This window comes from Felis catus, chromosome B1 (assembly GCF_018350175.1).
Source record: "Felis catus isolate Fca126 chromosome B1, F.catus_Fca126_mat1.0, whole genome shotgun sequence".
Lineage (NCBI taxonomy): Eukaryota > Metazoa > Chordata > Mammalia > Carnivora > Felidae > Felis > Felis catus.
In genome coordinates, this window is record NC_058371.1 from 31,692,690 (window position 1) to 31,747,567 (window position 54,878).

Below are 54,878 nucleotides of genomic sequence, written 5' to 3' on the forward strand. Positions count from 1 at the left end.
TAGACACATGAGCTCAACTCCCAGAAGAGCATATAAATCTGTTTGGTTCAGCACTAAACTATGCTTTGAATTTCCTCTCTACCCATCCCGTTTTCCAGCCACAACGAACTTCCTGTTATTTCTAGAATCGATTTTCTTTAAGTTTGTTTTATTTTGAGCAAGAGACAGCAAGCAAGGGAGGGGCAGAAAGAGATGGAGAGAGAGAATCCCAAGCAGGCCCCGCACGGTCAATGCAGGGTCTGATGTGGGGCTTGAACTCCTGAAACTGTGAGATCATGACCTGAGCCAAAGGCAAGAGCTGGACGCTTAACCGACTGAGCCACCCAGGTGTCCCTAGGATAGATTTTCACACGTCAGTTTCTGCCATTCCTTTACAGGCATGCTCTTGATTCTCTTTTGCACTGAACACTCATCTTTCAATATATCACCTCTTCTGTGAATAATATCCTGATGCTCTCCGGCAGAACCAAAGTTCTAAATTGCTTTGGTCCCCTGCTACTTCTTATACACATCTCTGATAAATAATTTCATCTGTGTGGTGACGGTCCCCCCAAGAGGAGGGAACTCAGGAGGGCAGGAAGAGCATTCGTCCCTGTGAACTCGGCACCCTAGTATTCAAGGAGCTCAATGGCGGAAAACTTCTGTGCACACAGAAGGCCTCCTCTCTGAACTCCCAGGCAACACACATGACATAAAACGATATGCTGACAGAAGAAGTTTTGTGAGAGCTTTAATGGCACGAAATGTTTATAGCTACAAGTTATACATGTATTGTAAACTGTATATAATGATACAAAGTGCTAACTAAATAGATGAAGAATGCATAATCACTTTGGCTCAGTTAATTCCAATAATTTCAACAACTGGTTCACTTAAAAATTCATCCCACTGGCTAAGTGTTCAGTTTTCACTTTTTACGACAGTAAATACTTTTGCTGCAAAGTAACTTGTTGCACTTTTTAATGTGCAAGTTTGTGCAGTTTTGCTCGTGATTCCATCTACGAATATTTTTAGCCAGCTTTCATCAATCAAGAAAAATGAAGCCTGCCTTTTCGTCCCCCAAACTGTAAACAGGCGTAAAGCTTTTAAAACATTATTCTTAAAACGTCAACTGTTACGTGTTGAAGTCTCCTTTCTAATCACGCAATCTGTTTCTGTTTGACATAAATCTGGGTGGGAGCATCAACATGTATTCCATATGTTAGGGCTGTCAATAAATACTGCATGACTGTATCTTATGATAAGTTCTACTGTGATCATGTATTCATGTTTTCAGTCATAGTCCAAAATTTCACAGATAGTTTAAGAAAAAAAGAACTAAATTTATGTCCGATGTTGAAGAAAGTCATAAACATACCCAAGTTCAACCACACTACTGATAGGATTGCTACTGAGTTTCAAAAGAGGGCAATGTGTTGCCTATAAAAAAGTTGCTCTTACTTTTTGTATAATTTTACTTTTCCCTCCCATGATACGGATTGTAATACAAGCTGTACATTACAGCGGTCCAACTCTTTAGTTCTTGCAACTTGATCAGCCTTTCCAGTTTTAGGCAGGCTTTTCAAAATCAGTGGGCCGTCAGATTCACTTTCCAAACAAATTCAAATATGAACACTTGAAATAAATAGGTTATAGAAGGCAAATCAAGTGTTACCAGGTTTAAGAATAAGCTAGAAACAAAGTATAATAAAAAGATATCCAAAATTATTCAGACATCAACCGCTCGAAAGAAAACATAAAATAATTCAGAAAACTATTTGGGATATATCATCTTTCTCAAAGATAACCTGCTATATTCTTGAAAAGAAGATAGTCAGAAATTATTATTGTTTTGTTTAATCTGTAGGTTATTTCCCACTACAACACATCCAGTTTACAAAATCTGATGTGAAAGAGAACAGAGTTAGATAGTTTCTGCAGACCGGCAAATCTATTATTGTCACTGCTCTTATCCCAGGCAATCTGATGCACTTGATTTAATGAAGAGATCGCCAGTTTTAAGATTACCAATGGTCCTCTAAATAGTCGATAGTCATGTCTACATCATAAACAGCAATTTATATATAAAACATATAATAGTATCCTTCAGAGTCATGCCAGGTGTTCCAAAAATCCAAGAAATCTACTTGCAATAACTGGGGGTCCTGATGCTTTCTAACAATTTGGTCCCAAAGCTTCACATTTTAGAAACAAACAAACCCAAATGCACAAACACACACAAGCCGATCACTGTTGCCGAGTGCCCTGGAACTTCAGGAGTTCACAACTGAAGATGGCTACGGGAGGAGAAAACCGCCAGCGCCTGCCCAATCGCAGGGACCACCGTGGGAAGGCTGGACAGGTGAGAGGGAAAGATCCGAAGAAAACAAACACCATCTTTTTAGAACTTTGTCAACTGTCCCCGCAACCCACGTCTGGTTTTCAAAGCTGTGCGAGTGCTTGGAATCACTCCGAAACAATTACCTTCACAGTTTAAAGGCTTCAGAGTGTAAGTGGTGCTTCCTAAAACAAGAAGCCCGTATTTGTACCACAAATTGGAACTCGTTCCAAAGCCTCCTCTTAGGAAAAAAACAACAACAACAGAAAAACTTAAAAGTCATGAAAAATTCACATGCAGCTAAAGCTAATAAACATGAAAATACCAAACACACACAAATCCCCAAAGCAATTTCATCTATTTCTAGGTAGGCCTGAGACGTTCCTTATGAGTAATAGAGATTCTACACCATAGAAAAGACAGCATTACAACATCCTAGTATTAAAATACGCTCATGTGCTTTAGTTCTGATTCTACGTCATACCCATCGTTTATGTAGCTGGCCTCCTACAAATTAAAAGGCGCCATTAAGGAGGCTGTTTAGACAAAAAGTGGCTCCAAAGCTTGTTTAAAATAATTTTTTATTGCCCAGGATATTTTTTTTTTTTGTGTCTTGGTTTTTTTTTGTTTGTTTGTTTTCTTTTTTAATAACTATAAATTCAAGCTTAGGGAAGCTTGCCTTTGTCTTGAAAAAAACAAAACAACAAAGCTGTCATATCATTTGCTAACCTGATCTCGTTTGAAGAGAGAGATGGTAGTTATCTTGCAAGAGCAAAATTTATACCACGAATGATGCAGGTCTAAGTCTGGTAGCACTAAAAGGAGACGGTAGCATTGTTGACAAAATTATAATCTGCTGGTGGCATTTGCGGAAAAGAAGCCCTTGCAAATTTCTAAATAACAGTAAACTCTGTTAGGAAATTCTAAAGTGTCTTACAGGCCAAAAAGGGAATGAGGTTAGTAAAATGCCTCAACAGAGTTTGAATAAAATACTGGATTTGAGAGTTACTGGAACTTGGATATGTAAAAATAGGGTGGTAGGTTGGGTCATGCTTACAATGGTCTCAAGTTCAAATAAACTATTGTGACAATACACCACTTCACAGGTCACACGCTTGTCCAGGGGCTTTTCTTTCCTTCAGTAGGTGCTGGCAGAAGGTGTGCTCAGTCGCTTTCCAATATAGATGCTGAAAGGAAACAGAGTGCGTCACGTTTCATCGGCTTCAACAGGTGTATACCAGCTTTCCACAGGCTGAACTGTACTTACAAACTAAATGTTTCAATTCTCGTAGAAGGCTAAAAGGTGTCAGTGCACAGCTCCCTACCCTGAAATCACTGCTGACTTACTTAAAACTAGTCAGCAGCCAGCCAAACTGGTTTTACATAATTATGTTTACTCATTAGGCAGGACTGGACAGCACAGGGGCAGCGATCAGACAAAAGTAAAACCAGAGAGAACAGATTCCCCAAAGAACAAAGCACAAACTTCCTTTGAGATGTTCCCTTACAGCGGACAGAGGTCTATTGATATTTGAGATACGACATACGGTAATGAGCCAAATCACAAAGCTGCCAGTGCCTTACAGTGGGCTCTTACGAACCATTTAACTCTTCAGGATCAGGCCCAACATTGCTTTCCCATGCCAAGCAAGCATTTTACCATTAAGTAACATAAGCGGAAAGGAAGTTAAGGAAAATAGGAATTTAGTCCCACCCCTCCCAGGGTAACAAAACCAACCAACTTTCTCAAATCCTTTTTTCTACATTCATCGATAATAACACACTTATTCCAGCAAGAGAGAGAATCTGAAGACTCATGAAAGAAAGAGCCCGCACAAGGTCCAAAACCCAACTCCCTGAGGGCAAACGAACTACTCTGCAGTCAATACTAAAAGGGAATTAAAAAAAATTTTTTTTGAATGCTTATATTTTTGAAAGAGAGAGAGAGAGGCAGAGCGTGAGCAGGGGAGCAGAGAGAAACGGAGACACAGAATCCAAAGTGGGTTCCAGGCTCTGAGCTGTCAGCACAGAGCCCGATGCAGGGCTCGAACTCACAAACCGCGAGATCATGACCCAAGCCGATGTCGGAAGCTTAACCGACTGGGCCACCCACGCGCCCCTATACTGAAAGGGAATTTAAAGTCCTACCCAGTCTGCCCTCACAGCAACCCCATACGACACTCACACACTTCCTTCCGCACAAACCCCTTCCATTCCGCTGTCTGCCATCACGGTCTTTGCCATCACAAAACCAGATCAAGCACCCAGAAAGACAAAAGGAGTCTATGGGAAAGTCACGTATATATTTCCATGTTTGTGACTGTAAATACTCTCCCATACGCTGAGCTCCTTAAAGGGAAGATAAGGGATATCTCTTTTGCATATTATATAGAGAAAATGACTCCTTGTACATGCTTGAAGAGAATAACAGACCTTAAAAAAAGAAAGAAACTAACAGCTAGTGTTTAACTCCTAAAATCCTCCAAAAAAATAGATTCCCTCAACTGTTCGATCAAAAAAAAAAAAAAAAAAGAATTTAAAAGACTGAAAAGTCAATCAGCTACAGGTAAACGTGGGGTCAATTTTAGAAGAGTCAATGAAAATGCTACAGGAAGAGGGGCGCCTGGGTGGCGCAGTCGGTTAAGCGTCCAACTTCAGCCAGGTCACGATCTCGCGGTCCGTGAGTTCGAGCCCCACGTCAGGCTCTGGGCTGATGGCTCAGAGCCTGGAGCCTGTTTCCGATTCTGTGTCTCCCTCTCTCTCTGCCCCTCCCCCGTTCATGCTCTGTCTCTCTCTGTCCCAAAAATAAATAAACGTTGAAAAAAAAAAATTTTTAAAAATAAAAAAAAAAAAAAAAAAAAAGAAAATGCTACAGGAAGAAAAATACAGGACACCCACCAACCTACCAGTTTCACTCAAAGACTATTCAATAAAACGGTGTATTTTCCCATCTGGGGGAAAAAAAATGTTCACATCAGCCCCAAATTTATACACTAAAGGTTAGTTTACTTTAAAGCTTAGCTAATCTTGGGGCGCCTGGGTGGCGCAGTCGGTTAAGCGTCTGACTTCAGCCAGGTCACGATCTCGCGGTCCGTGAGTTCGAGCCCCGCGTCAGGCTCTGGGCTGATGGCTCGGAGCCTGGAGCCTGTTTCCGATTCTGTGTCTCCCTCTCTCTCTGCCCCTCCCCCGTTCATGCTCTCTCTCTGTCCCAAAAATAAATAAAAACGTTGGAAAAAAAAAAATTAAAAAAAATAAAGCTTAGCTAATCTTGAATAACTTATAAACGACAAAACCCAAAAGGAAAAATCAGACACAGAAGAGCCCACTTAAAAATGATCACTACAGGGGCGCCTGGGTGGCGCAGTCGGTTGAGCGTCCGACTTCAGCCAGGTCACGATCTCGCGGTCCGTGGGTTCGAGCCCCGCGTCGGGCTCTGGGCTGATGGCTCAGAGCCTGGAGCCTGTTTCCGATTCTGTGTCTCCCTCTCTCTCTCTGCCCCTCCCCTGTTCATGCTCTGTCTCTCTCTGTCCCAAAAATAAAATAAAATGTTAAAAAAAAAAATTAAAAAAAAAAAATGATCACTACAGGACTAACATGAACAACTTACTTTCAAATAAGAAAAACAAAACTCCACTATTAAAAATGCTTACCAATGTACCAATAACGTATCGGCTTCAACAGTTCTTTTAAGCTCACCCTATCTGCACTTAAACATTAAAAGGGAAACAATACAAACGGTCTCAACCATGTTTCTTACATCTGGAAATAAAATAGGAGGGTAAAATAAATGGAAAACACGTTGGGAGTTCACCAGTACTTACCCTAGCCCCAAAGCCAAAACATGAGAGAGGAAGAGAGACGGAATGAACACTTTAAGAAATTCTGCGGAGAAGATACCCCCTTTCTTCATGGCCCCGCTTTTCCTCATGCTTAAGGAAACGGAGCGTTTGGGGTGTCTGAAGTGGAACTCCCTGGGGAAAGAAAGGCAGAGGAAGGGGTCAGAAATGCACTTGCTGAGAACATCTTGGAAATGAGTAGGTCCACCGCACGCTGGTAGTTCACACCTCCCCCGTGTCCAGAGGAGACACGGGCAAGAACTCACTTAGGTGGAATGTTTTCGGGTCTACTGGACCAGTCAGACACCCAGTCTACACTTTTCTTCAAAGCATCAACTTCTTTCTCTCCTTCTGCAACCTCTTCTTCTGACTGTAAAGAAGAATTACAGCTTTAAAAAGAAAAACAAAGGAAGACCAATTCTTCCTACCACAAAAGACAAATCTAGACAGCAAATATATGAAGATCCTAAGGTTGTGCCTGGGCAATTTTCATGGAAGAAACATGACAGCTTTCTAAACAGGCTGACAAAATGGTCTGAGATCACAGCATTCAAGATCTTAAAAAGAACCTGAGCGGGCCTCACTGCGGTTCTATCTAAGCAGAGGATGTGAACCTCAAAAAAGCGCACTTGGGGCTATCATGCTAGGTACAGTGCAGAAAGCATTAACAACTGTTGAATCTGGGCAATGTTTCTTCACAGGCCCACTGCAACATTCTCTTCACTTTTGTACGCACTTAAAATTTTTCATTATTAAAACTAAAAGACAACATATCCAAATGTATATACAAACCAATTAAAGTGATGAGGGAAGAAATCAGTGGGAGATGTGATGAAGAAGTAAATAATAACATTTATTAATCATTCATCAAAATACAAGCATCATTCTAAGCACTTCACATGCATTAATCTTTACCTTGCAACAACCCTACAAAAACAGGAATTACTGACATTCCATTTTACAGATGAGGAAATGAAGACATAAATTCAGTAACTGCCTAAGGTTCCGTAATCAGTAAGAGGCGGGGCCAGTATTTCAACCTGGGCAAACGGTCTTCTACAGCCCCCACTTATAAGCATTAGGTTTTATTTCCTGGAAGGAGATGATATACTTTTTAGACAAATCACTAAACATTTCCCAAGGTTTATTCAAAAGTACTTATGCCAAAAGTTTCTTGGACCCATTTATTTGCTACTGACTTAGAATTTGACATTTTTCCATCAGATAAATGAGAAAGAAGTCTTTGCTCTTGCTAACTATAACCTATAGTTTCAGGCCAAGAACATGCAAAAGAAGCCACAGGAATTTTTAGGAGATATTCCTAAAAATGAACAGCAATGTTCACTCAGCTTTACAGAATGGATGCTAGGACCTCAAACCAAAGGGTCTCAGAGCGAACTATTTTGATTTGTTACTTTGCTTGAATAGGATTCATTCTTTGACCAAAGCTTTCATTCTTTTCGCAGACAGCAGGGAAATGCAGAACTTAATAGATCAACATGATTCTCTCTGACAGGCTAGTTCTTTTTGAAACAGGTGCCCCAGTAAGGTGGTTTCAGAATAAAATGGGCTACCTGCATCTAGAGACGATCGAACCGAAAGTAAAATCCCTGTGGATTTCTGCTACTCTGGTAGTACCATTCTTACTTAGTTCTGCTGGATTTAGCAAATTCCGCTGAATGACACAATGTAGCCTTTAGGATTAAGCTTTTTCCACTGGGTGTTGAGATTACTCAGAATCATGAGTTGACTCTTTGTGAAATAAATCTGAAAACATCCTAAATCAAAAACAATAAACTGTTACAATTTACTTAGAGACCAGTTTGTGTACACACAATATCTGGCTATATGCAACACCGCACAACAATTTACTTAGAGACCAGTTTGTGTACACACAATATCTGGCTATATGCAACACCGCACAACATTCTGCTTCCAGTTTCCGACTCTGGTCTCACATGTCTCTCCTTAAAACTGCTCGAAGATTTACATTTAAATTTGTGAACAGATCAGTATTTCCTACTTTCCAAGAGAATGAAAGTGTGGTGAGATTTTACGCTCTAATTTTTTCGAAGCTGATGTCATTTTCTCTCAGTTGAGTGAAGCAAAGTTTTTAGACTACTAGTAAAAAACAAATAAACAACAACAAAATACAAATTGCCCAAATCAGTTTAGACTGCTTACCTTAAGAACCAAGAATCTCATGCTATCCTCGTTTACTACCGCCGTGTGCTTCCCTTTTATTCATGTTAAATTTGCCAGTTTCAGGTTTTAAATTACCTTCTAATCCTTGGAATTCCGGAATATGGTAAAAATGTACTTAACCTAATTAATACGATTTGTGCGTTTAAACTGAATTATCCTCTCTCTACACCCACGTCTAAAAAAATTCTCATCATTTTAGCCTGTTCTCATGCGGAAGTCCCTTACCTTCAAATCACTTACATTTTCCTTCCCTGGGCCACTCAGGTTCTCTACATGTGACTACTAAACTGCATACAGTGGGGTCCATGGGCAGATAAACCACAGTTTTACGAGAGGGAGAAGGGAGGACATCTTCAGTCTGCTTCATGACTTCAAGAGACCATCTACAGTCAATTTTCTACTATAAAACAAGACTCTTGAGGACTATGGTCATAAAAGTATAGTCTGAATGATCCTTTTCTTAAATGCATTACCCCTTAGGCTTCTTCACAGCATAACTCAGCAGGCATGTTTTAGTTCATTCTCATGACCTTATGAGCTCTCCTGAAATCAATCCCCTGCAAGGACTTATTACAGTAGAAGGAGCAGGCCCAGACAGCCCTGGTTTCAATCCTGGCTCTCTTGTGTATTGGCTTTGTGATCTTAGATAAGTAACTTCTCGAAGACAAAGTCTCACTTTCCCTATTTGTTCTCAGGGCTAATATCACCTCTTTCACTGGACTGAGAACATCAAAAGTGGGAAAAACTTTTTTAGGAATAAATTTAGCACCAAGAGTATATCTATCAGTGTCTTTCCTTCCTCCTAGAAAAGGCTGAAAATGTCAAACATTCCTCGTATAGACATATATAAAAATGTTCAATAAAATCAAGTACCGTAACAGTCCTGTGGTAACTGCTTCAAAGTTTGCTAACCCTAAACTTGCTTCTCATTCACAAATATAAAATGCGTCCTCCCAAGCCCTAAAGTTACTCATTTTTAAATGATCGTTTCTTCAATTTTAAAAAAGCAACGAAAAAGGCTTTTTGAAAGCTTAAGTAAGTCATACCTACCGATGTCTTATTAAAAGTCTTATTTCAATGTTCCTTTAGGTACCTGTTTCTGAATAGGAACCACACTAGCAATACGACCATAATCTGACACAGAAGCCAAAAGATTTTCATTATCTTTCCTAAATTTCACAAATTCCTTTGGAATTCTAGGATGGATGCAGTCAGCTCTAGAATTCCATTTGAATTCAATTATCAGTGAAGGCTAATTGTACACTGCCACTCCATGAACCAGGAGAGCACCTATCAAAGTGTTTCATTAGGTGGTTAGGGAGCTTATTCGGGGGTGGGGGGAAGTATGTGTGAAGGGGGAGGGAGGTCTAAGATCAAATTAACTTGGAAAACACTTGGTTTAAATAAACAGATTCTTTTACTGCAGGAGTTGTCAGAGCCTTTAAGGTACTACTATGTGCTGTAAATACTGGGATGGGAGGGGGAGCGAGCACAGGGGCTGTATTATTTCCACTTAACTTGCCTTGAGGATTATTTTATGGAGCTTCCCACTGAGCAACTGTTTCTCGAAACACATTCTGGAAAAGGCTAATCTAGATTTTCAATTTGTCCGTACGAAAGACAATATAGATTGAGGATATCTTCCTCAGGAAAGACTACAACAAAGAATTAATTTCACTTCTCTGTCTTGGGATTCCTTAGTCCACTTTGCCATGGAAACTATATATTTTCTTCTTCAATAGTTATAGCACATCCACATGGCAAACTGGACATACGTAAGCCAGCAATTCAACAACTACAGTCAGAACAGCTTCCTACGTGAGAGCCTTGCTACCGTAACCTTCTCTATAAGATAAAGCTCATCATAATATAAATTTGTATTCAATCCACAGATCTGCGAGGTTTCAGGACAGCACAAATAGAATATAGGCAAAGCAGAGAGAAACTGTGCAGCCTTCGGAAACAGAAAATACTGGGTGTATCCAACATACCGTGTAAAATGTTTCTAGTGCAAAGGGGTTTAGGACATTGTAAAGTGATAACCCCACAAAACAAAGTTTCTGTCAGAATCCATTTAAACAAACCTCCATCAAACACTCTGCAAGCACCTAACACAGGAGAGCAAGACAACAGTTCGTGTCCTCACGAATTTGCACTGACCCTTTTCGGTGAAAGTTAAGGGCTGGCTATGAACATTCTAAATCACGAACAAGTATTTACTCATCGTAAGTTTTATAATATAAACCCTTGTAAGCTTTCAATACTATATCCGTTGATTTTACTAAAACATCAACTCCTAGTGAACTATTCTTACCTTCTTTAATTTAATGAACCCTGCAAAATTTAGATGAATTCTCTCTCTAGCTGTTGTATTCACTTCAAAAGTCACTGCTTTGATTTCAGATGCAGAAAAAGTTTTCATACCTGGTTCTACAGCTTTCCTTTTCATTCATTTTGTGACCTTACATAAAACTCCTCAGTTTTCCATTTACAAACTCAAGAAACTAGCCCAGAATACAGAATGATACATCATAGATAAGAATTTTCCAATTCTAGGGGTACCTGGCTGGCTCAGTCAGTTGAGCGTCCGACTTCGGCTCGGGTCATGATCTCGCAGTCTGTGAGTTGGAGCCCCGGGTCCAGCTCTGTGCTGACAGCTCAGAGCCTGGAGCCTGCTTCGGATTCTGGGTCTCCCTCTCTCTCTGCCCCTCCCCCACTCACACTCTGTCTCTCTCTCTCCTTCAAAAATAAATAGACACTTAAAAAAAATTTAAAAAAAAAGAATTTTCCAATTCTTTTAGGGTGATAGGACCCCAAATTCTCAGCTGTAGAGAAGCACAAGGGCTGTATCATCCTAAGTAAATTATACAACCAGAAACTGAATAACTTAAAACAGCTTCCATGTACTTTTTAAAGTCTTCTTATTCTTCAGTATATTTTAGCAAAACATACTTATCCAGAGGTTCGCATTTTTCCTAATTGTTTACTGTACATCAGAACAACGAACACACGCACACACACACCTGAGAGCTATGGTCCCTGCTGGTGTGCATCTCCACATCAAACATAATCTGCCCATCTTCTTGTGGGGAAGGGCTAGAAGAGAAAGAATTTAGCCATTAATTTTAGTTCTCATTTTGCCAAGTAAATTAACCTCCACTGGAAATTAGAAAACTGAAAGTTACAGTAGAATTGGCTTTGAAAAAGCCGCAAATCAAAAAGTATTATCTTTTCTGAAATCAAGCACTCTTGTTTCCAAAATGTTCTGGAATTTTGTGGTGGTGATGAATTTCTTTGCAATGATAAATTTCCTTATTTTTACTCTTTTTCCAATAAAGGTACGATGATCTACAAATTCAGAAAGCTGGTTTGGGATTCTTTTGCTCAAAGCTCTTTCCTCATTAAATAATTCATCACCAGCAAGTCTCAACGTGTGAAAGCAGTTTTCAGAGCCCAGTTGGTTCCCAGCCTCCTGAGGAGCTTCCTGGGTATAATCTGAAACCGGCCCCCAAATGGGAGGGCGAGGAGAGCAAAAGAGGCAGGCCACCCCACATCGGTAGGTGACAGCTTTAAAGAGAGGGGGAACTTACAGATGAGGCTTGTCTTGGGGTGACAGTAAGTCGAGCACATCAGATCGCCATCAGCCTGCCAAATCTTAAAAGTTCATACAGAGGCCTTAACTGGGTCTAGTCACATATGCCGTTCAAACAGTCTCAACACCACATTTCTGTCTCAAAGCTGTATTCCTCAGGCAGCTTCTGAGAGCTGGGAAGGTAGGCACATTCCAAGGTCAGGAGAGGGGCTGGGGAGCCTCCAGTTGCCCAAGTCCAGCTTCAGGGTCAATCTGCGGTCACATCTTCTCGAACACCTCCTCTGGCACTCTTTCAAAGGGTCTTCAAGCTTAAAATTGTGTTCGCGATACTATTACAATTTATTTGCCTTTGTCATTCTTATTGTCATGTCTGTCATTCTTACTCCGTGTATCGTGAAACTTTCCAAAGGCTACATGATGTGTTTTATGACAACAGACCCAGTGCAAAAGCAGATGAGAATCCAGCTGTTTTCTATTAAAGCCAGATATTGAAGAGATTTGCAAAAATGTAAAACAATGCTACTAATTCTCACTAATTTTTTTGGTTATGAAAAAGTTGCTTTTCATTTTAAAAAGCTACTTATATTGAAATGTAAAGGGTTTATTATTGTTGAATGAGTGCGTATTTTGAAACTTTGTTTTAATTTCTAATATAGTTAAATGTTGAAATATATAACCCACCTAATCAAAGAACTTTTGGGGATCCTAATAATTTTTAGGGCTGTAAAGGAGTACTGAGACCAAAGAGTTTCAGAACCACTGTTCTACTTGTTTCAGAAATATTTGCTTTGAGATATCTCAGAGTGGATTACTGAAGCTCATATATGAATATGGAACTTTAATGAAAAGTACAAGATAATATTCCCCAAAACAAAAACTTACAAACTTTTCGACAAAACACGTGACTGCAAACTATCTTGATACAATAGATGAACACAACATGCTAAGTTCTATTCTTAGTTTTACCAGCGATTCCTTGTGTAACCACGGCAGGTTGTTGCTTCTCGGCCTTTCGGCTAAGATCAAGTGTAACACAACAGGTCACTAGATTTTCCACTATACACCCCGCCCCCACCTCCCAAATCTAAACTGAAGTATGGATGAAAACGCTCAGGCCTGACTTGTTCAAAGGACTAGATATTAACTGTTCAAGATACCAAGAGCACGTGTAGAATGTTAACATATAGAAATGATGGGGAGACACACTCAAAAGTAAGTCCACCTGAAATCTGTCAGACTGATTCGGCCTAGGAGCCTCAGACTATTATCATTGACACAAGAGAGTCCTAAGTAGGGATGGCAAGAGAGAAAAGCTGATTCTGTACCGCACAAACATTTTAGTGTATTTAGAAAATTTTGGTCTTAAACTAGAAATCTCAGGCTACAGCACAGGAACCAGGTAGGAGGCTCTCTTGTCCTCAGTTTACTGTCCTTATGCTCCAACACCACTGAGTTCACAGCCGGAGATCCAGTTAAGGGCGAGCCTTCCGTAGCCATAAGCAGGTCAACGCAGTAGAATGACACAGTCCAGAACCCTACAGGAGCACTTCTCTCCTTCTACACTCTTCTTTATCGTTGGCACCAATCCCACTTAGGAAAATACTCACTGTTTGACTGGTCAATGGTTTACTCCTCCTAACAATGTGAAATGCATTAGAGCTTCAATTCTGGCTCATGATAGAATTAGCTGGGGAGCTTTTAAAATATCCTGTCTCTACCCCACCCCTCACAACGGAATGAGAATCTCTAGGGATGGGGTCTGTGCACTGGTATTTTTAAAAGCTCCCTAGGTATGTCTGGTGTGTAGGCTGAGAACTCCCGCAATAGGGTGAAACGCGATACAAAACACAGGGGGGTTATCTTCTTACAACCGCCACAGTGACAAAAATGTATCTGTGGGATAATTTTTAAATGCCAAGTTCGGTTGGTCCTTGAACAATACAGGGTGCTGAGGCCACCCCACAAAGTTAAAAACCTGTGTATAACTCTTGACTCCCCCAAAACTTAATCGCTAATAACCTACTTTTGACCAGAAGCCTTACGGATAACATAGTCAACTGACACATATCCTGTATGTTATGTGTATTGTCTAGTGTATTTTTACAATAAAGTAAGCTAGAGGAAAAACATGTTAAAGATAATCATAAGGAAGAAAAAACACATTTACAGTATTGGACTGTATCGAAAAGCATTCACATGACTGTGCAGTTCAGACTCACGTTGTTCAAGGGTCACTGTATACCTAAATTAGCTTTGAGACTAATATCCAAGAATCCTAGAACTTCTCCATCTCTAAAAAACACTTCTCAATGACTTCAAATATAGGGATGCATGGCAATTCAAATGACATGAATTTTGAAGACATTTCTGAATGTTAAAATGTGTTATATAGCAGGGGAGAGTATTACTGAGCTCGAGCTGTAGGCCTTCTCTGAAAGATGACCAGGAACCCAGCGCGTAAAGGCACACAAGCTGAGGGACAGGAAAGTGCTCGAAGGCATGCGCCACGCCTCACTTCACATGTTTAAAGACCTAACTTGAACATGATCGTGATAAAGTAAATTCATGTCCAATCACAAGTATAACTACAACCACAAGTGAAAGAAGTTGACCAGAAAAGCAAGGGACTTCTTCTCTGCTCAATGACCACAGCAAGTGAACAGGTTAGGGACACATTGATGCCAATCATCAAGGGTCACGTACTTGAATGCAGAAAAGCCTTAGAAACAAGCCTAGAACAAGCAGAAAACTTCAGAAACGCATAACGAGTCCCATAATATAAATGCAGCGTAATAGAAACTTCATTCTGAAAGACAGACGAATGCTGTTGCTACTGGAATCAGTGGCAAGCTGCTCAGCAAAGAGCCATCTGCTCTGCTTCTAACGAGGCTCCTGGGAAGTACAGGGACAGAGGCAGAGGCGGGGGTGCGCGGTGGGCCAGAGCCAGCAACCCAGTCCTCTGCTACCTTGGTGACATCGGTGGATCATAAGACAGGCAGGAACTTCAAACGTGACTGAACTCCTGTTTCTCCTTTTAAACTTTTTCTGATATATAAAATGTGCTATATATACATTTTACACAAAGTACAAAAATGTTCAGAAGAAGAAAAATATCCATAATTCCATCCCTTAGAGATAATCACTTTTATTTTTAGTACCCATTTTTAAGCGTTTCCGTAGCCTTTTCCTCGTGCGTTTGCATTTTCTCCATGGATAATATCAGTTAACTCTTAGTTAACCACATCATCCAGTATCCCGTAATGCTAACGTATGGCCGTCACAGACCAGGAGGTGTTAGGTAGATCACCATGTCATTTAATACCGCGTCCCCGGGGGAAAAAAAATGACGCTTACACTGAAAAGCAAACAAACAACTTGGTTTCATTCAACTCAATCACCGTGCCCTTACTCTTTCACCATAAGCAGTTCTTAATCAGTGGAATTACTTTTCCCGAGTTAAATATAGAAATAGGAGGTCTAAAATAAAAGTTCCTCTGAAGAAACAGAATGGCCTCCCAAATTAACTATCTTGATAGCCGGTGGTCAGTGTTTCCACCCTGCAAATTCTGCCATAACTTGCATCAACCTGCAGTTCCTAGGACTCAGAAACATGTACTGAGTGTTACTACACACCAGCACCATGACTATCAAGGGTACCACGGAGATGAAACATGACCCCTGCTCTTTGGAGACTCACAAGCTAGAAGGGGGGACAGACACAGAAGAGGTGACTGGCAGAATGTGATCTCTGAAACAGGGACACAAAGGAAAATGGGAAAAAGTTGGATTCATTCTATAAGTAAACATTTATGCCCTTGACTTTTAAACCGATAAATATCAAAAAAATTATACACTCTGAGTAAAGAAACTGATTTAATCTAGGGGAAAACACTAGGGACTCAACTATTTGTCAATTAGCTCTCTGATTTAAATTCACATGCTGCAATAAATCAGGAGTCATATTTTGTCAAATGAAGACGAAAGCAAATTTATTTCTTCTAATGGGAATTAACCTTGTAACCCGTCTGTTTTCCGAATTCTACCAAATCATGGATCTCACTTACCTGTCACAGTGAGAACTGGCTCTTGAACTACTCTGTCCTGATTCGTGCTGTGCGTCCAAAAGAATCTTTTCCATGTCTCCATTGTGGATAGAGGATGAGGAAGGTACGTGTTCTAGCCCCCCATTTTTCCCATTGCCATTATCATTGCCATTGCTGCTGTTCATAGGGAGCTCCACCCAGGAACCTGTTGGACGAGTCAGATAGCTTAAGTTAACCACAGCAGAACCAAACTCTGTCATGTGCACACAGATGCGAATGTGGTGAATTCCGATAAGAATTCGGTCTTGCCTTAAAGCAAACGTAGAAGGACTCTGAAGACAATAAATAAGGAGCAACAGAAGTCTAAAAATGTGTATAGTTCTTGTTCCTGAAGTAGCTCATGCAATCAACCAATTTAGAAGAAGCTGGAACTCTAACCACTAGTATCTTAGAAAATGTGTCTTTCGGCCAATTTTCTCTCTAGTTAAAGCTTAGTTTATATACAATAAGCACTCCTCTGAAAACTCTGAGATTGCTTTCCAAAAAATAAATGGCTACTTTATTACAAGACAGCCTACTTATCTTCAATATTTTAGTTATAGATGTATTTAATGTAACACATATTTTCCCCCAAAGTCTACTTCAGCTATTTAGGTGTGCCCTCCCCACAGATAAAATAAACACATGGCTTAGAAACTTCATGAAAGTCATCTAAGTAAGTCAACAACTGTCTTAATTAGTATAAACAATTGAGAAGCTCCCAGAGAACTTAACTCCAATCGTAAGTTTCAATTTGTGTACACATGTGCAAAATAAATGAACGCACCCAGCTCTTAATTGAATCAGGTGGTAACACTAAGAATTCTGAAAAAGCTCTTGTCTCCATGCCACCGACTAGCTTCTTCCTTTCCTCTGTACCTCACCCCTTTCTATTCCCTTTCTCTAGGTACTAACCGTACCTTGTGGACTTGACTTTTCTTCTCTCCCACGAGCTCCTACTTTCTAGGGTTTCATTAAGCCTTGCTGGTTTTAGGGGAGAAACTACTGTGCATCTGCACAGGAGACACTGAGGTTTTCTCAGGCCAACAGTCAAAGGGGGTGGAGCCACGGGAAAGGGGACGTGGCCTCGGTAATCTGGACAGCTCTTGAAAATATTTACTGGCTCCATGAGTTTGCGGACACGTTAAGATGCTTTAATTTTAATAAGAATTGGCAGCAGTAGCCAACAGGCCAACTTCACAACAAAAAGAGATAGTGATGGATTTGCTTCATACTTTGCATATTTTTTTATTTATTTTATTTATTTTTTATTTTTAAAATTTATTTTACTTATTTTTGAGACAGAGAGAGACAGAGCATGAACGGGGGAGGAGCAGAGAGAGGGAGACACAGAATCCGAAACAGACTCCAGGCTCTGAGCTGTCAGCACAGAGCCCGGCGCGGGGCTCGAACTCACGAACCGCGAGATCGTGACCTGAGCCGAAGTCGGACGTTTAACCGACTGAGCCACCCAGGTGCCCCGCATATTTTGTTTTAGAAAATATAATGAAGCAGGCTGGTAGGGCCATCTCTCCAAACTCCCAGCATAAGTGTTAAGCGTTCTGTGGCTGAACAGTCTTCCATCAGTAAATCACAAGTAATCACCAAAACAGGCTCAAACCCTCAAATGAACTATTAATGAAGTGAGGACTATTCTAGATCCAAAGTGAACACATCATCCTTCTATGAAGGAACAGCTCAAAGGCGACCTGCCTGGAAATCAGACTCCACCGCCTGCTCTCTGCCCATATTTCTCAGCTTCAGTATTCTCATCTGTAAAACAGATATAAAAGCATAGACCCTACCCCAGAGCTGCTCTGAGGATTAACTAGAGGAACACGGGTGAAGTACCTAGTAAGTGGGAGATATTCAGCTATCTGCTAGATAAACAAGTTTGTCCTTGTCCAGTACTTAGAACCGTGTTTGCTGAATAAAAATGAAGTTACCCTTTCCTCCCTTTCCCTCCACGGCAGTCCCAGTGGGGGTCACAGCCCAATAACCACAACCAAATCTTTGGGACTCTACTGCCAAACAACACGGTTGCAGGATGTCCCCGCGACCTCATTCTATACAGAAACAAAAATGGACAGACTAGGTAGGGTTCAAAATGGATTAACAAATTCGACTAACAAAGCTAAGACAGACTGAACACTAAAGGTAATTTAACCAAATCCTTGGAGTGCCTCTGGAGTGTAGAAGAAACATGCCAAAAGCATCCCTAAATTTAGAGCTCTGCAAAGTACTTTAACTGGTGAGACAGAAAAAGAAAGAGGTATATGATAAGTTTTTTTCCTACTCCTATTGTTTTCTACAATTTCAAACTTACTTTAAACCAACAGAATCAGTTCTTCTTGTACAGAAGCCTAATGTATAAACAACACAAACAGAAGACCTGAGCTGCTCTGGTAGAAGTTAAGGAACCAGGCGTTCCCGATGGATCTCTGTGGAAGCCAGTCTTCCCTAAAATACAATTAATGTTCACTTCAAGTAGCTGATCAAAGAGAAAACCAGCTGTAACAATATCAGGTTTTCCACACCTCACCTTTTTGAAGGACTTCCAAACCAATATCTAGGTTCTACTTCCAGCATGAAAAATATGTAAGCAACCATAATCTACGAACTTGAGAAGACACACCTGGAAAAGCTTGGTAAAAGCGATTTCTGTAACTGGCTTCACACCCAGCATAACTGAAGGCACTTCCACTTAAGGCGGACAAAAATTTGGGGCATATATTAATATCCGTGGTTAAGAGCACAGACTGAAGCCAGACTCCCGTTCTAACACTTAACAGCTGTTACACCCCAAACAGGTTACTTAATCCCTTACTAGTTTTCTCACCTGTAAAATGGGGATAAAAATTCTATCTACCTCAGAGGGGTGCACGAAGACAACATGAATAAAGTACTGAGAAAAATAAGGAAAATCACTAGTGAATGGTATGTGTCAGCTATTATTGTAATTATACTCTGTATCTTTTAAGAAACATTTCTTAATGCAAAAATGTGTTTCTTGAAAATAAACATACATAAAGTAAAAACACCTTTCTTCCCAATCTCCTATTCCTACTCCCAAATAAAACCACTTTTAAAAAGTTCATAATGTAAACTTCCAGAGCTTTTTCGATAGTTGTGCTTTTTGCTTTTGTCTTTACAAAAAAATTGAATACTATACATATTTTTCTGTAAAAAGTGTTTTTTACCTAACAGTTTGTAGATATCTTTCACCATCAATGCATATTACCTTACCTCATTCTTTTAAACAACTGCTTTGCATCTCATAAAGATATACCATACTTTAGCCATTATCCAATGTCGATGGTTAATGATAACCAAAATTGTTTCCAATATGATGTTATTACAATCAGGTATTCATTAGAGTGTAATTTGACAATATGCATTAGGACACCTAAGAAGGTAGACTTTCCCTAACTCAACAATTCTCCAGATATATCATCTATGGAAATAAACTGTACTGCAGAAACACCTATGCATACAGATATTAAAAGGCTACCTATCAGCTTTATTTTTTGAGTAAAATGGGAAAAAAGTAAACCTGTCTCTCTCAATAGACGGACTACACATGCTTTTCATTACCTCGTTCATTCTTGATTTACAGCTTCAGAATTTCTTGATGTCCTAACTCTACCAATCCTCATAAAGTCCCTTTCTACTTGGAAAGGAAACAAGATATGAGGATTGTGCTGTCCAAGCAATACAAAGTCGAAAAAAATCTCAGTGAATTCTCTTCCTAAAAATCAAGCTTTAAAAAAAAAAAAAAAAAAAAAATACTGGCAGGCTCTCTCTGTTATATTAAGTCTACTTACAAACTGAAAAGTGTTCTTATGCCAGACTGTACATATACACCATACATGAGATATTTTCTCAAATCTTTGAGAATTGCTAAGAGATTCAGAATTGCTAAGAGATTCATGCTTCTATATTTTCTAATCTAGTACATCATGAAGGCTGGTTCAGTAATTGTGATTATATTCATGACTGTATGCTGTATATACTCTTTCTAGTTTTATAATTACTAGTTCAATCCTCTTGCAAGAAGGGGAGTGGGAGAGCTGCAGGGCACAGGAAGGGAGAGAAGGAGGAAGAGTATTTCTCATTCCCCCCCCAACTTTCCAAGGTCCCATGTGTAACTTTCATCCTAACCAGCAGAGATACATTTCATCATGTCTTATGTTCTTTCCTCCAAGCCTTTATTTTATTTATTTATTTATTTATTTATTTATTTATTTATTTATTTATTTATTTATTTATTTTATTTCAAGCACTTGATGCTGGAATGCAGACCAAGAACAGTCACTGATATTCTTCTAAAAAAAAAAAAAAATCATTTTGCACGAAGGAGTACTTACACACCAGTTACTAATATATTCAAGAATAGTATCAGGAAGCAGTGAAGTTTCACATGCCATAGACTCAAAAGCTCTCTGGCCATACTGGGGAAACAAGTACATCATGGCTGAAGATGTTCAAAAAGAAAAAAAAAAAAAAAAGGCTGTACTTCCTACATTAAACAACAAGAATTATTATACAACATAAATGTCCTATACAAATATTAAGTAACTTGACAGTTTTCTTAAGACTAGAACTGAGACTGCAAACTGGAAAAACATCATTTTAACTTTGCCAGTATTCTGTATATTTGTCCATTAATTTGTAAGGAAGGTGAACTGTTCCCCTACAATGGTAAACTAAAAAAAAAAAAAAAAAAAAAAAAAAAAAAAAGTCAGAGAAAGCTTTCATTACTTCAAATATTTCAATAATTTGCTGTTAAAACTCTGTTTTGATTCCTGAACTTAAGATAAAAATCACAAACCACAGATAATCTGGACAACGAGCTCATCTTCTGTGTTTCACAGTGGTGCAACTTTACCCAACAAAGAACTTCAACTTATCAACAATTTGGGTGGTATTAGATGTCTGAGTAAGTTGTTTTGCCCAGTGCCCAAAAATCATTTGAAGGAATCAGGAAGGCTTCTTGTTTGGTTTGAACCACTGCTGTATAATGAACTGAAAAAACAAACAGAATAAAAGGCAAGAGGGGGAGTCATTGAATATGGCACTACCTAAAAGCTCTTCAGTAACTTTTCAAAGCTCACCCTACCCCAAATAAAATACTTGCTATCTAGCAGATTTCCCAAAGCACCATTTGGATATCACACACAGACTGAAAGTTCTACTTCTGTTAAGAGCTAATACGAACGCAGCAGCAACGGACTGTCCCAAAACACCAAATACCGCATAGGGTCTTCCAGACACAGAGCTAAACCATCACATACAACTCAACCCCCTTTGTTGTTTTTGCTAGCTGGTCAAAGGAAAACTAAAATTTCTTTTTTTCCTGTGAAATCATGCATGCATACTAACCAACTGGCCAAGTCGTGAGCGCTGCAGGATAAGAGGGAGTACAATGAAGAAAGAGTACACCAAAAAGAGCTAGCTGGCTAGGCGGGTCACTTCTGCTCATAAGGTAGGATAACAGACTGAGAGAATAGTAAACACACATAACCAGGGCATTCTGGGCCACTGACGTGTCCTGAAAGGAGCACTAGATCATTTGAAAGTAGAAATCTCAGCTCTAAGTCCTAGCCTGCTGTGAACTTGGACAACACACTTTTACTCTCACCCTGCTCCTTTACCAGTAAACAGAGGCAGTTACCTCTCAAGTCTTCCTATTCTGAAATCCCATGCTTCTAAGAGTATGCTAAAAACAAGTTAAGTCGTGTTTAAAATGCACATTAACACATGAAACGAATAACGTTTGAAGACACATAAATTAATCCTTACTGTGGGAAATAATATATAATCTTACAGTCCAGAACATAAGACACTTGTAAGTTTTAAAAACTCAGCCTTTCAGAAATTTATCCATCAAAAGATGGAACAGGAGCAATAAGCAATGAAAACATCTTAAAATAAGAAAATTCTATCCCCATCTTGCGGGGACAGGAATTCTTTTCCCTAAAATAATTTTCAGGCCATGTTGGAACACCTCCCTCTTATGAAAGAGATTGCAATGCCTTGAAGTGTCATTGAAGCATCCAAATGATTTTTAAATGATTTCATCAGGCCATATGCTAACTGTCCCAACTACCTCTTTTATGAGATCAATTGTGGGAAGAAAGGTTAGGCAAGAACCTTTCCAAGACTCTGAGCTTTAAAGACAGCTAGGAACAATCTTAGGACAAGATGTCTGAGCACCGCAATGTCTGGATAAGCAACTGTAGTTGGTCATAACTCAATACTGCACATGGACTTCCAAGCGCCCGACTGCATCAGTGTGGTTTTAAGCCCGTTTCTGAACATTTATTGCCCCAGACTCCAAGATTTATGCAATCTTGGGTGGTTTAAAGAGGCTGGTCACAAGAGGTTTTCAGGGCACACAACTCCATCGTTTCAAAAACAAAACAAAAAACTCACTCGGGCCAACTCTAAAAAAAAAAAAAAAATCTCAGGAAAAAAAAAAAAAGTAGCATAGCCTCCTCACACCCCAACACGCGCGATACAAGTAACCACTAAATTGCCAAATAATTTTCCTGGCCAGCCTGTGGTAACAAAGGAAGGGAACCAAGGGGCTCACATTCCAAGCCTTGGGGGAAGGCCGACCCAGAGAGGGGAGGTCCGTCAGGCCAGGCCGGAGCCCCGCTGCACACCTGACCTCCCACGCGTCTGCCGGCCGCCCCCTCCCCTCGGCCCGCCGCCCGCGTCCATCCCCCGGCGTCCCCGCTGCACGTCCCCATCCCTGCCCACGTCCCCTCCGCCGCCCGCTCCGCCCACCCCGCCCTCACCGCGCCCCAAGGCCCGCCCCCCGCGCCCCGATTGGCTCCGCTCGGGGGCCCACCACAGGTGGGATCGGCTCGCCCCCTTCTCCTCCCACCCATCGGCCCTCCCCAACTGCGAACCCAAGCAGCTCCCCACCCAAGACCCCAGGAGGGAGGGGAGACAGGGCTAGAGGAAGACAGGAGCAACTCGCCCTGACAGGTGACGGGAGCTGTCAGTCACCCGCACATCCTCAGCCGGGGCCAATGGGCTGCCTTCTCCTCCCGCCCTCCGCGCGGAGCTGGCGGCCGCGGCCAGAGCAGCTCCTCCTCCCCCATCCTCTTCACCGAGCCCGCCGGCCCAGCACTCACTGTTGAGGCCGGCTGTCGGGGCCAACGGCTGTTCACCCTCTTCGCAGTTGTTGTTGTTGTTGTGGGGGGGCGGCGGCTGTTCTACTAAATGAGACGACATTGTCGGGCGGCTGGAAGACCCGCGGCCGAAGCAGGACCGTCTCTGGTTCTCGGGCAGCAACACAACAAGCCGAGTCCCCCGCCCCCTTTTCTGCGCCTGCGCAGCCCCTCCCCCGCCCCTGACGTCAGGGTCCGCTAGGGCCACGTGATGACAACACAACAAGCGAAGGGGCGGGGAGGGGGCGTTCCTAGGCGAGCTCCGGATCTGGAGACGCGGGAGTCACGCTGACTCGCGCCCCTGGAATGAATTCTTGCGTGTCATTTGTACTGGCCTGATGGAGTGACTGATGCGGCTGGAACCGAGATAGAGGTTAGAGAGAAATGTGTAATGAGGAAGTGTGAGGTGCTCATGTGCTGGCACCCAAATCTCCCACACCTACAGGATCAACATTGTTTTAGCCAGTCCCCCGAACATTTCAGTATAAAGGCTCACTTCTGTAATAGGTATCATGGTGACACAAAGGGAACAAAAACCCAGGTGCCTCCCTGTCTTAAAACCTAAAACAAAGTTGGCGATATATTAACACTCTAAATAGGGAACAATGTAAGGCACGCCAGAATTTTAGTTGTTACAGATTTTTTTTTAAATTTAAATTTCAAATGTACTATATTCTATCATTGTAAAAAGTGGAAAATTCCAGGAAGACATACCGAAGAAAATAACCACCCAGATTCCATCACTGAACCTATTTCTGGGACTGGACATGGGAAGCCATGTTCCTTCTGCTTGGGTGGCGCTAAATTTCTTTAGATTCCTAAACACTCCACCTATTTCATACATCCATGCCTTTGCCTTTCCTTGGTCTGTGTGGCATATGTTTCTCTCAGTCCGTCATCTTTTAACTTTGTGTCGCTCTGCAAATGTTCAAAATTTTCATGCAATCAAATCTATTACTTGACAGCAGGATTTTAAATCCATTCCTTATAATTGTTTCTAATTTTCTCATAGGCTTACTTTTTTATATTGAGACCCTTAATCTATATGAAATTTATTTTTGATTTGTTGTACATGAATTAACTTCAGTTCTTTCCAACTGAGTAGTCAATTGAGTCAATGATATTTATTAATTTTTAAGTCCTCCTTTCCACACTGATTTGAAACTGTACCTTTTTTATTATTACTATCTGAGAGAGAGAGGGAGGAAGGAAGGGTGATTGAGCAGGGGAGAGAGGCAGAGGGAGATAGAAAAGAGAGAGAGACAGAGACAGAGAGAGAGAATCTTAAGAAGGCTCCATGCTCAGCACTGAGCCTGACGCAGGGCTCTATCCCACGACCCTGGGATCATAACCTGAGCAGAAATCAAGAGTTGAATGCCCAACGGACTGAGCAACCCGGTCTGTGAAACCGTACCTTTCTCATGTTCTAAATTTCCTCAAAAACATGAATCTGTTTAAGGCCTCTCTACAATAGCTCCATTAGCTAAAAATAAGAGAAGTTTGTCCCCTCTGTGGTCTTTTTAAAACTTCATGACTGTTTAATAACTCTTTAGATGAACTTAAAAGTTGACTATCCAGGATCGACCATGTATTAGTAGTTATTGGAGCTAGGTGATGGATACATTAAACTATTATTCCAGTTTTCAATATATTTGACAAATTCCACACTAAAAATGTTTTTTAAGGATTTGTCAAATTGCATTGCAAATTCTTTTAAGATTTTGGTCATAAATGTATTCAATTAAAAGATTAACTGGGAAGATAGTTGACATATTTACAAAACTGCCTTCCCATTCAGGACTGTTGTCAATCATTAAAAGAAAAAGGTAAGCGAATAGCCAGAAAAAATTGAGTTTATTCAGGAATAGCAGAGGAGTTGCAAACGACGGTGAACCACAGGCAGGTCTGAAGAAGAAAGAAGAAAGCGTCCTTTAAGAGGAAAGGAAGAGGTTGGAAGGGGTTGTCTTGAGCCAAAGTTCATTAAGGAGAGCAAGAGTTTGAGGTTGTGGCAACTTCTCATTGGCTGAGTAGTTGCCAAGCAAGAGGAAAATCTTCCTTCCTGCTGGGGTATGTAATGTGAACTTCGTCCTGCTGAAGTATGTAAGGTAGGCTGCCAAGAGTGGTACCTGTGAACACCCTCTTCGTTGATTCCCTTCTCCATTTTGAATTAGGTTTCCTTTATTCATTTTCACATTTCCCTCTTTTGACCAAGATCTTTCCTTGAGACAATTGCTGCTCAAGCATTTGGTTACTTATTTACTTAATTAAACATTTTTGTCTATCAGTGTCACTTAGTGCCAGGAAGGACTTTTCCTTGGAGTCGTGTCCCATGTTGCAGGGAGAGCAGGTGGTTATAAAAACCATAGAAACCACATCTGAACAAGAAAGAAGGTAGAAGGAGGGGCTGTCAGGCATTTTCCCCTCTTAAGGTCGTATCTTGTCTAGATTTTAAGCTTTGAAATCATCTCAAAATGTTGAGCTAACATCATTCCATTTGATGCATCACCTCTGGAGAGATTTGACAAACAACAAGTTTAAAAATAATTATGCAAAACAGAATTAAAAGTAGCATGACAAATCCAATTTGTACAATGGTTCTAAACCATGACCCAAATTTGAAGGTAGCCAACTGAACAAACCAAAGGACCAGGGAAGTCAGGTGAAATTTGTTGTAACCAGTGCAGTTGTTCCCTGATCTTGTGTAATTGAGTTTCTACCTCTCTAGAGGCATTTATAAGGTGCAACAGATGGTGTTTGCCCTTGCGCAAATGCCTCCTTGTTCAGCAAGTAATCAAGGGCGAAGCAATTAGCCAATGATTCAAATGATCGTTGTTGGCCTGCTACTGCTTTGGTGTGGAATTGGCTAGCTCTTCTAATGTTAGGGAGAGATTTCTGATCAGGTGCTCATTGGGATTCACCGCAACCCAAAGAAGAAAAGTTTTCCCTATGGAGTCGTGAATGCGTCTTGAAGTTCCCATTCAAGGCAGCCATGGTGGTTCAATGGCTGAACCAATGGAAGGCTTTTGGTTTGTTATGCATGTCAACAAGGATGGTTGAATGTCCCAATAAGCATTGGCGTCCAGTTCACCAGCTATCTAAACATTCATATACCCATGAAAATGCTATCCACTGCAGACAAAAATGAAACCAGATGGAGCACAGAGGACTTCAGCTAAGACCTGGTTGTTGATAGATTCATTAGCTGGAATTTCCTGATTGAACTTTTCAAGCCAGGGGTCAGGGGAATTAGGATGACATTCTGTGAGGTACCATCCCATTCTAAAGTGGTGTTTTCTAGAAGCCTTGCAAAGAGGAGTTAGTCCATCTGTATTTCCTTTGGATACAGGGAAGAGATCACATTTAAGCAAGGAAAAGACACGGGTTGGGAGGAAGCAAAGGTTGTATGATTGGCAAAGGTGGAGGTGTCTATTTGAGCTAATGTGGTCATTACTGGGGAAAGGTTGAAATAAAGTAGGGGAACACCTGGCCGTAGTATCCTAACCCCATAGGTAACATCCAAAGGCTTGTGCGTGTACTCAGGAATGACATTTGAGACTAAGGAGAAATCGGTTACTTGTAAACGCAAGGGGTCTCTGACATCGTGAATAGATTGGAGTTTCTGGTGACAGATCCAACAGTCAGAAAAATTTGCCCCTTTTGAAATAGATTGGGAAGTGTGGATAAGAGCATTGCCTTTCCAAGGAGGAGAGAAGGAAAGTAAAGTGAGAATAGCAAGAAAAAGTAAACAGGCCTAGTCCTATCATTTTGGGAAAGCTGTCTGGCTCAGCTGCCATTTGCTTAAATTCCTGGTAAAGTCCCTTCCAGGCAGCCTGATTGGAGGGAATCTTTCTGAAGGCTTCTTTCCTAGGAGATGAAATCTCCAGGCTGCAGATGATGAGGTCTAATGGCTTTGTCTCCTGGGAGCTCACTGTGGAAAGATTGTTCTACTAAGTATGATCATTCTTTAAGGATTTTATTGGACCTTGGCAAAACTGAAGTATATCCCCTTTTGTCAGCTGTGGATCAAAAAAAGCAGGAACTAGTTAAGTGCGTTGGGCATCCTGTGATTATCTCAAAAAAGGGAGTTTACCAGTTTCAAAAGGGGCGGATCTGAGATTCAGAAAAACCAATGACAGTGCTTTTGTCCAGGGACTTTGAAGGGTTTCTGCAAATTTTGCTAATTGAGTCTTAATGATGAATTAGTAATTCAACTAGTTCTGAAAACTGAGGGTGGTAGGCACCGTGAACGTGTTGTAAAACTGGCCAAACGGCGCAAATTTGTTGAAGCACCTGACTGGTAAAGTGGGTTCCCCGATCACTAGGAAGTTCAAAGGTGGGGGGAAGAGGGGTTCCCCTAGTAGGAATCATCCTTTCTAATAGGATCTTAGCCACGGAGGTAGCAGTGGCCTGTTTACAAGGAGAACAGATTCTTATTGAACTTCTGCAAATAACTATACTGCCATGAGAAAAAGTACTCAAGTGTCTGAATTCTGGAGGGATCAGTTAGGAAGAAAAAAAATCATTTCATCTTTGTTCACAAAGATTTTACATAATTGTTGTAAGTCACAGATCGCTTAAGAGAAAACGTTTTCTTCAACCTAGTTATATGATCCTAAAGCTTTCAGAGACCTGTATTCTACAGTACTTGTCAGAGTCCTTTTCATGAATTTCTCCTTAGATGAAATACATTTGCAAAAGCATCAGAGTAAAACAATAACTGGGTATAAATGACAAAAGACTTAAAAATGCCCATTATTGAAGATCTGATGAACAGTTCATTACAATGAAATTGACAAGAAAACTTGCTTATTTCTGTGACATATATTTTTAAATTATGACTGATAATATGTCAGGACATATCAGAATTTTAAGGATTTCATATAAACTTTGGAGCACATAATTACATATACATATACAAATATAAGGTAAATAAGGTTTAGTATTACTTATTTGACAAGCTTCTCATGTAATTTAACATATTAAATAAGCCTAATCAGTTTAACATTTCCCTTTTTTGTAGGGAGAGAGAACAAATCCTTTGAGATGTTCTAGGAACCCTCTGGAAACACACAAGATAGTTCAAGGTCAAAAACATTTCAACCAGAGTTTTGGGAAGTTTGTCAAAAATATAAAAAGACTTTAACACTTGACCAAATAGGACCACAGAAAATTATGAAACAAGACATAATTATCCATTTGACCAAAGTGACAAAAACATTTTAAAGGCAAACACAGAAGGTTACTTAGTTGAAAAAAGCCTTAGCTCCTTTTAATAGAAAAGACTCTTTCCCTAGGTAATCAAAGACCTGATAAAGATAAAACACAGATTCTTTGTTTCCTAGGGAGATTACATTGAAGGTACAGAAACTTTGTTTATAATTTCTTATTAATAGCAAAAAAAATAATCTAAGAAAACTTTGTCCTTTTAATAGAAAAGACAGATTTTAATTCTGTACCCGTATACTTTTGATACTAAAATTCTTTCTCTTTTTTTAAACTTAAATAAATCCATTTCAGTCTTAACCATGCAAAAAATTTCTTTCTGAAAACTAAGAAGTAAGCAATAATGGACTGACAAATTTATAAATACATCTCATGTATTTATACATTTCATGTATTTCATTTATAAATACAGTTCTGGAAGCATATGCTCTTTTAACTAGTATACTCTTTCAATGTGGCACAAGACATCATTACTTACAGACCCAAATTTACCTTTAGTTTCTCTGGAATAGAAAATCAATAGTAGAGAAACCTATGTTCAGTAATTAATGCTTTAGTATTTTATCTTGTTTGGAAAATGATCCAGATACTCAATGAAGTTCCATCATTTGATTTAACTTAGCAAAGTTCTAAAAGTTTCAAGTTACCAAAAATATTTGGGGAAGGTATTTTTTTAAGCACGCATACCATAAAACAGAATTATTGCAACTTAAAAAATTCTTATTCCGTTTCATCTATCTAAATCCTTTGTTCCCCCAAATTATGTTTAGATTACTCACAAAAGCTTAACGAGACATTAGACAAGATCAGCCATCATTTCCAGGGAATTTTCCTGCTGACAAACTTTGCAATTGAGGTAAGATGAACTTATTTGACTTAATAAACCCAAGTAGAATTACAGTTGTTTATTTGCATTATATTTAATGTTGATGACTCTGAAGAGTTAATTTTGGCAATACCATCCAGAGGTAGAAAAATATCAAATTGTTTTTTTTTAATATGAAATTTATTGTCAAATTGGTTTCCATACAACACCCAGTGCTCATCCCAACAGGTGTCCTCCTCAATGCCCGTCACCCCTCCTCCCCTCCCTCCCACCCCCCATCAACGCTCAGTTTAGTCTCAGTTTTTAAGAGTCTCTTATGGTTTGGCTCTCTCCATCTCTAACTTTTTTTTCCCCTTCCCCTCCCCCATGGTCTTCTGTTAAGTTTCTCTGGATCCACATAAGAATGAAAACATATGGTATCTGTCTTTGTATGACTTATTTCACTTAGCATAATACCCTCCAGGTCCATCCACGTTGCTGCGAATGGCCAGATTTCATTCTTTCTCATTGCCAAGTAGTATTCCATTGTATATATAAACCACAACTTCTTTATCCATTCATCAGTTGACGGACATTTAGACTCTTTCCATAATTTGGCTACTGTTGAAAGTGCTGCTATAAACATTGGGGTACATGTGACCCTATACATCAGCACTCCTGTATCCGTTGGGTAAATTCCTAGCAGTGCTATTTTGCTGGGTCATAGGGTAGAAGACATGCTTGTTTTTACGAAACCGACAAACTTAAACCAGCTTTTAGTTTATCTCAGACCACGTGAACTCAAAAAACATTTGGGTTAGTCTACTTCATTTATATAAATACTTATTGTTTTGAAGCCAATAAAAAGGAGTCATTTACAAATTAATTTTGGCAATACCATCCAGAGGTAGGAAAATATCACATATCTATAATATACATACATAGACATGCATAATATATAGGCAGACATGGAAATCTTATAACTTTTGTTTTAAAATTTTTAGTTATATCTCAGGTACAAAACTCAAAAGAATAGTTGGATCCAAATTATGTTTCTGGCAGATGGCCTAAGTTAAGTTTACCTCCTTAGATGGCCAATGTTTTTTACTAAAGATTTTGCATTTGTATGCTACAAGGTTCCTGTTAGAGCTGGGGTTTTTTTTTTTAATTTTTTTTTCAACTTTTTAAAATTTATTTTTGGGACAGAGAGAGACAGAGCATGAACGGGGGAGGGGCAGAGAGAGAGGGAGACACAGAATCGGAAACAGGCTCCAGGCTCCGAGCCATCAGCCCAGAGCCCGACGCGGGGCTTGAACTCACGGACCGCGAGATCGTGACCTGGCTGAAGTTGGACACTTAACCGACTGCGCCACCCAGGCGCCCCGTTAGAGCTGTTTTTGGAGTCATTTTGTCTTTTAGGACCTTCTGCTACCGATCTAGGAATGCATTTCATTGTTGCCGAAATATGTAGGATCTTCTCTTTTCATGGATCACCTTAAATGGTGGATTTATCTACAAGAAAGTTTCCCCAGAATGGCCATTAAAATTCCAAAGCGGGGCACCTGGGTGGCTCAGTCGGTTGAGCGTCCAACTTCGGCTCAGGTCCTGATCTCACGGTTCGTGAGTTCAAGCCCTGCATTGGGCTCTGTGCTGACAGCTCAGAGCCTGGAGCGTGCTTCTGATTCTGTGTCTCCCCTCTATCTCTGCTCCTCCCCTGCTCATGCTCTGTCTCTTTCTGTCTCAAAAATAAATAAAACATTAAAAAAAATAATAAAATAAAATAAAATTCCAAAGTATCCAAAACTTTACCCATTTTTCAGAAAGGCACAAGAACCTGGTCCAAGGATTAGGTGGAGCCTATCTTGCCTTTGGATTCTCTAAAATATACCACAAGGGGCCCTGTTTTCCAACAGCTGTTTTACAACACCAGGAATTATGTGTTTTCCCACCCCTTTTGAATAGGATGGGTGACTTGCTAAGAAACTTCAACAAATAGAAACAGAAACAGAAGGGAATAAACAGAAATAGAGACCAAGTATGCACAGTAAACTTGGAGAGCTCAGAACACAACCAGAACAACAACAAAAACAGAGGTACCTGGGTGGCTCAGTTGGTTATGCATCCAATTCTCCGTTTCAGCTCAGGTCATGATCTCACAGTTCTTGAGATCAAATCCCCGCATCAGGCTCCATGCTGACAGCACAGAGCCTGCTTGGGTTTCTCTCTCCCTCGCTCCCTGCCCCTTCTCTCACCTCTCAAGATAAACAAATAAACCGAAGAAGAAGAAGGAGGAGGAGGAGGAGGAGGAGGAGGAGGAGGAGGGGAGGAGAAGGAGGAAGAGGAGGAAGACAGAAATTTAGAAAACAAAAAGAAAATCAGCAGGAAGGGTGGTACTTTTCATGAAAAGAGGTCCCAAATAAAGTCGAAAAGCTTGACCAAAAGGAGAGAGCTTGAATCCAAGAGGAGACTTAACCAAACCCAAAGGGAAGAAGACTGCACCTTGTGAAGAACACGAGGGGCTCAGGTGGGTCCTGTGGGTAGTTCTCAAGGGTTTATCTCCTTTGGATCCCATTGGTAACACCAAGAAATGTCATCCATTAAAAGAAGAAGGTGAGCAGTTGAACCAACAAAATCAACCTTATTTGGGAATAGCTGAAGAATTGAGGAGGAGCAAATCCTGGGGATCCCTAGGCAAGTCCAAAGAACAAGGGAGGAGATCATCCTTTTATAGAGGAAAGGAGAAAGTTTGGAGGGGTTGCTTTGAACAAAAATATATCAGAGGAGAGCAAGAGTTCAGGGTTGTGCTGATTTCTCATTGGCTGGGTTGTTGCTGGGTGAGGAGAAAATCTTCTGGTGTATGTAAAGTCAGCTATGACCGGTGGCACAGACATGAGAACCCTTCCTTCATTGCTTTGTGACTCCACTTTGAATTAGGTTTTCTTTATTCAGTTTCACACTATAATATCCCTCCTTATTCTATTTATTATTATTATTATTATTATTATTATTATTATTATTATTTTGTAAAAGTGCTTCTTCAAAAAAGTCTTGAATATTTCTTAGTCTTTTCCTTGTTTGGGCATAATCACTTTATACAAAATTAATTAGAAAGTTTCTTTTTCAAAAAAAAAAAGAAAGTTTCCTTTTCTATGGTCTTAAGTAGATAAAACTGAAATTACCTTTCTTTAAGGGGTTGGTACAATTCCACTAAGGGAAGAAACATCCAGTGTCTTTAGGGAGGTTAGCTTTGTTGCCATAGGATGTTCCCTTTATATCTTATTTTATGTTAAATGTCCTCAATTTTTTCTTGATTATATTACCTAATAGTTTATCTATTTTATTGACTTTTAAATCTCATTTCTTCCTACCCAATTGTATTATTCTTAAATCCTTCTTTTAACGGCTTGAGATATAATTCACATACTCTACAATTAATCCCTTTAAAGTTCACAATTCAGTGTTTTTATTATATTCACAGGGTCATGTAACCATCACCCCAATCTAATTTTGGACTTTTGTCATCCTATACTCATTAGCCACCCCTCTTCATCTTTTCCTAACTTGTTACGTTTGATACTTATTTTATTCTTTTTTCTGAACTTGGGTATTTAAGACTTTTTCCAGATCAGAGTATGTTTTTGCATTGTTTCTCGTTTGGAGATTATTTTTTAGGTTTTCTTTGAAATCTACTATATGGTTTCCTTTAGAGAATGTTCCACAAGTATTTAAAAAGGAGGTATAGTTTCTGTGTCCATAATATCAGGGCTAATGGATCTATTGGAACCACCTTAATAGTAATGTCATTTAATGGGGCGCCTGGGTGGCTCCATCCGTTGAGCGTCCAACTTCGGCTCAGGTCATGATCTCGTGGTTTGTGAGTTCGAGCCCTGCATTGGGCTCTGTGCTGACAGCTCAGAACCTGGAGCCTGTTTCAGATTCTGTGTCTCCCTGTCTCTCGGCCCCTCGCCTGCTCATTCTTTGTCTCTCTCTGTCTCTCAATAATAAATAAATGTTTAAAAAAAATAAAAAAAAATAGTAATGTCACCTAAGTTTTTCTATTTTCCCCCTCTTTATGTGTCATGGGTTTCAAGAGGTCAGTTAACATTTCCCACCCCTAACTATGATTTTATTTCTTCTATCTCCTTTTTTTATAGTTGATACTTCATTATTTGATTCACAGATATTCATGGTTGTCTCTTTATCATAATGAAGTGGTCATCACTTTGTCCTCAGTTCAAATTATCCTGATACTGACATCACGATCCTGGTTTTTGTTGTGATAGTGGTTTTTGTTTAGTTGTAACATCATAGTGTATCTTTACTTACCCTTTTAATTTTCCACCTCTCTGAATTACATTCTATTAGGTGTGTCATAGGATTACAGCAAAAACTAGTCTTTGCTTTAGGATATAATCAGATTTTTTTTTCTTCTACTACAATAGTTTAACACATTTATTTTTTAAAGTTTATTTATTTATTTTGAGAGAGAGGGGGTAGGGGACAGAGAGAGATGGAGAGAGAGAGAATCCTAAGTGGGCTCCATGCTGTCAGCATAGAGCCCAACGCAGGACTCAATCCCATGAATTGTGAGATCATGATCTGAGCCCAAACCAGTGGCTTAGATGACTGAGCCACCCCGGCACCCTGTTTAACACATTTATATACATTAATAATATATATGTATTTGGATTTAATATTGTTATTATATATCATGCTTTCTGTTTGATATCTCAAAATATCTTTCACCATAGTGCTCTTTGTTTTATAATATATTTCATTTTATAATTTAGGAATTTTATTTTTGTTCAGTTAGTTACTCTTATAACTATACGTTTGTATATTTCTTTAGTCCTCCATTTCTTCTTTCTTCAGTTTCATCCAAAGAGGGAGACACAGAATCCGGAGCAGGCTCCATGCTCTGAGCTGTCAGCACAGAGCCCAACGTGGGGCTCAAACTCACGAACTGTGAAAATTGACCTGAGCTGAAGCCAGACGCTTAACCGACTGAGCCACCCAGGAGCCCCAGTCATATTCTCTTCATATTTATCTTTGTAGTTTTAGATATAGTTGAACATCTATCACTTGATTTGTCAACTTAATCTGATAAATTTTGATGAGTAAAAATAAGGTTGCATACCTTCCCTATCTTTTACTTTTCTCTCTTTTCTCCACCACAACAAACATATGTTAATTACTCATTTCAATATAGAGTTAATACATCGTAGCATATATTTGTATGTATCCAATAGCTATTACTGTAGTCATATTGCATAATGAACCACCCCAAACTCACTGGCTTACAGAAGAAACATTTATTCTCTGTCATGTATTTGAAGGATAATTAATATAGACTCAGTTTAGGTGGATTTGGTTTCAAGGTGAAAGTTGGTCCTGCTCTGTAATCTTCCTTGGACCATGGGTTGGCCAGATCATATTCCCCTCATGATGACGGAAGAAATTCAAGAATAATGAGCAGAAGCAACTCCAGACTATCATTCCTTGCACATTCCATTGGCCAAAGCAAGTCAGAGAACCAGCTGCAAAGTCACACTGGGAAGGGAATGGATTCTAGGAGACTACAAAAATATGTTAGCATAATTCCCATATTTATTTTAGTCTCAATTCTATAGTTACAGTTTCATTGCTCATTATAGATCCTATTGCCACAATTTATGCAGTTATCTCTGGCTTGCTGAAGTTTTCTCCCTGAGAATAGTGTCCCCTAAGAATGCATATTCTAAAAGGTTAGCCTGTTGTCCGTGAATTTTTTTTCTTGAAACAACTTTTTTTTTGCACAACAGTTGAAACACAACGAAGCACATGTTTGTAAGTACACAATTTGATATCTTTGGACTTAGGTTTACACTGTGAAACCATCACCACAGTCAAGAGAGTGGCTATATCCATCATCGTCAACACTTTTCCTAGTGCTCCCCTTTTTTTTAAATTTATTTTTATTAAAAAAAAATTTTTTTTAACATTTATTCATTTTCGAGAGACAGAGTGTGAGCGGGGAAGGCACAGAGAGAGAGGGAGACACAGAATCCGAAGCAGGCTCCAGGCTCCAACCTGTCAGCACAGAGCCCTACGCGGGGCTCGAACTCACAGACCGCGAGATCATGACCTGAGCCGAAGTTGGACACTAAACTGACTGAGCCACCCAGGCGCCCCTCTAGTGCCCCTTTTAATCTGTGCCTCCTGCCTTTCCCGTCCTTTTACTCCCAAGTGATCAATGATCTGCTTTCTGTCACTATAATTTTCATTGTCCAGAGTTTTTATATAAATGAAATCATATATGATGTACTTTTTTGGCTGGCTTCTTTCAATATACTTATCTTGAGATTCATTTATGTAGTTGTGTATATTAATGGTTTGTTGCTTTTTATTGCTAAATAGCATTCCTTTGAATGGATACACGTAATTTGTTTCTCCATTCATGCATTGAAGGCACATTTAGGTTGTTTCCAATTTGGGGCTATTACAAATATGGCCACTATGAACATTTATGTACAATTCCTTGTACGGACATACAGTTCCTTTTCTCTTGGGGAAATACCTAGGAGGTAAATGAATGGATCATATGGTAGGAGTATGTTTAATATCTTGAGAAACTGCTAAAATATTTTCAAGAGTAGTTTTATAGTTCCGCAAGCAGCATTTGACAGTTCTGTTTGCTCAATAACCTTGTTAACACCTGGTATTGTGTTAATTTTAATTTAACTTTATTCTCGTAAGGGTGTAATGTTTCATGGTGGATTTAATTTGCATTTCTCTAATGATAAAGCCATTGAACAACTTTTCATATGCTTGTTATCCATATATCTTATTTGATGAAGTGTCTGTTCAAATCATTTGCCCACTTTTAAAATTGAGTTGTTTTCTTATTTTTGAGTTATGAGAGTTCTTTATATGTTCACAATACAAATATTTTTTCAGGCCTATGATTTGTAAAGATTCCCGCTCCCCCTCCCCCCGCCCCCGTTACATACACTTGTCTGGTGTTTCTCTTAACAGTGTCTTTTTTTTTTTAATTAAAAAAAATTTTTTTTTAATGTTTTATTTATTTTTGAGACAGAGAGAGACAGAGCATGAACAGGGGAGGGCCAGAGAGAGGGAGACACAGAATCTGAAGCAGGCTCCAGGCTCTGAGCTGTCAGCACAGAGCCCGACACGGGGCTGGAACTCACAGACCATGAGATCATGACCTGAGCCGAAGTCGGACACTTAACCGACTGAGCCACCCAGGCGCCCCTTTTTTTAAATTTTTAAATGTTTATTTATTTTTGAGAGAGACAGACAGACAGAGTAAGAGCAGGGGAGGGGCAGAGAGAGAGGGAGACACAGAATCCGAAGCAGGCTCCAGGCTGTGAGATGTCAGCACAGAGTCCGATGCGGGACTTTAACCCAAGAACCATGAGATCATGACCTGAGCCAAAGTCATACACTTAACTGACTGAACCACCAGGCACCCCAACACTGTCTTTTGAGGAACAGAAGTTTTCAGTTTTGATAACATCTAGTTAACCAATTTGTTCTTTTATGTATTGTGCTTTTGATGTCATATCTCCCAATTCAAGGTAACAAAGATTTTCTAGTATGTTTTCTTCTAGGATTTTGATACAATTACAGTGAATGTGTAGATTGCCTTCGGTAGCATTTTAACAGTAGTCTTCCAGTCATGAACATGGGTTGTCTTTTCATTTATTTAAATATCCTTTCGTCGCTTTCAGCAATGTTTTATATTTTTCAGTGTACAGATTTCTCGCCTCCTTGATTAAATTTGTACCTATTTTATTCTTTTGTGTGCAATTGTAAATGAATTATTTTATAAATTTTCTTTTCAGGTTATTTATTGTTTATATATAATAAGACAGTGGATTTTTGTATGTTGGTCTTGTACCCTGCAAACTTGACTGAATTCATTTATTAGCTCTAGTAATTTTCCTTTAATTCTTTGAGATTTCCTGTGTATAAAATCATATCATGTGACAGTGAGATAGTTTTATGCCTTCCTTTCTAAGTGAATGCCTTTCCTTTTTTCTTGCCTAATTGCTCTAGTCAGAACCTCCAGTACAATGTTGAATAGCTTTGGTGGAAGTAGGACTCCTTGTTTTGTGACTGATCTTAATGTTAAGAATTTTTGTATCTACATTCATAAAGGATACTGGTCTATAGTTTTTTTGTGGTGTCTTTGTCAGCCTTTGGGGTTGGGGTAATACTTGCTTCATAGAATGAGGTAGGAAGTCTTCCTTCTTCTACTTTTTGGAAGAGTTTGAGAAGGATTATTATTAATTTTTCTTTAAATGTTTGGGAGAATTGGGTATCTGGGTGGCTCAGTCGATTAAGCGTCCGACTTCAGCTCAGGTCATGAGCTCACGGTTTGTGAGTTTGAGCCATGCATCAGGCTCTTGCCTGTCAGCACAGAGCCCGCTTCAGATCCTCTGTTCCCATCGCTCTTCCACCCCCCCCCCCCCCCGCCCCACCGCTCTCTCTTTCTCTGAAAAATAAATGAAAATTAAAAAAAAATAAGTGTTTGAAAGAATTCACCAGTGAGGCGTCTGGTCCTGGGTTTTTCATGTCTAGAGGTTTACGATTCTCTGTACTTGCTATAGGCCTACCTGGATTTTCTATTTCTTCTTGAGTGAGTTTTGGTAATTTGTGTCTTTCTGGGAATGTGTCCATTTTCATGTAGGTCTTATAATCTGTTGGCATATAATTGTTCTTAGTATTCTTTTACTATTCTTTTTATTTCTGTAAAGCCAGTAGTAATATCCCTAGTTATTTGCTTTTTTCCCCTTAGTTTAGCTAAAGGTTTCTCAATTCTGTTGATCTTTTCAAAGAACCAGCTTTTGGTTTCATTCATTCTCTCTGTGATTTTACTAGTTGTCTATCACATTTCTCTCTAATCATTATTATTTTTCTCTTCTGCTAGCTTTTGGTTTAGTTTGGTCTTCTTTTTCCAATTCCTTAAGTCATAAAGTTAAGCTATGGGCTTGCAGTCTTTCTTCTTAAAAAATTTTTATTTATTTATTTATTTATTTATTTTTCAACGTTTATTCATTTTTGGGACAGAGAGAGACAGAGCATGAACGGCGGAGGGGCAGAGAGAGAGGGAGACACAGAATCCAAAGTGGGCTCTGGGCTCCGGGCTGTCAGCACAGAGCCGGTCACAGGGCTTGAACTCATAAACCGTGAAATCATGACCTGAGCTGAAGTCCAATGCTTAACTGACTGAGCCACACAGGCTCCCCATACTCAGGTATAGTTCTTTGGTATTTATCATACTTGGTGTTCTCTGAACTTCTTGTATCAGTGGTTTGGTGTTTAGCCTTAATTTGGAGAAACTCTCAGTCATTATTGTTTCAAATATTTCTTTTATTCCTTTTTCTCTTCCTTCTTATTCTGTTATAATCTTGTTATAAGCTGTATGTTTTACACTTTTTATAGTTGTCCCCACAGTTCTTGGATATTGTGTTCTGCTTTTTTCAGTCTTTTGTCTGTTGGCTTTGCAGTTTTGGTGGTTTCTATTAAGATATTCTCAAGCTCAGAGGTTTTTTTCCCCTCAGCTACATCCAGTCTATTAATAAAGCCATTGAAGGCATTCTCCATTCCTGTTACAGTGTTTTTGGTCTCAAGCATTTCTTTTTGGTTCTTTATGAGCATTTCCATCTCTCTGCTTATATTGCTTGCGTGCTGTCTACTTTATCTATTAGAGCCTTTAGCATATTAATCATAATTGTTTTAAATTCCCAGCCTGAAATTTCCAATATCTCTGCCATATCTGAGGTTGGTTCTGATGTTTGCATTAGTCTTCAAACCATGTTTTTTTGCCTTTTAGTATGTCTTGTAATTTTTCTTTTTTTAACTGAGCATGATGCACTCAGCAAAAGGATTTGCTGTAAATAAGCCTTTAGTAATGTGCTGGTAAAGTGTAGGCAAGGGGAAATATTCTATAGTCCTATGATTAGGTCTCAGTCTCAGTGAGGCTGTACTCCTAGACTGTAAGCTTCACACGTGATTTTCAATCCCCACTCCCTGTAGGTGAGACAGGATGGCTAGAGTGGGCTGAAATTGGGTATTTTCCTTCTCCCACGTGTAAGTCCAGAAGGGGCTTGAGTAGTTCCCATCCCCCCCCTCCCTTCCCTCTAGCCTTCATGTAGAAGACTAGAGTCATCCGGGATTGGGTAGTTTCCTTCCCTGAGGTCAATTAGGCTCTGATTTAAAAAAAAAAAAAAAAAAGACAGATATAGGTTCGGTTAAATAGTTTCTCCAGAAGGCAGACCTTGTTAAGAACAGAATGGTCAGGCATATTCTAAAATGGTTCCTCCTGCCCCAACCCCCTTGCTAGGTAGGCACAAGTGGGTTTTCCTCCCATATTCACTGTGAGAACACGGTAGAAATCCAGGAGGTAAAACTCACATGTGTGAGGACCTCCTAGTGATTGGTTTCCCTGGGGTTTAAACTCTCAGACTGGTCCACACTGAGCCTTCAGCATTTCATCAATTATGAAATTGCTACCTGGGGGTTTTCCTACCGCCAGCATTGGTTCCTGGGAAAGTTTTAGCTCATCAGTTTCTACTCCAGAAAACTATTATTCTCTGTATTTGCCTGCCAGTCTCTCCAATTTGGGGGGCAGCGGTTTGCTCAGTGTCGTCACTTCTCTTGTGGATATAAGAATTGTTGATTTTTCAATTTGTTCAGCTTTGGCTTTATGATACATATGGAGTGATAACTTCCAAGGTTCTTATGTACTGACCACAAACCATAAGCTGTGGGTTTTTTAAAATTGTTTTTTCTTTCTGTTCCTCAGGTTGGATTTCAGTTGACCTATTTTCAAGTGTGCTGATTGTTTCTTCCACCTGCTCAAATCTGATGATTCTTTCATTTCAAGTATTGTACTCTCTAGTTCCAGGACTTTTGTTCCTTTTTATAATTTGTGCCTCTTTATGATGATTATTATTTTAATGTTTATCAATTTCTGAGAGAGGGAGAGCGTGTGTAAATGGTAGAGGCGCAGAGAAAGAGGGAGGCAGAGGATCCCAAGCAGGCTTTGCCCTGACAGCAGATAGCCTGACAAGGGGCTCGAACTCAAGAACTGCGAGATCTTGACCCGAGCCGAAGTCGGATACTGAGCCACCCAGGGGGTCCTAATTTGTGTCTTTATTGATATTCGCTATTCATTGAGATATTCTCCTTGTTCCCTTTAGCTCTTCATCTATGGTTTTCTTTAGCTCTCTGAGCATATGTAAAACAGTTTATTTAAAATCTTCATCTAATACATTCGATGTCTGGGCTTCCTCAGACAGTTTTTGTTAATTTCTTCTGTGAATGGGCCATACATTTTCATTTCTTTATATGCTTCCTAACTTTTGTTGAAAACCGAACATTTTGAATATAATATAGCAACTCTGGAAGTCAGATTTCCCTCCCATTTTAGGGTTTGTTTTGTTGTTAGTTGTGGACTATAGCTGTTTAGTTTTTTAGTGGCCTTTAAAAACTATTTCTGTCAAGTCCATATTCTCTGTCATGTGAAATTTCTGAAGCCTCTGTTCCTTTAGCTTGAGATCAGTTGGTGTTTTGACAGTGATTTCTTTGAATGTCTAGAACCAATGAAAAAGAAAGAAAGAAAAAGAAGAAATGGGAAAAACATTCTCAGTATGTGTTGGGGGACATTCCTTCAGTGCTTTGACGGCCCATTTACAACTCTGAGCCCCTACTTCTTGCTTCTGCCAGGCCTAGAGATTAGCCAGGGGTGACAGTGTAGTGTCTAAGTCTTTTCTAAAAGTGGAGAGTCATTCTCATTCTTTTATTTAAAAAAATTTTTTTTAATGTTTATTTCTGAGATAGAGAGAGACAGAGTGCGAGCAGGGAGAGTTAGGGAGAGGGAGACACAGAATCTGAAGCAGGCTCCAGGCTCTGAGCTGGCAGCACAGAGCCAAACGTGGGGCTGGAACTCATGAGCTGTGAGATCATGACCTGAGCCGAAGTCGGACGCCCAACCGACTGAGCCACCTAGGCGCCCCTTCATGTCTTTTCTAGGCACACATCCTGCCTTGGGCATATGCATGACTTTTTTAGTTCCTCAGTATATATAGTCACTTTTGAATGCCCCAATTAAAAAAAAAAAAAAAAAAAAAGCCCTCTTCCCACTTTTGGCACATCTGTTGCTTGCTGCAGCTGTAATCTTTTGTCCAGGCAGCAGCAGTTCATTTGCCTTGCAACGATTATAAGTTAATTCCCTCTATATACCCATCTTTCTGCCCTGAATGATTTCCAAGTCAGGGGAAACAAAGGCACTTTCAGGTAACCCCCACACAGGTTAAAACAGACAAACATATTTCTTCAAAAATACTGTGTGCTTCTCTCTCTCTGAAACCGAGGACCAGGCTCTCACAGTGGGAATGCAGGCTCTGCCATCAACAAGATCACTTCCGTGCCAGGGATGCATGGGGCCAGGGTGAGTAGAAATGCCACAAAGCTTTACTGCCATGTTTTGGTTGCCTTTTTCTAATTTGGTATTCCTTTGAATGCTGAATATTTATTATTATCCAGAGTCCTGAAAATTTTGATTCTGACAGTTTTTACTTGGTTTTCCATTGTTTCTGAAAGCTATTTTTGCTGGGTATAGAATTCAAGGTTTACAAGTTTTTCCCCCCTTTCCTTTCAGTATTTTTAAAATGTTGCTCGGGTGTATTCTTGTTTGCATTATTTCCAATCAGAAATCTGATATCATCCTTTTCTTTGTTTCTCTGTATAATGTTGTCTTTTTTTTTTTCACTGCCTTTAATATTTTCTCTTTATTACTGATTTTCACCCATTTGATTATGAGGCACTTTGATTTAGCTTCCTTTATATTTCCTTTATACTTCATATGTGTGGGGCTTATAAAACATTTTGGAACTCTGTATTTATAATTTTCATCAAATTTGGAAAAATTTCAGCCATGATTTCCTAAAAAAAGCTTTTTTGGTCTCCTGCTCTCTCTCCTTTCCTTGTGGATGCTATTTTTTTTTCAATATATGAAATTTATTGTCAAATTGGTTTCCATACAACACCCAGTGCTCATCCCAAAAGGTGCCCCCCTCAATACCCATCACCCACCCTCCCCTCCTTCCCACCCCCCATCAACCCTCAGTTTGTTCTCAGTTTTTAAGAGTCTCTTATGCTTTGGCTCTCTCCCACTCTAACCTCTTTTTTTTTCCTTCCCCTCCCCCATGGGTTTCTGTTAAGTTTCTCAGGATCCCCTTGTGGATGCTATTTATCCATATATTAGGTTGTCCATATATGTCCAATATCCATATATTAATGTTGTCTTATAGCTCACTGGTGTCTTCTCATTATTTTTTTATCTTTCCTTTAGAATAATTTCTATTGGTATTATTTCAAGTTCACTAAACTTTTCTTTTGCAATATTTAATCTGACATTAATCTCATCTGGTGTATTTTCATTTCAGACCTTGTAGTTTCTAATCCCTAGAAATATGATTTGAATCCGTGTTATATCTTCCCTTAATTAAAAAAAATTGTTTTTAATGTTTATTTTTGAGAGAGAGAGAGAGAGTCACAGCATGAGCAGGGGAGGGGCAGAGAGAGAGGGAGACACAGAATCAGAAGCAGGCTCCAGGCTCTGAGCTGTCAGCACAGAGCCCGATGTGGGGCTTGAACCCACAAAGATCATGACCTGAGCCAAAGTTGGACACTTAACCAGCTGAGCCACCCAGGTGCCCCTCTTTTTAACATATAAAATACAGATTCACGGGTGCCTGGCTGGTTCAGTGAAAAGAACGTGTGACTCTTGATCTCGGCGTCATGAGTTTGAGCTCCACATTGGGTGTAAAAATTACTTAAAAAATGAATAAAATACAGGTTTAAAAATTATTTTAATGCACTTGTATCTCCTGTGACTGTTCTTTGTTGACATCGGTTGGTTTTTCTCCTCATTATGGATTGTGTTTTTTCAACTTTGCATTCCTGGTCTTCTTTGACTGGATTTCAGACACTGTGATTTTTGCCATAGTTAGTGCTAGATATTTTTGCATTCCTATACATCTTCATGATCCTTTTTCTGTGATGCCTGTCTTTAGTATCTATCATTTTCTGATCATTTTGCTCTTTTTCTTTCTAAGCATCATACTTCTTTTCCTCTGAATATTTCATATTACAGGCAGAACCCTCCCCCCGCCCCAAAGATGTCCAGGTCCTAATCGCTCGAACCTGTGCCTGTGTTATATTACATGGCAAAAGGGACTTTGTGAATGTAATTAAGTCTCTAGATGCACAAACAGAGATATTATCCTGGATGAGCTGAGCTGGGTGGGCTCAATCTGATCACATGAGCACTCAAGAGTAGAGAATTATGTCTCTAAAAAGGGATGAATCAAAAAAGTAAGTTAGAGAGATTCCAAACATTTCAGGATTCAACTTGCTATTTTTGGTGCTAAGATCTAGGCATCCATATGGGGAGAGTCCTCGAGGAGCTTAGGAAGGCCTAAGTTGCACAAGCAAACAAGGACCTGGATTCTCCCAGTAATCTTAGTGTATTTCAAAGATTATTCCGAGAACCTCCTGAGAAGACCCCAGCCAGCCAACACAATGATTTCATCCTTGTGAGATTTGGAGCAGAGAAATTAGCCAAGGCCACGTGGATTTCTGACCTGCACAACTGTGAGATGATAAGTTTGTGTTGTTTTAACCCCCTAAGATTGTGGTGATGTGCTTGGAAGCAATAGAAAAAGAATTTATTCTACATCATGCCTTAATACAATTTATTTAAAAATGAAGAGATCAAAACTGATACATTAAAACAAGAAGTGAATGAATTTGAAACTTTTGAACTAATCCCTCTTACTATATATCTTTTCCTTTATATGCTAGTGGTAACATATTACAAATTTTATTGTTATTCAGAATTTCCACTAAAATATGTGGTCATCCCCTTGATTTTCTTTATGAATAAGACTTTGTATTTAAGTATCTAAATAGAAAAGAATTATACAGCAAAAGTTGTGTAACTACGAAAGACACAAGTAGAAACTGCATCACTGACTGAAGGGGTGTATAAAAAACTTCTAGACAAAGTAAGAACATGGGTAGAACTATTTAAGTTGCCAAAATTACACAACTGTATAATTTCATCATTGTGTGCAACAGTGGCAGACACACAAATTAATTTGGCTTATTCAATTAATCAATTAAATCTGTTATATTTTGGAGTAGTCACCAGGACAGGATATAAAATTTTAAAAATTTTATGAATCAAGGACTTCCACTCCCAGCTATCACAGAGTAGCAGGGATTAGACCTATCTTCTGACAATACACAACTAATAAACTGGATCAAATATACAGAACAATAATTTTCAGACATTGCTTAAAGTCCTATTGCACAATTGTATAGGACTTTGAAACATGAGAGGGAGGAAACAAGTAAGTCCTGTTATTACCTTGGCTTCCCACTTGAAGGGAGAACTACAACAGGAAAGAGAATCGAAAGCAGAGCAAAGAAGACTTGATGAGGTGATGGTGATACTAACAGAGAGAGGTGAGTCCGGGGAGGTGAAATAACTGGCAGAGTTGGGCAGAGTTCTGAGAGAGAAAGGACCAACGCATGAAAAAGAAATCTGTGCATTGATCCCTTTTATTCTTTGCCTAATACCAAGCCATGGAAGCAGAGAGTGATACTCTATAAGCTAAGAATGTTTGGGAAACTGTAAGCCGAACAATTTCCAGGAATGTAAATTACTCAGGAATAGGATGTATTTAGGTTCTGATAAGACAGACTGAAGAGTTCTCATGGAACACTCAGTAAAGACCCTAGAAAGGTCATGCCTTAGCGTAGATCTAAATTACCTCTAGAGTAAAAATATTCCAGGCCAGCAATTTCCAGTACAGTTGCTATTAGCTATATGTGGCTGTTGAGTACTTGAAATGTGTCTAGTGGGGCTAGGGAACTGAATTTGTAGTTTTACTTAATTTTAACTCATTTAAATAATTTACATTGAAACTTAAATAGTCCCATGTGCCTAGGGACTATCATATTGGACAGTGAAGTTCCAGGGCCAACCTCATGAACCTTCATAAAGATAAGTCTTGAGGAGACAAAATTGAACTGCAAATAACTGCTTGCCAGAATAAATCCCAACACTCTTTAAGAAAAGAAAACAAAATGTGAATGTCCAACAAGTATTCAAAACGTCCAAAACCTGATGAAAATAATTAGTAGCTATGCCAAGAAGTAGAAAAAATGTGAGTCATAACTAGGAGGAAAATCAATCAATAGAAACAGATCCACAAGGGACAAAGATGATGGAATGAGTAGACACAGATGTCAAAATAATTGCAATAAATATATCCAGAGATTTTAAGGAAAACCATTAACATACTGAGGAGAAACATGAAAAACCAATAGGACCCTTAGGGATGAAAAAATAAAATTATCTTAAATAACAAATACATTGGATAGGTATTAAGGCCAATCATATATTGCAGAAGAAACGACATAAACTTGAAGAAAGCAATAGAACCCATTTTTTTTTTAATCCAGAGAATAAGGATGGGGAAAGGAAATGAACAGTGACCTAAGGGATTTTATCAGAAGGTCTGACATGTGCATAATTGGAGTCCTAGAAGGAGAGCAGAGGGAAGGACAGAGAAAACCATTAAAGAAGTTATTTCTTTGAAGAAAAATTTCCCAAAGTGACACAAACTATGGTCTCATGCTTACAAAATCCTCAACAACCCCCAGCAGGTAAAACATGAAGAAAGTCCTACCAAAGCACATCACAATCCCATGGCAAACAAAACAAAAAACACAACAACAACACACTGACAAAGAGAAAATCTTAAAAGGAGCAGCAAAAAACAAAACAAAACAAAACAAAAAACAAAACAAAAAAAACGACACCTAACTTACAGGGAGACAAAGAGGAGGATATAACAGACTTCTCACTGGAAACTATGGAACACAGAAAACACTGGAATCTCTTCCAAGTGCTGAGAGTGTATAAAAGTCAACCTAGAAGCTATATCCGGTGAAAATTTCCCTCGATAAATATGTTACCAAACACCACTTAATCACTGGAAATGCCAACATCAATATAGCTACTGTTTAGTGCCACGGCCATAGCCTAGGCTGGCTACTTTACGTGTATTTACCTCAACTGATCCTCACTATTAGCATCACTTAACCAATGAGGGATCTAAAACTCACATCCGCGGGGTAGCTTGGGCAAGGTTATAGAAGACAAATAAAAGGGCGACGATGTATGCATTCAGCCATTCAATAAATCCTCTCTGAGTGTTTGTCGACTACCAGGCATTTGAGGTCCAGGTTACTACAGTTAAGAAGTCAGACGAGGCCTCTGTTTTGTAGCTGCCTGTCTCCCCAGCGAGACAGAGAGTGATCAAGGGAATGGCAATTCCAGAGAGTAACCAGCCCCATGGAGAAAAGCGGAGGCCTGGGGATTGGTGACCAAGGCTCACCGAGGGGGAGCCAACTAGGAGTTCGTCTGGAGAAAGCTCGAGAAGCAGACACTGAACGAAGACACGCAGGAGCCATGTCCTTGTGTAACGCCCTTTATTGTGTAACGCCCTTGTGGCGAGAGAACCTTGGCAGGCCCACGGACAGGGACGGAGGGCCCAAGGGAAGAGTTGAGAAGGAAGAAAAAGGAGCAGGAGACCATGACCTCCCATTTAGGGGTCTGTAAACAACAGCAGGCTTTCCTTGGTGGAGAGAAGCAGATTTCAGTGAAGGCCAACTGAATTACCGGGTAAAGCCTGGCTCTCTCCCAACAGACCTGGTAAATGTCCCTTTCCCAGGTTTATCCTTTTTTTTTTTTTTTTTTTAATGTTTATTTATTTTTGAGAGAGAGAAAGAGAGGCAGAGCTCGAGAGGGAAGGGCCAGAGAGAGAGGGAGACACAGAATCCAAAGCAGGCTCCAGGCTCCGAGCTGTCAGCACAGAGACCGATGCGGGGCTCGAACCCATGAACCGCGAGGTCATGACCCGAGCCGAAGTCGGACGCTTAACCGACCGAGCCACCCAGGCGCCCCTCCCAGGTTTATCCTAATGACATAAGCCACATGCAGGCGAGATCCTAGTGAGGGGCAAAACACGTGGTCTGGCTGGCCCCACTTTGGAGGAAGGCCTGAGCCGGAGTCTGCAAAGTGTGTTCTCCTGAGGGGAAATTTGCGATTTACATATTGAGTTACACTGGGTCTGGACGTTAGAGAGTTTGTGCGTACTACGTTACATGTTATTTCCCCCAGTGCCTTTATTCAAAACGAATGAGATAATAAACCAGGTAGAAGAGGGGGGGGTCAGACATTTATAACAGCGGCTGAAGTCCCTGTGCCCTTAATATACGCCAGACTTTGTAAGTACTTCATACGGTTGATGTTCTGTGCAATTATCTCATGAGTTAGGTGTCCCTATTATTTTATAGGGAAGAAAACTGATACACGTGCAGAGTACCGCACACAAGATGGCAGTGACAGATATGGACTTGAATCCAGACCACTTGACTGCAACGCACAGACCCACAGCTCCTGGGCTCCCCTTGCATTTTAACACAAACGTGGATAAATGACTCGTGCGTTCGACTCGTAGTCTAGTTCCTCTGCTTCCAAGGCACTGTCTAGAAAAATGGCTCTGATTGGGCCACACTCTTCTTTACCCAGATTCACAGAGATCCCACCTGGACCCAAGTTGAGTTCGCCATTTCACTTCCTTCATTTGTGCCCCCATGTTCACTTCCTTCAGAATCGCTCATTATCAGACTTATCACTTTATCTTGGGGCTCATGCCAAGTGCAATCTGTGAGGTTCAATTATTTAACGTTTCTCTTGTAGGAAAAAAATATTTCCTTTCAAATGCTCAAAAAAAAACAAACAAAAAAAAGTGCTGGCTGTTTGTGTGGTCATCCAAGGAATGCTCTCTCAAATTTCTCCTGTCAAGAGAAAGGTTAAGAGCCACAATTATATCACGCAGAAAACGTTTTACCTTGATCTCTGAAATTTCATCCAGTTCTAGAACCTTGTACTTTTACTGCCCGCGGAAAAAATAAGGGCCAAACTTAATATAAATTGGAAAGGAAATGGACATTTTGATCCAAAATTTGGGGAACCGCTTTGGCACCTGAACACTGATGTCTAAATTAGGACCTTAAGCTTGTTTACTTTCTGACAAAGATTTGGCTACAACTTTTCTGGCACTTTAAAGTAGTGGCCCCAGTTTAATTGTGTGGCCCCAGGCAAGTTACTTCACGAAAATTGGATGAGTTAATTTATGTAACATCTTTAGCACGGGGCGCCTGGGTGGCTCAGTCGGTTAAGCATCTGACTTCGGCTCAGGTCATGATCTCATGGCTCATGAATTCAAGCCCTGCATTAGGTGAGCTCAAGCCCCGCTTCAGGCTCTGTGGGGACAGTGTGGAGCCTATCAAAGAGGCAGTGTGTATATTACACAAACAAAACAAAACAAAAAACACAGGGGACCGGGAGTAAGAAAAACTGGGTCTGAGCCCAAGCTGACCAGTGGTGAGATTTTGTGCAAGTCACCTCCTCTGAGCCTGATTTCAAGGGCCAAATGGGGAGAGTAATACTCTTTCGCCATTTCAGAAACGTAGTTGGGATCAAGCGAGAATTTTTAAGAGGACTTTAGGGGCGTCTGGGTGGCGCAGTCGGTTAAGCATCCGACTTCAGCCAGGTCACGATCTCGCGATCCGGGAGTTCAAGCCCCGCGTCGGGCTCTGGGCTGATGGCTCGGAGCCTGGAGCCTGTTTCCGATTCTGTGTCTCCCTCTCTCTCTGCCCCTCCCCCGTTCATGCTCTGTCTCTCTCTGTCCCAAAAATAAATAAACGTTGAAAAAAAATTTTTTTAAAGAGGACTAAAGAAGCCACGATATACCCTGCAAAGTATTTTATTATTATATTGAGTGTTGACTTAGTAGCATACGCAATTACAAGTAATTTTGCCCTAATTCTAACGCAGGTGAGGTGCAAACTCAAAGGATTACAGAAGGAAGGGAAGTAACTAGACGTTAGTGGAATGAATGAAAGAGTGCGTGTTGGATGCCATTCTCATCTGATGACCACATAAACTTATCCGCAAGACAGGTCAGCACTTGGCCACCAGTTGAGGGAGTGAAGAAAGGGTAAGAGGAGGAAAACAGTTTATAAGAATATTTTTGTAGTCTGGCAGGGTCCCTAGTGTGGCATCCCATCACATCCTAACTACCTGTTCTTTGCTGCTTAGGATCACAATTCTACAATCTCATCGGTAGATCTTTTCAGGCATTACTAAGTGAACTGCTGGGCAAAGAGTTTGATCTAGATTAGGGCCAAGAAGCAAAACGTCACCAGCCAAAGTTCAAATTACGGTGCTCCATTCTGCCGACTGCTGGGCGATTCAGAGAACAAAGTAGGAATACATTTCAATTCCCCCACAAGGGACATATGTTACAGTTGTCTTTGTAGAGTGACTCACAGCCGTGTGACTCTTGACAGAACAACTTTATATCTGGCCATTTTTCAAATGAGGAGGTTGGCTTAATGAGGTCTGAGGTCCCTTTAAGCAGTAAAGTACTTCTTAATTGATGTGTAAATCAAGATTACGCTCATAGGGCATATTATTTGGTAATTTGGAGCCAATTCTTTACCTATAATAATTTTAACTACTATAACCTCGATGGAGTTCAGAATTAAGATAAGAAGGACCTTTTGGAGAAGGAGTGACCACCATAGAAATGTCACCTTACCTCTGGCCGCCCCACCCCCACGCCACTGGAATTAGCAACAGTACTCTTGAGTAAAAGAAGCAAAACCAAGGTAAAACACTGAGAGAGATGAGACCATCTCGTTTAATTTTACGAAGCTGGCCCAATCCTGACAAAATCAGCCACACGCAAGAACCAAAGATCCATGTCCTCTGGTATACAGAAGTGAAATTCCAAAAATACTCTTCATCGCTTTAGCAGGGTCAAAGGGAATAAAAATAAACTCAATAGACAGCCATAGTATTTGATATTATTACATTAAAAAAAAATACAAACTTAGTAAACATAGGACCAGGGAGATTTTCTTAGCATGGTAAAGAGTATCTCCATCAACAGCCCACATTATACTTAATAACAAACACCAAAGGTATCGCCATGCAGTCCCGAAGAAAACAAACAACTTTGTATCTTTTATTTACCATTACTTTGGAAGTTTCCGCAATTAAAGCAGAAGAGAAAGAGGTTTGAAAATAAAAGGTTTCGATATTGGAAAATAAATGAAATTATATGGAGGCAAGAGAATGACACAAAACGCCAAAGAGTCAAGTGACGTACAAAGTAGAATTACTTAATGCTCTAGTTAATGGCTACATGTAAAATATAGTGAAATTAGTAGCTCTCATATGTCATCATTAATAGAAATGAAAATGCAATGAAGAAGTAAAATGATTCATAATAAAAAGCATTTTCCAGTGTAAAAGTGAACATAAAAGAACTTTTTCTCATTTTCTAACCCTAAATGAAGGGAAGGACTTTCTAACCATAAATGAAATAAACTCTTTGGTTTGGCGACAAAAAAAGGGAGGAGGAGGAGAAGAGGAGGGGAAAGGGAGGGTGGGAGAAGGGAGGACAGGGACGGGGGAAGGAGGAATAAAAGCAAAAATAAGAAAAACCACAGTGTATGGTATTTTGTTATAGCAGCCTGAGCAGAATAAGATAAACAGAATGTTATGAAAAACTATGCTCCTAAATCCGACAACTTAGATGAAATGGACAATCTCCTTGAAAGCCAAAATGCTAAAACTGAAGAAATAATCTGTATAATTCTGTTTAACAAATTGAATTCAGATAAAAATCTTCCAATAAGAGGCCCAAATGGCATCCGCGGTGAATACTACCCAACACTTAGGGAAGAAACTGTATATGAATTCTACCCACATTCTTCCATAGTATGGGGGAGGAGGGATACTTATTTTATGAGAGCAACATTACACTGGCCAAAATGACATTAAAAGGTAAGGTAAACTACAGATCAATATCCCTTATGAACACTGAGGCAAAAATAACAAAATGCTAGCAAAAGAATCTAACAATATTCTGGAAATGCAAGGCCGGTCCTTCAACAAAAGACATCGTTTCAGTAGATGCGAAAAAAAATCTGACAAAATCCAAAATCCATTCATGATTAACAGGTCTCAGAAAACCAGGAATAACACGGAATTTCCTCAGCCTGAAAAAGGCCATTTGCAAAAACCCTACAACTAACCTACTTAATGGTAAACAACACACTTAATGGTAATGGTAAATGAATGCTTGCCCCCTCACATTGGTGACAAGGCAAGGATGTGTCTGAACTGACCTCACCACTCCTTTGACCGTCAACTGGAAGGTCTAACCAGGGCAGCAGGACAAGGAAGAGAAAGAAAAGGCATCTGAAAGGAAAATTAGAAAGACTGTGGAGAAAGAAAACATTTGTTATAAATAATCTGCAGACAACATGGCTCAATAGAAAACTTCTAAAAATCTCCGTAAGTGAATTTGGTAAGATGTCGGGATACAGGGTCTATATACAAAAATCCATTCTATTTCTAGATGTGAACAATGAACAATTAGATATTGAAAATTGTCTAAGTACCAATTCCCCAGCATACATACAAAAAAACCCGTGAACTGGTAACAATACTATTGTGCAACATCTGTACAGATTGGAGGACAAACCCTAAAACGTCCACTCTCCCTGAACTGGTCTGTGCGTGCAGTGCCGTTATCATCCGAATCCGAGAGGGTGTTTTTGTTCGCAACAGGTTGGCTCTAAAACGTGTAACGGAAAGGCAAAGGAATTCAAATTGCAACACGTTTTTGAAACAGAACAAAGTTGATTTTCCGACTTATGGAAAGTGACACGAATCAAGGCAAGGCAGTGTGGATGAAAGCAGATACACTAATGGAACAGTTTAGAAACAGGCTAACACTGTGGCTGTCAAGAAAAAACTTGATCTATCTGTGGTGTATAAGTTTTATATGTACCATATGTAAAAAGTAACTCAAAGGCATCACAGACCTAAATGTAAAAACTTAAAACTATTAGAGTTCTAAAGAAAAAAAAAATCTTTGTCACCTTAAGTTGGGTGGGTTTCTTGGATGACACCACAAGCATAATCCATTAAAGTTGCTAAAGTGGACTTTGTGAAAATTAAGAACTGCTGATGTTCAAAAAGCTCTGTTAAGAGAATGAAGAAAAGACTGGCTCAGAGTGGGAGAAAATATTTACAGAGTACATATGTGTCTTGTGTTATAGAAATGAGTTACCTGGCTAGAAATAGGGAAACACAAATTGGTGTACCATTTCTGACTTTTTCAAATTAATAAAAATGAAACAGGAGATTTTGTAAGTGTGAAGATACGGGTAATCCCACACACTAGTGATGGAACTCCCATTTTTGGAAGGTAAATCTGACAACATGTATCGTATCTTAAATATATCCATAGCCTTTAACACAGTAACTGTGTTTCTAGGAATGTATCCTAAAAATCGGACCCATCAATACTTCTATTTGCAAAAATCAAAACAAAATTCAGCCCTCACAACAGGGACCAGTGAAATAAATAGTGGATGATCCACAAACGTGAGGCTTTGCAGACAGGGAAATCTCGTATCTGATCTGGGGCACTGCTCGGCACAATGTTGAGCAGAGAAATAGGACATTAAACTGTACACACGATTCCATTCTCTATGGAAAGAAAAAAAAAAGGCAACTATGTTTTCCCTGCATGGTAAGATTACTGGTGGGGTATTTTTTCCTTCTGTACTTGCTGAAAAACATGCATTCAGGGTCTAGAAGGTTTTTGTTTGTTTTTTTTAAAGAAATGGTGGCCCAGAGTTAAATCAACATAAAACTCCTGGTCTCCCTGTAAATAAGAAAGCGAACATGGCACTTAAGGATCTGATTTTGCAAAGGGGTAGCCAGACTGCGTAGGCTAGGATTGAAACAAAGGACCGCTCGACTCTTTCATAATTTCACTTTTGCTGCTTCCTCAGTAAGAAAGGATCACGAAAGACCTCGTAAGTGACATGTGGGATCCATCCTCTATCATTGGGCCTGTTAATAAGTACTGCTAGGTCATGTTGGATACTGGTTTTATTTGGACATAAGTATACCGTGGGCTTCCCCTTTATTTGGTTCCCAACTTAGTGTTTGATAATTAAGCTCTTACAGTATAGGAATAGAATTCTCCTGTTAATGAATTCTTAAAAATACCTGGTAAATGCTGTTCAGGACTTAACCATTGCCCCCTAGCGGGAAAGCCCTCAAATAACTTGTTGCTATTCACCTACTACTGAGCAGAAGCATAGAACTTTAAAAGAAACAAGTTTAGTTCTTTGCTAAATTTCTCCTTTTGGAGGCATCTTTGTAGTGCCTTCAGTTTGACAGTTACTGTGCCAAAGAGGAAGTTTTGGTGGGCGTGTCTTAATTCTTACATAGAGATAGATTAAAAAGTCTGATACCACTATGCAATAAAATGGCAAGGCGACAAAACTAAAGTTATCACCAGCTTAAAAAATTACCTTCGGCATTTGAGAACACCCCCGAGGCTTTGTAAGCTCACCAAGCATTTGATAATACTAAACAGTGAGTGAGGATGTTTTGACCTCATATGCAGTTCTACAAAATGAAGCAGGGTCAGGTTCTAAGGTTTGGGGAAAAGGTGTGTGAAAAACGTTTAGTCACGGTCACACACACACACACACACACACACACACACCTTATCAACCAACTGAATAAATAAGACCCAAAAATAGTAATGTTCTCAAATGCTAAAGTAAATTGACTTGATTCTTGATTACCTAGCATTCACCTTTTCTCTTTTCTAGGCTTGGTTTTGTTCTTCCAGAAGTGTAGATTATCTCCACTTGAATTTAAGTGTGATTTAAAGAAAAAAAAATGCTGAAGCAGTGTTCTCCAAGAAGGTAATGATTTGTGTCTCACTAAAAACACTGATCAGTAGTGTTTAGGTTTCACATATAAATTTTCCAAGGCCAAAAAGATATTACTTGAAATAGTTACACACTGCAAGAACCTGTTCTCATACTTCTCGTTTTCTTTAGGAATATCTGTAGCCAGAATCCTCACATTTAAGGTTTATAAAGATCCTCACTAAAAAACAAAAACAAAAACAAACCCGAACAAAAAAAACAAAACTTCAATCTGAAATGAGAAAAAAGTGCATGGATGTCTTTTTGGTTTTTTAAATAGGCTCCAGGCTCCATGCCCCGCGTGGAACCCAACGTGGGGCTTGAACGCACCCCGCTGAGATCGAGACTTGAGCCGAGATCAAGAGTTGAATGCTTCATCGACTGAGCCACCCAGGTGCCCGGCATGGAGTCATTTATTCCAAAGGACTAAGGGCTGCACAGAAGACAGTTTAATGTCCAGTAGTTAGTTGTTACATGAACAGCTGTTCACCTAAATACAGAGATTGATGAGATGACTACTGCCCAGCCACTAAAGAGATCAAAGGAGGTTAACAGAATGCAAGTTCCTTTTCCTACTGTAATTTTAAAAACAGGTTAAGACAGAAGGGATAGAATATGAATGTTTGTAGGTGTCAATAGAATACAAGCAACTTGACAAGACTAAGTTTATT

The 54,878-nt window shown here is 39.7% G+C and overlaps 1 protein-coding gene and 1 long non-coding RNA gene across 3 annotated transcripts; one reads left to right on the forward strand and one right to left on the reverse strand.

The window, feature by feature from the left end:
* Positions 1-714: 714 nt before the first annotated feature.
* Positions 715-23,375, reverse strand: BNIP3L (BCL2 interacting protein 3 like). Of its 2 annotated transcripts, none has more exons than XM_003984675.5 (6): positions 23,178-23,375; positions 16,015-16,198; positions 11,382-11,454; positions 6,420-6,523; positions 6,139-6,288; positions 715-3,504 (listed from the first exon to the last, which is right to left on the reverse strand). In XM_003984675.5, exons 1-6 carry the CDS (start codon positions 23,275-23,277, stop codon positions 3,456-3,458), a joined length of 660 nt encoding a protein of 219 aa, XP_003984724.1. In that variant the 5' UTR covers positions 23,278-23,375; the 3' UTR covers positions 715-3,455. The 2 variants fall into 2 exon arrangements, with proteins under 2 accessions (XP_003984724.1, XP_006930684.1); XM_006930622.4 differs by lacking the exon at positions 23,178-23,375 and adding an exon at positions 16,953-17,094.
* On the forward strand, positions 23,373-34,156 carry LOC109498795. Its single transcript, XR_002741473.2, has 3 exons — positions 23,373-23,586; positions 29,207-29,292; positions 34,114-34,156. It is a non-coding gene; the product is annotated as an uncharacterized LOC109498795 (long non-coding RNA).
* Positions 34,157-54,878: the final 20,722 nt, after the last annotated feature.

Bases quoted from the DNA above. Each gene is read 5' to 3' on its own strand.
- BNIP3L (XM_003984675.5), bottom strand. From the start codon at position 23,277: ATGTCGTCTCATTTAGTAGAACAGCCGCCGCCCCCCCACAACAACAAC. The intron at 11,455-16,014 runs GTAAGTGAGATC...TTTCTCTTCTAG, and splicing joins GCCAGTTCTCACTGTGACAG to CCCTTCCCCACAAGAAGATG. The intron at 3,505-6,138 runs GTAAGTACTGGT...GTTTCCTTTCAG, and splicing joins GTTTTGGCTTTGGGGCTAGG to CATCTATATTGGAAAGCGAC.